General features: G+C 37.9%; 2 protein-coding genes and 1 non-coding gene across 4 annotated transcripts in view; 2 read left to right on the top strand and 1 right to left on the bottom strand.

Annotated features, from left to right (window-relative positions):
* Window positions 1–8303, bottom strand: part of LOC140239209 (cytidine deaminase-like) — a 22859-nt gene extending 14556 nt beyond the window's left edge. The window contains exons 1-2 of the mRNA XM_072319091.1: window positions 8286–8303; window positions 6105–6282 (exon numbers count right to left, since the gene is read on the bottom strand). Coding sequence (XP_072175192.1) covers window positions 6105–6282; window positions 8286–8303 — 196 coding nt within the window. The remainder of the gene's footprint in view (window positions 1–6104; window positions 6283–8285) is intronic.
* A 3250-nt stretch (window positions 8304–11553) lies between these two features.
* Window positions 11554–11625, top strand: Trnap-agg (transfer RNA proline (anticodon AGG)). The gene has a single exon. It is a non-coding gene; the product is annotated as a tRNA-Pro (tRNA).
* Window positions 11626–13834: 2209 nt separating this feature from the next.
* LOC140238482 (Parkinson disease protein 7-like) lies at window positions 13835–34830 on the top strand. Of its 2 annotated transcripts, none has more exons than XM_072318387.1 (7): window positions 13835–13987; window positions 22730–22831; window positions 25992–26051; window positions 27551–27620; window positions 29060–29146; window positions 31369–31534; window positions 32622–34830. In XM_072318387.1, exons 1-6 carry the CDS (start codon window positions 13865–13867, stop codon window positions 31527–31529), a joined length of 603 nt encoding a protein of 200 aa, XP_072174488.1. In that variant the 5' UTR covers window positions 13835–13864; the 3' UTR covers window positions 31530–31534; window positions 32622–34830. The 2 variants fall into 2 exon arrangements, with proteins under 2 accessions (XP_072174488.1, XP_072174487.1); XM_072318386.1 differs by having other exon boundaries at window positions 31369–31575.
* The last annotated feature ends 37259 nt before the right edge of the window (window positions 34831–72089 follow it).

Raw genomic sequence — 72089 nt, 5'->3', positions numbered from 1 at the left:
ATTCAAACTTTGAAGTCCTAGGCCATTTAGAAAATAATAATAATAATAACAATGATAATAATAATAATAATATAGTCTTTCTATAGCGCATCTTCAGTAAGCTGATCAATGCGCTTTACACTGATATTCACAGTGAGAACACAAACTTTTTCAAATTCTGTTTGAATATATGGTAACAGAGGGTGATACATGTAGGCGAAGTTCTTTTTGCAAGGTACAATTGTATTCCATGCCTTTGGCCCATAAAATGACAAACTAAGCTCACCAAACTTAGTGTTTACACTTGGTATCTGGAGTACCGTAGTATCCATGGCAGAGCGCAATATATAAGCGGAACAGTGGGGAGAGTGCAAAAGCTGTGATAAGCATTTAGGAGCAGAATTGTGGAGGCAATGAAAAACCAACGAGCATGATATTATGTGACTCTTTTGTCAACAGGTAGCCCATGTAATATAATTGTTTGAGTAGTGGTGATGCACAATCACGCCTACAATGTACATATTTTGATTTCGCGAACCTTGGCTCTTACAAATTTTGCGAAATTAAAATGGCGCAAACATTTTTGGTTCTACAGCAAATGCTGATCACTTGTCCTGATGTACGTAACTAAATTTAAATACGCACCAAAACTATCTTCCAATAACTCCAACATGTACCGTAGTTGATACACAATTTATATAACTTCTTTTACAGTCAGAGCACATGCCTTGGAGGCATTTCTTTTTTTCTCTTTTAACAAGACAAGTTTCTCACCTCGTTATAATGTGGGCTTTAGAACTATGATAGTGACATTTTGCATGCCATCTTTTCATACTGTATCTGCCATATATTCAGCGAGTCCATTTTTTCTTTTGCGAATCAGGACTTCCTGATAATTTTGCCTATGATCAAATCTGCGACTGCGCAGTGTAGTAATAAAAGGAGAAATGTATGTGCACACGTCCTATTTGTAGGGGTTGGAGTGAAAATATTGGAGTGTTGTTGAATTTGCGAATTGCACCAGACTCGCAAAATTCATGAAATTAAAAACCCTCAAAAAAAAAAAAAAAAAAAAAATTATCATGTCGAGTAGTCTAGACGGAAACGCACGAGGATATTGAATTTATCATATTGAGAGTTGATGATTTCTGGTAAAAACTTTCGTACTGAAAAAAAAAAAATTCAATATTCTCCTAATTAACAAAGTGCTTTATCATTATTATCAATATCATTTATTTTGCCATACAATTGCAATACAACAAACATATGATTAATATATGTTTCGTTGGTATTTTCTTTCAAAGCCTGATAATTATATCTGCCAACTACAATATAATGGCATCCCCCTCCCACATCACTTAATAATGTACTACAACTGTTATTTCTATAAGGGCATGCACTAGCTTTAGCCTGTGCCACCTTGGGTTCCCTGAACATCGCAGGAACTCCAAACCTGTCCATCAATATTAGTGTGGTCAACTTATGGGCAAGGGTGCAGTGAACTTTGAGCCATGAACATCTCAAACAAAGGCTTTCCAAACAGACTCTGGGGCTAGGTACAAATAAGATATTCATGGACCTCAAAAACGTGGGCCTCCACGAGGGTTAGAGCAAGTTGCTGCAACGTGCTCCAATAAGCCAGTTCGGAGTTAGCTCATGGGCACATTGGTACGAATGACCTTTCTTTTTTCTCAGTTGGTTAGGGGCACTTCACTCGTTTTCAGAGCGACATAATGCATTTATAAGCTTTACGTAACAATTTATGGGATTCATCAATCCCATTCAAACAAAGAAATAACTTGCGTAGACCAGATGAGCAGAATGATCTGTCAATTCACACTTGAGAAAGCATCCATTTCATTATTTTGCATTGGATGTATTGACAATCTCTTTCTATTGATATTGCCAAATACCACTTTTGCTGACAGGTGGATGTGCTGGCAAGCGGCATTTATAAGGATTACATGAATAATCATTACATGACAGATGCTTATCCCAGTAAATTTAAAAACCAACATGCCTGTTGGTCCGAATGACCTTGTTTCTGCTCATGCGCAAAAGTGGAACTCCGAACTGGCTCATTCTTGTGCACGATCCTCAAAAATCAACAACATGCTATGAAACATCTCAAAAATTAGTGGCATGCTCAAAAAAAAATTTGTGATCAAATATGTGAAAAACATGTGCAAAACTAAAGAAAATCAAGTTGGCATTTAAGAAATTTGTGCACAAAACTTGACACAGAACACTAAACATAAGCAGCACAATGGGAAACCTAATGCAAAATATTGCGCCCCATGCACTCATGATGTGCGCACCTCACACATACATTCTCCACAATATTCTCACATTCAGAGAGTTGTGGATCACCCTGCTACAAGAAGTTCCCTTTTGGATTAGTAGACCTTCAGAATAATGAACACTATTTCATTTTCTGATTAATGTACCTTTGGAACAACAAGCCTTATTTCATTTTTGGGATTACAAACCTTTGGAATTGAGTGAGCTGTATTAAACCCCAGCATACAATTAATGCAAGGGCCCTTGGAGACCCTGTCCTAATTTTTCATCTGAAGACTTTCAATTACCAAATTTGTCTACCCGCATTTGGTAGTGAAATTCACAACCAATCATCTGAGCTCTGTCCAGATATATCTAATACTGATGGCTGATACATCAATCTAGCAATTCCATTGGTTTTAAAGGAAAGAATGGGGAAATAAAAAAAGAACTTAATTATCCAGTAGCAGTTGGGCCTCCTGATTAAGCTTTATACTCATGACTAATAACCACATCCACAGGTCTCAAGTGACACATATTGACACATGGGGCTTTGAAAAAAAAGAAAAGAGAAGAAGGCTGCATTCATAATGCATCAATAGCAATCCCAGGCAAAGATGAATACACTTTCTATGCAAATTAAATGAGAAGACACTGGAATTACCTCATAACTGGCTTATTCTCCAATTATCAATTTCATTTGATCAAACTATTATATAAGCAATATTGTAATTATTCAAATTCATGAAATTCTTCCGTCGAGATGTTTTCATTGCAACTGATTGACAAGTTGCAATACATCGACGTATATAATGTTATTTACGTCGATGTAGGGCAATTTGTCAATCAGTTGCAAATATTGTAATTATTGTTGTAATTACAATTTAGCAACCACCCCCCCCCCCTCTATGTTAGAAAATAGATGGAAATGCAGACAACTGCGGACGGAGTGATTTTCACTGACAAATTTGCTCTCAGCCAATCAGGGGCAAGGATTTCAGTAGCTTAAAACAGTGGTTAGTGACCGACAAGTTTCATGAAATGCTGCCCTAGAGACATACTGTAAAACATGATATATTCGCAGCATTAAATTTTTGCAAATTGGAACCGACGGCTTTTTTCGCGGCATGAAAGTTTCCCGAATTGCCACTGGCATTCAATGTATATAGTGTAGGTAAGAACTTTCGCTTGCGTTTTAATTTCGCGAATCTTGGCTCTCGTGAAATTTGCGAAATTAAAATGCACACGTACATTTCTCATTTTCCAGTAATGCCTCGGACACCCACTACAGGACAAGGCATACAAGTCAGCTCGCTGCCTTAATAGCAAGCAAGCAGAGTCTGTGTACACTTGAAACATAAACTACTTGGAGGCACTGGGCAAACTGAAACGCTTTTAATCTTGTGCCAAAGAAACAATACGACCCATCTATGTTATTCTTAAGTACGTTTTAGTCTCACATGTGGGATAAAAATGGCACATAAAAAAAGCATCGAGTACACGGTGTATTCTTTTGCACAGAATTTCACTGCACTGAAGAAGAGCTTTCAGCAAAATCACTTCCTGATTATCAGGTGATCTTGATGAAAAGATCATGTGGCAAAAAAAACCAAAAACATACTACAGGTACACTGTGCATTTTGGAATGGCTACTCTGGGTATTACATCATAATGCTACTACATAAAATAAGTTGATGAGTGCATGGTCATTCATATCCTGTTCTCCAGTGCTTTTGGGTGACATCTGAACAGAAAAGAAAAGGTATGTGTACAGTATGCTCGACTTCAAAAACCCTACCCAGCTCACACTATTCTACGTACGTTTATCAGTGACCCTTTCCAATCTCCAGACTGTCCAACAATTTTGTTTGCTCAAGCATTGTTTAGCAGACCACCAGTCAGCCATAATCCATTTAGGTGAGCAACCTGTTATCACAAAAACCTGATAAAGACCCCAAACAGTGATTGTCTGAATTGCATTAAATCTTACAATTCCTGCACTCTATTAAAGCTGACCAATCAAATTATAATTTGTTCCATTTTCTTTCCCCCTAAAGCCTTAAACAAAACTGGTAAGGAATCCAGCTACTTAGTTAGCAACCCTGACAAATCCAGCTTTCATGCCTACATGCAGTCAAGTGCACAGGAAATGATGCAATAGGTCAATTCAGAACCAAATACTAAAATTATCAACAAAAACTGAGCTGGTTCAATTTCAAACAGTTCCAAAGAATTCAGGCAGAAGGTAGATCTACAATGTGAGATATCAAACTTTTCATTTCCGAAAAATTATTCAAAATGGAAACTTTCAGTCAGAACAACCAATCTCTACACTATTTTTTTCTCTCTCTTTATTCTCTGTCACATTATCAGGGTAATGATAGTATTCACAGCGGGGTCATCCCACGAGACCGACACCCACGAGTCATACAGCCCACAAGTTCAACATTGAAAACAGGTCCACGAGTCATACAGCTCACGAGTTATACAGCCCACGAGTTTGACACTGGGTAAAAACAGCCCACTAGTTCGATCGATACAACATGGGGCTTAATGTGTCGGTCTCATGGGCCTTGTTAGCTTAGTGTTGAACTCAAGGGCTGTATGACTTGTGACGTGTACGACTAGTGGGCTGAATGACTCTTCACAACTGTGCCAAGCATATTTTGTGTTTTATGATATCATCAGAGGGACTGACATTACATGTATCATATCATGTAGGGTGTCAAATCAAAATTTAACATTTCTGTTGTAAAAAGGCACATGGAATGTCCTGTTTTCATTATTTTTTATTTGGTTATAGTGCAATACACAAAACAAGAAAAGCACATATTGTGTAGAGTTACATGAAGTACAATTGTAATGCCATCATCCTAAAATTTTTGCTCATGAATTAGAATATCAACGAAAAAAGACATGTTTTTAACTGATGATGCAAGAAGTATTGAGCATAACAGTCACAAGTAAAAGTCACTGAAGTAACAAGAGCATTCTGAAACATGTTGCGATGGTTACAATTTCCTCTTTCTCTCTTACATTTCAAAGAAAGACATGCTTTTGACTGATGATGTAAGTATCATCGAGTATAACAGTCACAAGTAAAAGTCACTTAAAGTCACAAGAAAAAGTATTCCGAAACAAGTTGCGATGGTTACAATTTCCTCTTCCTCTCTCACATTTCAAAAAATGAGGTTTCATGTGTCGACGGGAGAGTTGTGAGGTTAGTATCATCACCTCATCATATTCGCCTGTGCTACCAGCATCACTGATGCATGGACACACTCAACAAAACTTTCAAATTTCCATACCTTCTCATTTTTCTTCCAACTTTTTGTTGTTAAAAACTTTAAACCATTTTGATTGTTTGATCTGGATGCAACCTAGAAAAGTGCAGAATAACAATTCAATCTTAAAGGGGTGGTGTATAGTGTTGGTTGAGGTGAGGATTTAGCTTTTACCTTTTTGTGAGATACTTTTAATAGAATCCACTTTATGAAATTTTTAAGAGCATACAAGTCTCAGAGGAATTTGAAGTTTATTTGACAAAAATCTGTTTTGAAATGGATAAGATATCCCAAAACAGAGTATTGATAAACAAAATGATCCTAATTAAAGGTAGGCCCCACCTTTTATTAGGATTGCTTTGTTTATGATATCTCGGCCAATTCACAATCAATTTTTGTCAATAAAACTTTGGATTCCTCTTAGAATTAGCTGCTCTTTTATATTTCATAAAAGGTTTCTCATTGTCACAAGCATTGTCTCAGAAAATGTTGCAAACCTGAAGTCCCATCTCAATCGAAACTGTATTACCCCTTTAAGGTTCTCAGAGTTGTTATACGAACCTTGTATTATCGTCCCATCGTCTGCCAGCAGGGCAGCCCCGACTCTGAAATTGCTGTATGGGCAGAAGGCAAACTGCTTGGCTTCATGACTCTTCTTGATCAGCTCCTGGATTTTTTCTGGGTAAATCAACAAAAACCACAGCAAGGCAGAAACGGGAGTGATCATTACTTTGAACAGCTGTCAACATTACAAACAGGCGAAAATGAAATGCATCCATTCCATGACCACCTCTAGCCCTGCCTCATTATATAATGATTTACTTTTAACTTAAAGGGGATGGCTAGTAACTGATCAGTGGGAATCAGTGGGAATGCTAAAGGATGATTGTTCCAATCCTTGTGGGATTCATTTAAGAGTACATTATATATCTATTGTTGTGTGAAAATTACTTGCTTCAGAACGGTCTCATATTCAAGTAATGTGCAGATTAATGCCCCGTCACTGACCAGGCATGCTAACCTGTAAACCGCACATTACTTGAATATGAGACCATTCTGAAGCAAATAATTTTCACACAACAATAGATATATATAATGTACTCTTAAATGAATCCCACAAGGATTGGAACAATCATCCTCCAGCATTCTCACTGATTCTCACTGATCAGTTACTAGCCATCCCCTTTAAAGTGCAATTCCATTCTCTATCAGAGTTCACTTCAACAGACAGTAAAATCAGATGAAAAGACTGAATGACATATCAATTCAAATGACAGGTGTTACATTATCAAAATTGGACATAAAATAAGGAAATTTTATGAATATGATGAAATCAGTGCAAATCATGAGGTGCAACGCATATCAAACTACAGCCATCAATACCATCATGTCAATCCTTGGAGCAATGGACAGTTGTTTACGATATGATGTGGAATTTTCTTAATATCTATCTTGCTTGTGGACTCTCTTGACTCAAGTAAAATCTAGAAATTGTTGTTGTAGTTTGTTTTTTTCTAAATGATGAGCCATAGCCAAGTGTATTATACTGTACACTAGATACATCACAAACACATCATAACATGTGAGACCTGAACATTTTTAGACAACTCAACTGAAGTGGTAGACTCTAACAGTCTAAGGTATAGAAATATTTGTGAAGACATTCACTGCTGATGTAGCAATCAATCCATATTGCTAGCTAACTAGTAGTATAGTAGGCAATGCTGCACACTAGCACTGGTCCAATGGTCCCTGACCAGTAAAACCCACTGTCAGACCAGTAACTTTTTCAGGAATGGACCAGTAAAAGATGGAGAAATTGGGTACCTACACCCAATCCTACACCTATTGTACTTGTCCGACAGGTACAGGTTGGACCAGTACAAAAAAAATGGGTATTAAAGTGTGCAGCCCTGTGTTAGTATAAGAGAACTGTGAGCATATTGTGGATGTGACTGCAGCAAGTTGACATGACAAGAAAGTAAGCAAAGATGAAATGCAGTAACAGTCTACCGGTACTTTTAGTTTTACCTCATTAACCATCATGGGTGGATCCAGGAATTTCATAAAGTGGGGGCACCTTTGAAGGCGCATGCACGTGCCCCCCTCCATTTTTCTTTGTATTGCTTTTGTTTGAACAAAAAAAAAGAAGAAGAGGGGACGCATGTCTGTGCGCCCCCGCCTGAATCCGCCATTGATCATTCATATTATAATTCTATTCAGTTGTCTCATCTAGATTGCACTAAATTCATGTAGACCTCTTGAACCTTGAACCTTGAAGTAGGCCTAGTAATCCCTTTCAGCAGTTCCTTGAAACTATCCTGGGATGGTAGAAGTGTCATGCGTCAGTGAGAGGTGACATGGTGAACAGGATGATTTTAAATGTCACTAATGTACAATAAAAGTGACGATGCGTATAGTGCTAGTAAAAAAATCACCGGCCACTATAGGCTATACGCTTGCTACCAGAATAGAGAGCAGCTGCTCATAGAGGTAAGTGACGCTGGGCCTATTCTACTTATATCGTAGCATTAATTTGTAGAGAGTAACTATTTTATATTAATAATACTGATAGCGTTTATCCCCTATACACCCTCGGCACCTTAACTAGGGAAAAACGCTACACATGCATCTTTTCTTAGAGCATGTGTGACCCAACAGGAGGCTGCACCTCTAGACCTTATAGAATTCTACAAGTTAACATTACATCTACTAAGCTACACCATAAATCAAGCATCTTACCGGGATCCACAGGACCATTCTGAGGCCGTTTCTCCATTATTATTTGACCTCTAACAAGAGACGTCTAGTTCTACAGACTAAAATTCTGTCTGTATAGTGTCTGTCTGAATTGTGCCACGTTCGTGATGAGTTTGGCCTTGTGATTCCTTGCCTCACAGTTGAGAATGAGAGCCTTGTTCACCTTGTCTTGTTTGCAGTCCAATTAAGAAGAAATTCTAACGTTAGGTTAGAACTATGCTGTTCAGAAAACATAATTGAAAAGAAAAAACTGAAAGGTAACATACGTCATGTGACATTCAGTAAATCCAGGGAGGTGGCCGGCTCTTCCCACCTCCCTGGTAAATCCCAAAACTACATAATGTGTGGACAAAAACGAGCATAAATTCAGATAACAGAAAGATCCGTCTGTCTGGAGGACTCTTTTATCATTTGCCATTAACGCTGTCCTCCGTAGACATTAACAAAAACATTTTCTATGTGCTTGTAAATATCTGTAAATAGATTGTATTAAAATGTAAATAGCACCAGTCTGCAAGAATCTTCAGTCTATTGAAGGAGGCAGACTTAATCAGAAGAAGAACATATGATTAATGTATGGCATGTATACGGAGGGGATCCGTGAAGCCAGACGCAGTCTCCGCGAACATTCCCCGACGGACAGATGAGATACACTATACAGACCGATCTTTCGGTCAAAAATTCAGATAGAAGATCTAGTAGTAATATGGCATACTAGACGGGACCCTAACCATCTAACTGCTTACTCACTTTACCAATCCAAACATCCACGATCACGATCCCAACTTTTGTCAACAACTTGTCTTGATAAGCGTGTGCCGCAGCTGTTTTCTCTCACAACATTACGTTTAATATTACTAACGTGGTTAGGCCCAAGTACTGGCGTATTGTCTAACGGAGCAGGACGTAACGTTAGTTAGTCAATGGGCATGGAGGATCGAAGACTCATATCCTTGGAAATTTGCAAGTTGATCGATGCCACGATGCAATGGCACGTAGAAACAAAAGGATGTTTTCATCAAGACAACACAATATACCGACTCCGGAAAAGGGCGCCAGACAACTCGCCCTCGAGACAAGTCGCCCCGAAGACAGCTCGCCCTCGTTTTTCGAGGGCGAGTTGTCTTGGGTCCGAGGGTGAGTTGTCTCAAGTGGCGAAGGAATATACCCCGAATGTTTGATTTAATTTCAGACAAAATAAAAGCTGCTTAAAATGATTTTGCATTTATCTGCCTAAATCAAATTTAAGAATGCACACAGTTTCTATTTTCTCCGATCAAAATCATTTTTAAAATGAAAATTATGGTATTTTGTTATCGCATTTTCCCAGCCCTGAGATCGCAAGAATTACCGAATCGTCCATGTCCGATCTGAGCTCGCCCCCTGATTCTCATCGGCAAACTGCAGTAAATTTTTCGATTTTGAATGCACCTCCTAGACTTCATGTATGATTCAGGTTTGTTTTATTGATTAATGATGCTAGATAGTAGAATGAATTCGGTGTATATTTCACTGTCATCGTTTATTCAGCAGAAGAAGTACAAGTCGATCTCGCCCTCGCCTCTTTTTCTTCGGCTAGCCCGGCGTGCATTGTGGGCTGTATTGTGCTACAGTTAACAGGAACACAATGCAGCATGCAGCCTACAAGGCATTCCGCGCCAGCGGGAGAAAAAGAGGCGAGGGCGAGATCGTATCTTCTTCTTCTTTTGCTGAATAAACGAAGACAGTGAAATATTAATCAAATCTAACATACTATCTAGCATCATTAATCAATAATACAAACCTGAATCATAAATGAAGTCTAAGAGGTGAATTCAAAGTCAAAAAATTTACTGCAGTTTGCCGAGAAGATTCAGGGGGCGAGCTCAAATTGGGCATGGACAATTCGGCAATTCTAGTGATCTCAGGGCTGGGAAAATGGGATAACAAAATGCCATAATTTTCATTTTAAGAATGATTTTAATCATAGAAGATAGAAACTGTATGCATTCTTAAATTTGATTTAGGCAGATAAATGCAAAATCATTTTAAGCAGCTTTTATTTTGTCTGAAATTAAATCAAACATTCGGGGTAGATGTATCTATTGACCGATTCTGTGACGCGCTATGTGTATTTTTGGCATGGGCGCAGCCATAGTGGGTGTATCAGCCGACCCCCCCTCCGCACTCCCCCACCCCTCTCCCTACGTTAGCACGCGCGCTGAATGAAAAACTGCTTTAGCCAATGGGCGTCTCGTACTGAGTGCGCGAATGCTTGCTTAGTGCGCGAATCTTTGTTACAAGTGCGTGTAAACATGTTGCCCCGGGGGCGTGTTTTTTTTAGACGGCACAGATTGGGGAAACTAAAAATCTATCGGGGACCCTATCCCTAAACCTAACCCTAATCCTAATCCTAACCCTAACCATCAAACCCTAACCCTAACCCTAACCCTAACCCTAACCCCAACCCTAACCCTAACCCTAACCATAACCATAACCAAAAACCCTAACCCAACGTTTTTCCCATAGGTTTAACACGCGCCATGCCCCAATCTGTGCCGTCTTAAAAAAAAACGCGCCCCGGGGTGGGGGAGAGCAGGGGGGGTCGGCTGATACACCCACTATGGCTGCGCCCTGTGCAGTAAAATGTCTGCTGCCCTCAACGAACCCGAATCGGTCAATATTCCTTCGCCACTTGAGACAACTCACCCTCGGACCTAAGACAACTCGCCCTCGAAAAACGAGGGCGGGCTGTCTTCGGGGCGACCTGTCTCGAGGGCGAGTTGTCCTGGATCCAGTCTGGATCCTCCGGAAAATACTCAGTAGCACAAGACAAGAGGGTTACCGGTATGTTTACGTTGAAGATGATCCACGTTTCACACGTTCCACGGTGACATGTCACAGAAAATTGCGCTTTATATTGATAGTTGATACCCGTATTCAATAAGTACAGTATATCACACTGGGCTTTTTGTTATGCTGTGGTGAAAACAAAAACGTACAACATAAACACTGTATGTGTCTCATTGACGATGATGACGCGCGCACTTGGACGTTGCCACTTTAGTAACCCGCGGTTTCGTGGGAGTGCATGTTGGCACGTTGTGCGAAAAAGCGCGAGCTCCAGAGTGTGGAGGAGGTGTGTCATTCTAAACCAATCATAAATCAGGTCCACTGACCCAGCCCCCAAATAACCAAATATGGTCAATAAACGGATACTGGGCTTCTTTCTAGCTATATATATGCAATTGTGCCACTCCTCCGCAAGTTCGGCTTGTTGGTCTAGTGGCATGATTCTCGCTTAGGGTGCGAGAGGTCCCGGGTTCAATTCCCGGACAAGCCCCATTGTTTTGATTTTTCTTTTCTTTTTTCTACTTCCTCTCTTGATGTTTGTAATCATTACGATGCTAAACTCTTATGATCCAGCGAGCTATGAACATCTGAGTTTTGCTTGTAACATCCATTTATTACATAATTAACAGGTGTATTCTTCTCCCATTTTACCCACCTATCCATGTTTGACATAATACCACATACATACATGTATATATAATTCATTCATTCATTCGTTCATTCATTCATTCATTTTCCATCACCAACAAAACATGTGAATACATGACTTTCAGAAGATAATGTATATTTTCTCATTCTCCTTTCATACTTGGAGTTCTCTGTAACTATACTCGAGCATACCCATAATGCCATACACTCAACACAGCAAGAAAGTTGACACTTTTTGATTTTCTTTTTTTTTTATGTATGACTGCAACAAAAACTAATAGACTATATATAGTCAAATAATATCAAATAAACCAAACTCAACACTCCTTTATGCTTTTAAGGTCATGTGATACTCAATCTTACATGCACGAATGAATGCATTTTGTTTTTCTCTGTCAAGGTGCAAAAGCAAAAATTGCAAAAATTGACAGTCGGCTATTAATGCCCTTTCAGTGGAAACAAATCTAGCAATGCAATGATTTTATCTTCGAATGAGAGACATTGAATAAACTTCAATGAGTCTTTTATCTATCTCTCTCTCCCACAAAAGAAAAAAAAAATATCCTGCTCGGCACTGATTGACAGGTACAGTGGCCCAACTTTCGACTTTATGATATTGATATTGACGTTCATATTCATAAATATGTGAAATTGACTTTAAAGCAAGAAGGAAAGAAAAACTGTAAATAATGAAAGATACTGACTGTATAGAGTAAATAAACATTATTTTAAAAAGATAATGACTTTTTTTTTTTCAAATTCAGTGAACCATGCAAACTATTACCATGCTACGATTCACTTTTCTGTACAATATGATTTGATTTCAATTTGCTGGTTTTTTATTTTTGTGAAATTTGTCAGTGTTTACTTTTGCACATTGGAAAAGACACTCATGCATAAAGTTTATATTCCTTGTGTTTGTAGACAATTGAATTTCCTTTGATGGATATAGGCCTTGTAATTCATTGATTTTTGTTGATTTAAAGAAAGAAAGAAGAGAGAGAGAAAATGGGGCCCCATTGATTTTTCATAAAAGTCTTATATGAGATACACAAACATGATCAAATGTGTTTATACTACATTGGTACATACTAACCAAGGCACTTGTTCCAACCTCGGAAACCTTGATTCCATTCCAAATATTTGCTCCCTCATTGAAAAAAAAAAAAGGTGCTTTCTTAATCAAAGCCAAATAACTCTCTTATAAAACTCATAACTTTCAAACAAATCCCATTGTCCAACATTTTATTCTTATTTTTATGTTTACTTTTCCATTAAAACGAGACAAAACCAACTCATCTACTAGTGACCTATAAGCCTACACATCATGGCACTGAGTGCGAGAACTTGGTGCAATTGATCACTTTACAATATATCACTAAAAAAAAAATGCATAGACCTACCTGTTATATTCATTACTTGTATTTCCTCTTTGACGTCAAATGTTTCTTTCGCCACCAACTTAATCATTTCTTTTTGTCTCACTTAAAAAGTTACCTTGCAATTTCTCTGTCATCTTTTATATATTCATGTGATAAAAATATATATATTTACATATCGTTATATGAGATTTTATTGATTGACAGATTGATAGATGCTAGTAGCTATCTAGAGTGATGATCAGTTGAGATAGATGGAATGATATGGTTGTGTATTCAGGGGTTGCACTTAACTTTTTTTTTAACTAGCCAGGCGGACTACTTAGAATCAATATATCCTTGAAAACTGATTCCATGAACGAAACATCACTCTTGCCCCATCCCACCCCCACCCCACACAACACACACAAACTCAAAGGAATAGCGAAATGAAACAATGATTTAGTAGTCATCGTGCAGCACATGTACTACTAAATTGCAGATTCATTTGATGAACACAATGTTATCACCTACAAGTTCATAGTCCTACCAGCATGCAACCTCAGCCTGCGCCCGCTGATGAGAGTTTGCATGTCTACTGCATGCTTCTGCTGGCCTGGCGCCGCGGGCCGCCGCTGGCCGGAGCTAGTAGCTAGCTCTGGCTGACTGGGTCGCTCAAGAGGCCAGCTGATGATCGCTGTTGCTGGTTGACTGTTGACGTTGATGCTTTGTCTGACCTCTGATCGTGGACTCCCATCTAAAATCATGTCTGTCCTAATCATTTTGTCACCCGGAGCTGAGGAAATGGAGACCGTGATTCCAGCCGATGTTCTTAGAAGGGCAGAGGTAAAAGCTATAGCCTACACCAAGTGTATTCAATAATTCATATTCATTTCTCTTTCTACGACTAAATTGTATTCTAGTGAGTGTGCGCACAGTCCCATATGTCGGTTTTCATGTGACTTCGCAGAAGATTGCGTTCAGCTGGCATGTTTTCTGTCAAGTTGGCCTAACGTTAGCTTGGTTCCATCTAATCGCATCAGCGACCCCAAGGACTGGTGTCGCCTTAATCGACTCCGCACTGGAGTCGGGCGCTTCCAAGCATGCCTGCACCAGTGGAAACTGTCAGAGACAGACAGATGCAACTGCGGGGAAATACAGACAGCAGATCACCTGGTAGAGGACTGCACCATCCATCGCCTGGCGGGAGGATGGACTGCCCTCCGTAGCCTCACCCCTGCTGCCAGGTCCTGGCTGAGGGACGCAGTCTTCACTGCATAAGACTCAAGACGACAGATCAGACAGACAGACCACAAGCAAGAAGAAGAAGCGACCCCAACTGTTACTGGTTACGGCGCCCTGGGTTAGGTTCCATTGTGTATGATGGAAACTCTCGAAACGTATGCTGCTGTATTTTCAGACCTGAATAGCATTCTGATAAAAGAATTGATCTCACAAAAAATATAGACGTCTAGACTCGTCGTACTATTGATACTAACCTAAGAGGATCTTTTTACTGCTTAGTGACAGTGAAGCTGTAGTATCGTCCGTGCTATTTAATGTTCTGTCGTCTCTATCCCCGTTGTGGGTGGGGTGCTGTAACCAGTGACACGTACATGAGGGGGTTGCTGGTCATGGTGCGGTTATATCATATCCTTGACCGACAAGTTTGTATGTCTAATTCCGCGAAAAACTTCTCATTTGTTGTAGGCCTAATGACATTTGCTGGGTCAGTTTTTCGCTTCTTAGACAGACACCATTGATACATAAGCTATTGCGATGGTTTCAATCGTTTTGGTTGAACGCAACTTCGACCCAGTTCCCCCCGCATAAAAATGGTTATTTATTTTTTCCTGCTTGGTTTTCAAACCAGTTTGGAAAAAAAATATATACAGGATTAATCAGTAAACATTTTGACTCACCTCTTCCACTGTTTCCTCCTGTTTTCTGGTTGTTTCCTCCACTTCTTTGCAGCACTCCCCAATTCTTCGCCGCCTTCGTTTGAAAAATGACTGCACGAACGTCTATGGCAAGCCAAATGCTCCATACAATCACTATATCCGTACACTTACGTTTATTGACTAAAGTACTAGTAAGTTGTTCGAGCGCTAAATTTAACTTCAGAATATTGTGGAAAAAAATAATAATAATAACCATTTTTATGTGGGGGGAACTGGGTCGAAGTTGCGTTTAACCAAAACGATTGAAACCGTCGCAATAGCGTATAAATGGTGTCTGTCTAAGAAGCGAAAAACTGACCCGGCAAATGTCATTACTATAATTTATAAATGAGAAGTTTTTCGCGGAATTAGACATACTTGTCGGTCAAATCATATCCAAACCGACCATGTACAATGTGTAGATATCTTGAATCAGAATTCCACAGCAATGAATTGTACCAAAATCACAAGATATATACTTAAAAGCTTATTTCCAGTCACATGCATAGATTTGAACCAAATCAGTACAGTTATCGAGAAGCATCAATATCGACACCGACTTTCAAGTTGTTGCCCAAAACAAACTTGCACTTTACTAGAGATTGGGGACTGCATTACAGGGCATGCTGCCTCCACAATCTCGAACTGAAGTTAGCCATCTAGTATACTAATAGGCCTATTATGGAAGCGGGGATTCAACGTGGGAGCTAAAAAGCAATGTGCAATGATGGTGGTTAAGTTTACTGAAGTTGGTTTAGGATCCTATGTAAAATATTGAGAAATGTATTGTGTGTATGTGTGTGTCTGTCTACAGGTCTGTCTGTCTGCCTCTGTCTGTGGTCCTGGGCCATCTACAAAATTCATTATTCAACCAACTTTATTAACCCGTTGAGGATGGTTTGATTTTGCTACAACACGCATTTCCCATAGACGCTTGCCCGAGTATACTCGGGACTCGTCCTCAAGGGGTTAAACTTGCCATAAATGATAAAACATTTCTTCATTGATTTTTTGCTCCCAGTTACTTCAAACTGAATATGGCATTTAATATTGGATGGCTTCATGTACAAAATGTAACTTAAGTTTCAGATTGTGCAGGCAGTGTACACTACAATTGCCTGAACACTGTACATTTAAAATGGTGAGAGATGAGCGAATGAGGCCGAGGGGACGAATTTTCATCTAGGTCGCTCAATGCCCCGATCACATGCTGCTGAGGTTAATGTACTGTAAAAGTGGATATTTTTGCACGACTAATTTTTCGCGCTCGGCCGGCTAAGAAGAGTTTCGCGTGTTTTTAATTCCGCAGAATCAAGACATCAACTACTGGAACATGTTGCAAGCAAACATATTTGTGTGCTTGTATTTTCATGCCACTGAGGTTGGTATGATTAAAAATACAACAATGAATTGCCACAAAAAGTTGCCAGAAGCATTATGTTTTCAGGTTGTCCATCTGTCTGTCCTTCCTTCCGTCTGTCTGTCCATCCTGTGCTCTGTGATCAATTTTGAGGACAGGGTATCTAAAGAAACATTTGAGGTATCCTGAAACTTGGCGTATTAATGTATGAGTGGACAAAGTTGTGCCTATCAACTTTTGGGTAAACATGCTCAAGGTCAAAGGTCAAAGTTAAATGCTCAAAATTTCACTATTTCCCCAGTATAAAGATCTATTCAATGCCTGAAGTATTTTCTTGGAACTTGGTGTACATACATGTATCACCCAATAAAGATTCTCTGGGAAAGTTTTTGGCCATATGATCAAAGGTCAAAAGGTCAAAGGTTAAAGGGACCATACAGTACTGGTTGAGGTGAGGATTTAGGTTTATAACATTTTTTTTTGGTGAGATAATGAGAAACCTCATCTTATGAAAAATGAAAGAGCATATATAGCCCTTTGAAGATTATAGAAGAATAATAATAAGAAGAAGAAGGGTCAAAGGTCAGCTTAAAATGCTGAATTTCTACTATTTAATGCTAAAATTACATTTTTTTTGTGTGTGTGATACCTTGGAGATTACTCTATGCATAAACTTGATTAAAGGGTTAAAGGTCAAGTGAAAATCCTCAAATCCCTGAATTCCTGCTCTTTTCCAAACAATATAGCCATCCATCCAAACTATTTTGTAAATTAGACCTGCTTCAACACTTGACCCATTTGTGACAAACATGTCATTTTAATTGTGTGCCAATTATGTGAAACTGTTGTTACACATTGTCAAGACTGTAATCTAGACCTATAGGGAGAACCATGCAGTATGGTGAAGATATAATACCAGTCCCCATAGCAATATTTGTAGAAATTTCTTTTAATAGACCTTTAATGAATTGTCTCTGTATCCTTCTTTGAATAAAGGGGTGTGATCTATTACTGTGAGCACCTTAACTGTGGGTGAGAAAATCTCCCACCCCCCTTTAAATGGTGCAACCTCCCCCTTGAGTTATCCAACTACTGATGTACTACTTGGTAACCCCTCCTATAAGTAGACTAACCCACTTGGTAACCCCTCCCATAAGTAGACCAACCCCAAGACAGCTGCCACATGGCCAGGTCGAGTCGTCCACAAACGGTCACTGCCAGGTCACTTTGCCCCAGCTGTTGAACCCAGCCACTTCAAGTTTCAAATTGTCTTCGCGTCACTCCCCACCAGGTAAGTTAACTGATATTTGATTATTTCTTTTATGCATTAATAGTAGATCTTGCCAAAATGCTTTCATACAAAAGGATAAATGTGGAAATCCTGGAATAGTGCTGGAAAAAGAAAAACAAATTAGTTACAGTTGTATCTGAATGCAGACATCCGGTCTCCAACTAAAAAAAAAGAAAAAAAAAAAGAAATTAAACCTCTTTGTTAAAGTGATACGTAATGCTGTGTGAGTGGGTATTGCTGCTGTATGCTGATGTACTGTACATGTATAAAATGTATATTTGGATGTGTTTGAATGTTAAAGATCAGTACAATCTGAAGTCATCCTCAGACATCATCATTGCAATACTGAACATACAAATAGGTAGAGCATACCAAGTAACAGGCAGTTTGAAGATCAAGTTGAGGTAACCACTTGAAAAGCAATACCCACACTCATCCATGGCCAAAGAGAGACAGTTTAGGGATTCAGATCCTCTTTTGATGTTCAATTATGGGATAATATTGATTATGTGTGATGATATGTCCACAAGAGGCAGTTTCATATCATGCAGTGATGTAAATACAGAATCATTTATGTTACAAAGTGTTATTAGAAGATGTGAAATCTAATACTTGTTAAGAGGATCTAAGATTAGACAAATAGGATAGACCTACAGCACAAAGGAACATCTTACAGTACTCTCCGCGTTGATAATCAGTTACAGTAGTGTCGGGCAGAGTATTTCTTGCCCCATGACTATTCACTTTGTATGTCATACTAGAAATCATATCGAGTACCCGAGTACCCCATTATGCAGAGACTACTGTATCAGCCAACTCCCCTAGAACTTGTTCAGCCCCTCCCCCTAACACACCTCCCCCCCCCCCCCTTCCAGGTTGGGTAGACAAGAACTCCCTTGAGGGGAGCCAGATTGACCCAGGGTCAGGGAGGTCATTCTCTCAGGTCTTTGTTGCACTTCATTTGCCAGGAAGTGCAGAGCCAGCCTTCTCTCCCTCTCCTGCCTCACTTTCCAGGTTTATTTTGTGCTTCTCTAGCGTTATTCTGTGCCATGCAAAAGAGAGCCAAACCATGGACTTGTACAACAGATGGTCAAACCATAATCTGGGGTTTCTGTTGCACTGCTCTGACTTGTAAATTGCACAAAAAGTTCTTTTATAATGAGTCGGGTTGAAAGACCATATTCATCATCAATGGATAGGCCTATATGCCTGGTTATATCCTCTCTCTCAAAATTTTGATACATCAAAATAAAAAAGTGTAGACTATCTAACATTTGACTTTCAGAATACTCATTTTAAAGAAAGGTTTGTGATGATCATGTAACAAAAAGATGTGTTTCAATAATCTTGTTGTTAGTTCACACTTTATATGTGGTCAAGCATACTTAAAGCACATTGCAATGGTACTGGTATGTTGCAACATTTGTGCTCCCATATTCAGTCAATGTGAACATCTACACGTTACTAAAAAAAATTTAGTGCTTGATAAACATGCTTCCGCCCCATAGGCTAAAACCAATTATTCTGTTAGGAAATATTGTGTGCAAACCATTTTGGCCTTCTTTTTCCTGCCTTTTGCCAGGAAGCCCAAGGTCTGGCCAATGCTGAACTGTTGTGCCATATCATTACTCCCATTTTTGCCTCCTTTTTCCTGCCATTTGTCACCTAGGTCCACAAAGGGGCTATAGTTTGAGGTGCCATGCACAGATACATTGTATAACCATTACAATCTACGCTCATTTTTCAGATTATGATCTACCCATTGGATGATTCGACAATAAAACTGCGGAATTCTCGCTGATGGTGGAAAAGGCTGGACCATATGAGGGAGACCACCGGGAGGAAGTTGGCTGAGCATCACCATCACCACCACCGCTACCTCCTTAGCCATAGCAGTGCCAAAAATTGTCATTGTCATAGAAAACGGACTGATGAGCACGTCGAGGAAGGAATGGGTGTAATTCTCTCCCTTCAGGAAGCTGTAAACATTGCGGTCAAACATTAAGGTCGACCGTAAGCCAAGGATCTTTAACCTCCTTGGTTAATCAAAGGCTCTTTTAAGAACTACCACACATGCCGTGTCCAAGAAAACACATGCAGTGTGCAAGGCAAAAAGAAAAATGGTATACTCTCAGGGATGCAATTATTTGAGGGTAAGATGTAATGGTAGGTTCTATGTCATCATGTAAGAATTCCCCAGTTGTGATTATCGCGGTCCAATGTAAATGTGGGTTGGCGTTCTTAATCAACTAGTCATCTGGTTTTGTATACTCTATCCATTCGTGGATACCATCATCAGCTCATGGGTCCCATTATTATTTTTTTTTACTTGTGCAATGTAGTTTATCACTAACTTTTCTTTTACTGTTTTTGAGATATTGTCCCTCAGCTAAAATGTTGCTCACTATTTTAAGGTCAGCAGCGCTTGACCGGGGCAGCGGATGAGGTAGTTAAAACTTGTCTCCCTTGTTCGCTTGTCGCTCACTCTTTTAACCTCAGCTGCGTACGACTGGAGGAGCAGATGACCTAGTGAAAAATGGCCCCCCTCACTCACTTATCGCTTGCTATCGTAAATTTTATGCACAGCGCTTGGGCAAACCATAACATCATAATATTAAACGGCGTTTACACAGACCATAACATCAAGACATTGAACAGCATGTAGGCAAATAATATATCAGCTATGACATCATCATTAATATTGCACCATGTTTAGGCCAACCTTGTCTTGTTATAACATGGCACCTCCTTGGTGTCAGATTTAGATGATGTCATTGTATGTTTTGTCATGTGTGAAAATTGATGATGTAAGTCATGATATCTTGCAAAGACATGGTTGAGCACTAAATCTTGATGATGTCTATCCCTCATCTGCTCTCAGTGAATATAATGACGATCTGATATTGCTTATCATTTTAAGCTGTATTTCACAAATGAATACTTTTATTCTTTCAATATGGTTCAATACATGAGATAGAGATGTGTAAAAAGGCTCACAAATTTATTCCTTCTGTGTACCTTTCAAGAATGCATACATGTACAAAATGCAGAGAGTCTTTCAGAAGAAAATAACCCCTTCAGCTTCCGGGGCATACATTATTAAACATCAAACATAAAATAATTCAAGAAATCACTGCGATCCTGCTAGGTGATAACAGCTTAAATTCCCGTTATAATACTGCCTGTATCAGGTTGTAACATAGTAAGAATTGTCTGAATTTGCTTTTCTTTTTTTTTTGTACTTAATGATTGCTGTGTATGATTATATTGTGTTTGGTTACATATTACTACGTTTTGATTGATCCACATATTACAAGCTACGCATCTTAGTGGATCACTCTTTTTTCATCCTTTTTGGTCATCTTTTCAAAGTATGCATTGATGTTCTTTATAGTTATTTTGCTTTGTTGTGCATTTCATACGCATGGTATAAAGTTTATGATTCATATTGGTTTATGTATTTTCTTTCTTAAACTGATCAAATAATGTGATAGTGTAATGCATACTCTATATTTTGTTGTACTTTTTGTGGGATGTTGGATGGAAGATGGAAAAATAAATGAAACTGAACTGAACTAAATAATGCATGTTTACGTGTACTTGTGCCAATGTTCAGAAAGAGTACCAAATGCATTTCATACCATCTGATATGGTCATAGTCATTTTACACTTTTTTTTTTTAACACAAACAAATAATTTCATTCTGTCAGAATGGTAAATACATGAGGAAGAGGTAGGTGTAAAAAGGGTTACAAATTTGACCCTACACTCTACCCTAGTTTTTTATGCCTCCGCCACGAAGTGGTGCCGGAGGCATTATGTTTTCTGGTTGTCCGTCTGTCCGTCCGTCCTTCCGTCCGTCCGTCCGTAATGAATTTTGTGGACAGGGTAACTATCAAAACCTTTTGAGGTATCCTAATGAAACTTGGCATGTATGTGTATTAGGGGGTGAAGTTGTGCCTATCAACCTTTTGGGTGCACATGCTCAAGGTCAAAGGTCAAAGTCAAATACATAAAATTTCACTATTTCCACCATATCTATGCAATGCCTAAAGATATTTTCTTGAAACTTAGTGTATACATGTATTACCCAATTAAGATTCTCTGGTGAATGTTTAGGTCATGAGGTCAAAGGTCAAAGGTCAAAAGGTCAAGTAAAAATATTAAAACTTCACCTTTTTTCTCTGTACCTTGGAAATTGTTCAAGGTATCTTCATGGAACATAGTATGTACTGACTGGCAGTGATTATCTAGAGAATTTAGGGCTCATGGGGGTCAAAGGTCAGGGGTCAAAGGTCAAGGGCAACACTTAGAAATTTTACTATTTCCCTCATGTTTATGCAATGCCAACAGGATTTTTTTTTTTAATTAAATTATCTGGAAAGTTTTTTTTCTTTTGTTTTTGCCTCAAAGGTCAAAAGGTCAAAGATCAAGTGAAAGTGCTGAACTAATTTTTTCCTCCATATCTCGGAAGTAGCTCAAGTTATCTTGAAACGTACTACATATTTATGCATGTTCTGCCTGACAGTGATTATCTTATGAATTTTAGGGTCAAAGGCCAGAAGAAAATGGTAACAATATACTCTTCAAATTTCAATACAGAAATTGCACTTTTTCTCCACACCTTGAAAATTACTCAATGCATAAACGTATGAATGGGTCAGAGTCAAGTTAAAATCCTTAAATCCCAAATACATGCTCTCCTATTCATCCAATTAAACCTAGGTCAAGGAAGGCGAACATTCAACACATTTGTGACAAACTTGTCATTTTAGTATTTTGCCAATTTTGTGAAAATGTAATCACACATTGTCCACATGTACTATCTAGACCTATTAGGAGAATCATGCATTATGGCGGAGGCATACCAGTCGCCATAGCGACATTTCTAGTATTTCTTGAAATGTGTACCAGTGATGTGAAAGTTTGCTTAAAAAACAACAACAACAACATTGTAAGGTGATTCTTTTGTTTTTTTTTTCCCTCCCTCATTCCAGTTGAAAGTGACTGTAGCCGGACTGTTTGGCAAGGACCCAGTGGTCTGCAGTCGCAACGTCACCATCGTCCCAGACAAATCGCTGGAAGAAGCCGCTGCAGAGGTGAGGTACAGGAAATGTTTAAAGAAGAAATTTATAGGAAATGATATATAAATTGACTGTTTTCCATCATTTAATGTTATTTTGATTAATTTCTGACATAAATCATGCAATAAAGTTGTCTCTGCTTTGAATATAAGAATTTTTATATTTACCAAATTTGAGCGCTGGAAAAAGTTCGATGCGGCTACGAAAAGTGCCAAATCTGTGACGTCACTAAATGTGTATGCAACCCAGTGGGATTTACGTATCTATAGGCAAACTGTGTGCACTTTTCAGGAAATTGGTGTGTAATTTGTTGTCAATCTAGAATAAATTGTCCACCAAAACTATATTTTCATGTCGTGAAATTTTTTATTTGTTTGTTTGTGTTCATTGGAATCATTTTTTACACCCGTAAATTTACGGAAAAAATAAGTTTTAAAAGCACAAAACCTATCGTCAGCTCCAAGATTCACGATTGCCGTGATCAGCTGTTCCTTCGTATAGCCACAATTTGCTGTTATTATTGACACAACAAATCGATCATTGTGGGGGAATTGCGTATAGCTGAGGTAATCTGATACCCCTTTCATAAACTCAATAATGCGGATAATATCCGCAACATTTGGTCGTAAAATCGGAGCGGGGATAGAATAATGCGCATTATTTCGACCCTTCTATTATCCGCATAATAGCAGCGTCGGGACCAGATTTTGAGTTTATGAACGCAAACCCAAATAATGCGGATAATTGCCGGGGTGCGGTCAAACGTCACCTGTCTTTCCCGCAGGAGGGACGTGTGCAGTCACCATGACGATTATCCGCCTTTTTCAGGACGGGCGCTCGTAAAAATAATGCGGATTATTTTCAGAGTTTGTGAACGCATTTTTTATTGAATTGTCCGCATTATTCTTATGCGGATAATAGGAGGATGAGTTTATGAAAGGGGTATGACATACTCATGAAGGATGATCACTAAGTCAAAGAGCTGTAATTGATTGGAAATCATTTTTACACCCATAAATTTACGGAAATACGACGTTTTAAAAGCACAAAACCTACCGTAATCAGCTCAAGATTCGCGATTGCCGTGATCAGGTGTACGCACAACAGTACCAGCAGAATCGGCAGTGAAGAGGTATTCCTTGATGCCGTGATTTCAGCTTGATTCTTCTTCGAAATGGCATGATGAAGGTTTGACCTTCTTTTTCTCTTGTGTGTTGGTTTAAATTCTAATTTGTACCTCAACTTGCTAAAAAAACAGTCTAAAAAAGCGGGAAACTGCAACATGTCCGTGCTGAGCAGCAGTCACGATACACGTGTTGCATGCAAGCATGCACCGCTGCTGCAGCGATCCCCATAGTATAACACGTAGGTTGCTTGTAAACAAGGGGGTCCTCGGCGCAGTTGACCAATCGTGAACACGTACTTACGCATGTTTCAGAGGAATTTATGAATGAAAGTGAGTAGCATGACATCATGCCATGACCATACACGCTTGTATTTGAAATAAGCAGAGGTAGAGCTTTCTGTAGGTACCAAATGTGTCAGGGTTCAACGCAGAATATCTAAGACACGATCGCCAAAAGAACAGTCATTTTCGCCATAAGCAAAGGCGATTTGGTCTTTAGACGTATGATTTCGGCCAACTTTTGAGATTGACATCCTACTTTTCTCTTCAAAATTCCACATTTTGAAGGTTGTATTTCAAAATATTGTTGATATCAATCAGAAACTAGAAAATTTCCCCTACAACGTGATACCAAAATGTCAATTTTGTCCCTGAGGTAGGTCATTTTTTGACCTTTTTCGGGCTGTAGCGCGAAATCACATTTGCCGAGAAGTTTTGGGTTTTGCCAGAGCGGGTCTCATATAGCCGTACGGCAAATCAGCTCATACACAGTTGGTGACCTCGCTCAAATCCGATGTTTCTTGTAGTGAACGGAGCTACGTGGTCATGGAAATTGGGTGTTTTTTCAATCTCAAAAACAGTTTGGGGGTAAAGTTACATCGTCTAAAAGATATCCAGTTTTGTTAACTAACTTCTTAGCTTTCCGTAGATGTCAAACTTGTCATATTTCTAGATTCTCTATAAATTTCTGCTTTAATATTACAGCTGTATGATATCATTCTCAACTGCATTGATCCTTTTTCTCTCTCTCTCTTTTTTCCTTCCTTTTTCTGATATTCCTAATGTCTTCTCTAAAACCCATAGTGCAATGTCATTCAATACTTCAAATCAAAATCAAAATTTTTCAACTTTGATAAAAAGAGGGAAATCAAATGAACAAAATGATAGAAGTTGCAATCAAGTCTGGACTTGAAGTTCTACGAAAGTGAAAGGGGAAATGGAAGGTTTGAGTGTTTTTTCCACGAGACTGTTACTCACGACCAGATAAAGTCGATGATGTCATCGCCTCAGAAGTATGTCATCGATCTGAACAGAAATCTTCAGTTTATTTCCCTTTTAGAAATAAAATCGATGCAAACATTGTGTATCTGTGACACAATGTTGCAGTATATAGATATATACGGGCTTTAGTTGATTGCTAGTACTGTAAAGGTGGAAATTTTCGTGTGAGTGGTTTTTCACACTCGCGCCTTTTAAGATGAATTTTGCATGTTGTTAATTCCGTGGAATCAAGACATGAACTACTGGAACATATAGCAAGCAAAATATTCATGTCCTTTGATTTTGCGCTGATCTCTGGTTGCACGAAATGCGCGAAAATTTCAACACCGCAAAAATTTCCACTTTTACATAATGAAAACTGATGGAATGTCAAGGTCGAATGTAAATAGGCAGCCTTTGGAAAAAAAATATTGACTTGTGTTCTAGTATTAGTCTAATTTGTTTTGTTTTTTGTTTTTGTTTTGTCTTGTCTGCAGAGCAGAAGCGAGATGTAGGCACAACTTTTTTGTCAGCTTTATCGTCGTCGTTAGCAGTGATGTTGGTATTGGAGTAGTCTCTCACATGATGGTGTTGACATACATGTGTGACCACCGAACTCACAACACATTTAATACAACATCACATGATATTGTGATATGTGTAAAATCACTGTAAAACTATACTTACAATGTACCTCTGAAAATGTTTTGCTACAAATGTGTACCTGTAATCCACTGTTTGGACTAGCTTTGCAATATCATCCATCTTGTTCTCATCTACTTTTAACAGGGTCCCTATGATGTCATCCTCTTGCCTGGTGGCGGTCCGGGATCCCAGAATTTGTGTGAGGTACAGCCTGAAATGGAGACTATCTCTCTGTTGCCAGCATGCATTGCAAATGTTTACTTACATGTTGTTGTTTTTTAGTAGATTATGTTTTCAAACCTGTGCAAATAAAAGGCCTCCTTTTCATGGAGATATGAGTATGAAAATAGATGGCCACATAGAGTGGTTGGCAAAAGCTCACCTATTTGGTTGTTTCTTGAAGGATCAGGTAAAGATCTCCTTAAAAAAATATATCATGCAGATAATATTTGACATCAGGGTCCCGTTTCATAAAACTTGTTATCAGTAACAGCTGCCTCATTTCTATGAGAAATATGCTCTTAGCCAGTCAGATGCAAGGATTTCAGCAGCTTGTAACAACTGTGGTGACTTTTTGTTGATATTAAAAAAAAAACACACACACTTTTTTTTTGAAACGGGGACCCTGATCAAAGAAAAAAAGATATGCCAATTTTGAGATGGAAGCATAAATTTTATCTCCTATACACGTTCTGCCAATACAAGCATATTTAGTTTTTTTTTTTTTCTATAATGATAATGAAGAGATTTTGACACTTTTGTGGCTAAAGCAAAGAATTATAGTCAGATGAACAACAAAACCTCATATGAAAGAACTTTTTTTTTTACTCTACCTTTAATACTAGACATTAAGATGAATAGTAATACGAATGTAGGTTAGAAAATAGAGCACCAATCCACATTTTTTTTTTTTAACTTAATGGGTGTATACTGATTAGATATTTGCTCCCTTTTTTTTGTCATGCAAAGTGCTGGGTAGAGTGGGACAATATTTTTCATGACTCTGCAATAGGGCCCGCAGTGCAATCAATACATGATATATGTTGCTTATTATGGCATGCTTCTGATGCATAATATTAGCTAGAGACAAACACTCAAAATCCACTCTGGTTTGTCCATGTATGTAGCACAGCGATCAAAGGGCAATTAAGGCTCCTGAGGCAGAATCACAATCCTTAATGCATTTGAGGCATTTTGGGGCATTAGATAAATGCAACCAAGTTTTCAAACATGTTTAGAAATGCTGATTTAAAATGCCATTCAAAGGGCAATTTTGAATATATTTGAAACCATGATCCTCTTTCTGCGAGTAGATAAACAGTGCCATTTTCGAAATCTCCAAGCTGCCAAGGTTAACTATAGTATCCATGCTGTCGGTCACAAAAAAAGCATTTGCCTTGGTTGAGCTCTACTTCTTGGGTCAAACGCTGCAAAGTAGCTCCGCAGTGACAATACTCAAATCATGAACATGATGTTTAGATGAACACAGCACCCCAAGAATTGCGTTTCAAACCACATTTATAAGTGCCATTAAAAACACATTTTGAAACGTCATTCTTTATCAGGTTAGGGAAAACCAGCCTCAGACAAAATTGAATATTAGGTGTACCTTCCTCCCCCACCCATGTACAACCGACACTTCATGAAGTGTTTGTATCCACTCTGCATCTCTTTTACCATCTCTTCTCTTCCCTCCGCCGCAGTCCAAGAAAGTCGGGGAGCTCCTCAAGGCGCAGGAAGAGGCCGGTCGCCTCATTGCCGCCATTTGTGCAGGTAGGCTACAGTAGTGTACCATGTCCATTCAGCAAGTGAGTGTGGTTTGAAGACTGCCCTCTACAGGGCAGCTGAAGGAAGGCGCTTCTTTGTCAACTCTCTGTAGATCTGTATTGCCTTTAGTGCATTGTGTGAAGATGTACATAATGGTAATAACTGTGGAAGGAAAAAAAAAAATGTAGCAATAGTGATGACTTTTTAACCCTAATCCCACCGGGTTATTTGAGGGACTTGAAACCACCGGGGGGGCCTTTTTGGCCCCCTTCATATCTCGGTCGTGGATCGCGCGATCCTCGCGAAAATTTGCACTAAGGTAGAGGCCAATGTAATCTACAAGACTATAGTTAGATTTTTCAAATTTTAATTTATGTATTTTATATTAATTAATTTATGCTAATCTATGAAAAAAAAAAATTTGCCTATAGATACAAAAATAAAGCTCTAAGACTTCTAATTTTTGGTGAACATATTCTTTTCAATATCCTCAACAATAGTATTGAAGCAAAAATTTGGCTCCATGATTATTTCTTATGTATTTTATTGTTTATTGAATTTCTTATTTTTATTTCTTTGTTTTCTTCTTTTTGTTTTTGTTGTCTTTTCGTCAAAATTTGTCGTAGAAACTCTTTAAAGCATAATCAGGCTAAAATAAATCATCAGCCATTGGAAGTAAAAATATTTATTCTTGTATGAATTAATTGCAAAAACACAATTTATATTGGATTTGTACACAAAATCATGTTTTTGAGCAATTTTTGGGTCGACAAATTTTGTTTCAAAGGGGCGTAGCTTCAAAACAGTATGCCCGGGAGCGACAAATTTGGTCTCAAAAGTTGCGCGATACTTGAAAGAAAAAAGTCATCAAATGTCGCGGCGAGAGCATCACGCTTTGCGGAATAATCACGCGAAAAGTCGAGGGGGGCCAGAATGCCCCCCCTTGGGAATAGGGTTAAGAAAGGCATGATCAAAGCTGATGCTGGTTTCCACCATGAGCGTCATACTTACTGTACATGCATGACTTTTGAAATTTGTCTTTGTAGGTTAAATTGTTAAAGGTACTCTTTACTATTGGGATCAATGATTTAGAAAATGTTTGACTTATTACATTTCATGCATGAAGTCAATAGTATCACAAAACATCCTTCTGTATAAAAAAAAATCCGCAACAAAGCCTAAGATATAAGGAGATATCACTATTTTTCCCACTAAACTATAACTGTATACAGTTTAGTCTAGAAACAATTTTCTTTTGTTCATATTTTGTGTATTGATTATTCTGATTAACTTTTTTTACACTAGTTGTTTCTATCCCAAACTCCCATTTCAGAACGATTTTGAAGCACTAAAGCTGGGATTTTGTTTCATGTGCAAATGGTAAACAATGCCTTTAAGATACAAACGTGTTTATAACTTGACTTTTTTTTTTTTTACAATTGCAGCACCAACAGCTCTGTTGGCCCACAATGTCGGGGTCAAGAAGACAATCACCTCCCACCCGGGCGTCAAGGAAAAACTGGAGAAAAGTGGTAAGATTGTGACCCACCACTGTGCAAAAGATAACCTCATTCAAAAGTCGCTTGGCGCGATTCTCAGAATGAGGGTCAGTCACGCTTGTTACCAGTTCTTGAGCTTCATGAATGCTTGACCCAACCTACAGATATTGTAGCAAACCACAACATGCAACGTGCATTTTCATCAGTAGACCTGTTAACGTGCTCATTCAAAGTTTTTACAGCACTCTCAGCTTTGAGAAGAAGCACAACTCCTCAGAATGGAATATGCCGAACTGTAATAAAAGTGATAGAAAATCATAACTCTGGGAATATTGCGTGTGAGAAAAGAGACTGTGAAGTTATTGGTCTAGTAAAGACCCAAATAGTGTGGAGATTTTTCGAGTGGGAAGAGTGACCTGATTTGATATACTGTAAAAGTGGAAATTTTCGCGGTGTTGAAATTTTCGCGCATTTCACGCAACCAGAAACAAGTGCGAAAATAAAAGCACGCGAATATTTTTGCATGCCGTATGTTCCAGTGGTTGATGTCTTGATTCCGCGGAATTAAAAACATGCGAAACTCTTTTCGTCTGGCCAAGCGCGAAACATTAGTTGCGCGAAAATATCCACTTTTACAGTATATGATTTATAATCCCCATTATAAGAAATTTATGTACATCTTTATCACTGATCTCTATTTAAGTACACCAAGCAGCAAAATCTCAATTGGAGTTGACTGTTACTGAATCGTACGCTTCGACGCACATATTCGCTGACCAGTGCTATTCATGGTTTTGGAATGTACCCTGGCAAGCAGCGAATGAATTGGGCCGCCCATCAATCCCAAGCTATTGGGTCTTTAAGTGCACATGTGGGCACACAGAATAAGGATTTCAAACACCACTGAAATCACCACTAAAGAGTTTAAAGGGGCATAGACCTGGAGGATGCGGGGGCGCTGTTGGATGATACTGCCGATCACCGTTAGTATTGATATGAAGATTGCCGAAGTTGAGCTGTCATCAAGAGTAAAGCGCGTAGGTGTTGCTAGGTAATGCTGCCTTTGTTGTCGTCTTTGCACATCACGCAGTCTGTAGTAATGCCAGGGTGTGTGCTTAAGTGCTTCTTAGTATGACGTCACAAAAGAAGTTTGCTAAAGCTGTCATCCCCTCAGCTGAATCATGAGCCGAACTGTGATCGGACCACTGACTACAGTGGATCGGACTTCTTCGGACTCATGGAAATGGGTCACAGCATAGGCGCTACAGAGGAGTTGATAGCATAGGTTTCTATAGGAAACTTTCGCTGTGCGCCCGCGTACGCATTCAACTAAACCACTGGTTCCATGTGCCTTTAAATAATCAGATTAGATTTGTAGTAAAATTTAGCATAACCATTGAGTATATTCCAGGGTTTTTTTTTTCTTCAAAGCAGCTGTGCCATTCCCAACTGTTCTGCAAAGTCCTTTCAGAGTACTAGTATTTTCATGCACCTCCTGTTTCTTGTCCCTTTACTTCGCAAGATCTCTTCACTTAAACGGAGGACTGTGTAATAGTATACAAATGATGCACAGGATAGAGTGCGTTAGTGGAGGCGTAGCGCACTCGAGGGTATTTACAATTGTGAAACATGCACGAGGCGAAGCCGAGTGCATGTTGCACTACATTGTAAATACCCGAGAGTGAGCTGCGTCTCCACTAACGCCGCGAAATAATCCTGTGCATCATTTGTTTTATAAAATGGGTCGAAAACTAACAACATTTTTCACGTACCTTTGAGGATCAAGATGTCCGAAGATGTTCGTCCCAAACACGTTGCACTCGGTAATCCCGCACATTATAAGTACTGTACGTATATAAGAGTATACCATTGTACGTACGCCACACATGTTATGCACACAAGAAAGGCCGGCAGCCCGAACTAGAAGTTGTTTGCAGGATTGACAGCGCGTATAGTAGCGTGCGACGCACCTGTAACAACTGATTGAGTGCGCACTGCTAGCGCAAACATTGTGACGTACGTCGGCCGTGGATCCGGATGTTAGTGAAAAATTAATACAAGCACATGTGACTCATTTCAGCGCTTCCAATTGGCTACATTCTTGAACCCATTTTATAATAAAATTTAGCATAACCATTACGGGTATTCCAGTCATGTTTTTTCTTTTTTTCAAAGCGGTTATGCTATTCCCAACTGTAAAGTCCTTTCAGAGTACTTTCACGAGTCTCCCTTCTCATCTGTCTTCACTGCACAAGGTCTCTTCACCTACAAGGAGGACCGGGTCGTCCGGGACGGCAAGCTGATCACTAGCCGTGGTCCCGGCACGGCGTTCGAGTTTGCCTTAGCCATCGTAGAGCAGGTCAAAGGTCAGGCAACGGTGGAGAAGATCATACCACCCATGCTGCTCCAAGTCTGAAGGAGGTCAGTGGAGAATTGTGCTGACGTTGCTTGGCTCATGCAAGGTATCAAACTAATCATGAATATGGCATATATGTGTTTGCCACGTATGGTATGTGAGAGGATCTTTGACAGACTCATCAAAAATAGTCTGAATGCACTGTTGCCATTTATAGTTGCAGAAAAAGATAACCCAATGAGAGTGACAAAGGTACTGCATCCCAACTATAGTGATTAAAAAAAAAAAAAAAAAAGCTTGTAGGCAGAGACTCCAACTCCTAGAGTACACTATTGTATCTCTAACAGAAAATTCTCCCGCCTGGACCCCAAAGCAAACTGGAGACTGCTCACATGCGCACATTTGGCCCTATGTTATAATATAACACACAATATTACTTGCACATCTTGACCTGCAAGTGTCTACATTCTGCGGATGGAGTTCAGAGCCTCGGAAGCTCTAGAGGGTTAAAGATGCTGTCTGGTGCGATCGTAGCCTTATTTTTTAACATATATGACAAGGCTAGATTTTGGCAGGAGAAGTTAGGTTTTAAGTGGAAGAAAGGATGTCTTAAGGAGACATAGAGCTAGAGCGGTAGAAATTCAAACTCAAGAGGGAGAGTGGGAGATTCTGAGAAAAATGACCTCAGAACGGGATATCTCCGGCCGAAAGTGGGAGAATTGGAGTCTCTGTAATAGGAAAATAACTTTTAATCAATTTGTAGAATTTGAGCAATATTTTCAAACTGATAACTCTATGGTGACTGTCTTGTGAATCTCTGAATATTTTTACAATAAGAAGCGGTTGCTACATAAAATATTCTGCTGAATGTACTTGTAAATCTCTAAGATAAAAAGAAATATAGCTGTGGGAGCTTGCATGATACAATGTATGTAGTTGCATTTTATATATTTCTGTTTTAAATGGTTTTCTTCTCTCATAAGACTCTCTCTCAAATGTATATCAGATTTATATGTCTATATTGTTTATTGGCATAGATATGTCATCATCAAGACTTTTCCTGTATTGATTAAAAATAAAAAGGATGTAAGAGTCTATTTTTCTTTACCATTTCAGTCTTTTATCTTTCTTTCTTTTTGTTCTTCTGTACAGACTTCATGTTGGTGTCGGGACATATGGGCTGCATGTACAATCACTGGCATCCTGTCTGTTACCATGGAAATATCTTACAGAGTGTTCTCTGGAGTGGCAAGACACACAGGTGTGCCCGTAATGATGAAGGGGTGGAAATGTTATCACCGATGGATTTCTTTTTTTTAAAATTCAATCCATGTTGGGTCTTAGCATCTAAACAGAGATTCTCCTGCTTTAACAAACCTAAGGGAAGTCCTTCATTATTTCTTGCAAAATTTATCCAAAACTACATTATTCTTCCAAGTATTGTGTGCATATGGAAAGTTTAAATCTTTTGGCTTGCCACCCTATCCATGGAATGGAGTAAGGTGTTGAGTGAATTATATCTTTGAAGAGATTAGTTGCATAAGGTTTGCTGATCTTTACATTTCTTCTGTGCTTATACACATACAACGTATTCGTGTGACGACAGTTTCATGGGCAGTGCCTACAGATTTTATGTTGCAAAGTGCTCTGAGCACAGTGATGTGGTTGAAGATTGCTGCATTTAAAAGACAAAAAGCAAACAAATATTATCAGTATTGTCATAATTTGCACCATATTGAACCACTGGTTTTCATTAGTGTGAAGAAGTAGATGCCACGCTCTGCCAGGCTACGTAGAAGAATATCAGAGAGTAGACATTTCACCATCGTGGTCAATTTCTGTTTGTTTTCTGTTTTTATCGAATTTCTTCGGCCTGAACAATACTGCCACAAGACCACCAGAAATCATTGGCAAAGCCTGAAAAATTATGGAGTAGGACGTGTTGCAGCTTTTTTTTTTATTTTTAAGTACATGTACAAATGTCTTTTTCCTGTCGATTCGTAAGTGTGCCAACATAGATGTAAGAGGTTTAATTCAATAATACTTTTATTTTAAAGCAAATGAGAAATATTTATAGGAGGTGAATACAAATGGATTGGAACATGTTTTATTTTGTGAAGATATTGCCCCCACATGAGATTGGCCTAATATGTAGACACAAATTTTTGTTGTGTGTTTAGAGATATTCAAAGTCAGTATTAGATCCATATTCAAAAAAGCAAATAAAAATATGTTTCAATGGAAAAGGACAACTGGAAATGTTTATAAATGCAGCTGCCTTCATGTTATTGTGCATTAAACATCCAATGACATGGATCTCACAAAACATTCTGTATGTAAAACTCAGTTCACAAGATAGACATTGACCACATGAAAATTTTGCAGAAGAATCATCTCAGCCGCGTATTTCTTCATGCTTAAATATTTTAGTGCATGAAATGAAGGAAATTTATTTTATAGCTGTGCAATATCTGCCGTTAGTAAGCCAGTTCGTAAAAGGCTCATGTGCATATTGGTACAGATACACTCTTCGCTCCTTTTCATGGCAATGTAATAAATATGCTTGCTGAATGTAACAATTTATAAATCAAGATCATCGATCATGTTCAAACAAAGAATGAACTTGTGTAGACCAGAACAAACAAACAAACAACAACAACAACAACAACAACAACAACAACAACAACAACAATGACAACAACAAAACAACAAGTTAAATAGATCCACTGTCATATTGTTTCTGTGCTAAAGGAAGCCTTTGTACTAAGTGACTTCTTCTAATTAAATTTTTTTTGACTATTCTAAATCCTGAGTTAGGATTGGTAGTCATATGGTAAATTTCTACCCGGGTATTCTCAAATGTACTTGCAACTGGGGCAAACATGTGCCCTGTTACCTCTACTCAATACAGCAGGTATGCATATGCCATGTTGACTACAGAGGGTGTACTTATTTAAATACTAGGAAGTCAGTAGCTCCTATACTCTTGACCGCACGCCGGCCGACTACTCTGATGATACTCGTTGCGGTTATCCAAGATGACGTAACCCCGTTACCCTCTCGCTCATCACTTCTATCGTGATGGTTTCTGCCGGAAAATTAGTGACCAGCAACCCAAGTCAAACATTGCACCAAAAATGAAATTACATCTTCATCTCAACTTGCTTGTGTTTGGATCTGTCTTTGAGACTGTCATCTTTCTGATGGAAGATTAATGTTCTGTAAGATAGATTTTAAGGTACTGAAAATTTAGCTCGTTTTTTTGTTGAACTTGTCTACACGCTTGTATTGATTTGTATTCTTGAGTTAATAGATATATCAATAAACAAATAAAATTAATGAATAAACATTCATGTACATATCTTCATTTATTTGTTTGTTTATCTGTGTATTTATTTACATATTTATCTATTTGAAGAGTTTGATTACAAACAAGTTAATTCCATTCTTGTTTAAAAAGAATACAATTAAAACTGCTGAAAATGCAAAGAAAATAATGAGAAAATATGGGATATTTTTTATCATAAACTACAAAAATATTTCTTGTGTTACATTTTGGGTATCACTGAATAGGTTTTATTTTGCATTTGATGACGGACTTAAAAATGTTTAAAACTGGTGCTTAACTTGTTTTTTGATCAAACTATTTTCTATTTATCTATTTATTTACACTGTATGTATTTATTTGTTTGTTTACATTGTATTTATTTATTTGTTTATTCATTTATTTGGTCACTTTTAAACTTATCTATTCACTTGACAGTTGCAAAATTGTGAAGTTTCACCTATCTTCACCATTGAGCTACTACAGTTCTTGAACAGTCAATGTGAATATGCAAATGAGTGAGCTGATGATGTCATCACCTCACAACTTGCCATACATTTTGTACACAAAAACTTGAAATTTCCAGATTTTTGTTCGACTGCAATTATGCTATAGTCTCAAATCTTAATATGCCTGACTGATCATGATTTTGAAGGTAGTCAGCCAGGACTAACATTATGTCTTTACACTATAATTGCAGAAAAATTGATTTTTGTCATTTTTGTGTACACGGTCAGTGGAAAATTGTGAGGTTATGACGCCATCAGCTCTCACAATTCATATTCATTTTAAATGTAGGAGAACTGTATTGCTGAAGTTAGCAAATCTTCAATTTCATAACTTCACTGATTTTTATCAAATTTTCCCTGTTGTGCTCGTAAGACTTTTCTCTTTCTAATATTAGGCTTTCTTACATTGTACGTGTGTACCTGGCCTGGAATTTCCCTTTCATGGGAATTCACGTAGGACTATCCAATGTAGTAGTAGGCACTTTGATGTGGCTTAAAATTACAGATGCCTACAAAACAACATCAAAATTAAACAGTAAGCCCTGCCATCTGTTCAGTTTCAGAACAATAAAGTCATAATGAGCTCCTTGTTGGAAGCCATCTCAGATATCTCATTTCATGCATTTCCTGAACAATACATGTTCATGTCTTGTAATTACAAGCACACTTTGTAATTTCAAGAACACTTATTTTTTTCAGCATGCACAGGATTTGCAGACTGTCTTCAATATTGCATCAGATGTTGGCATTGGTCGCAGATTTGCAGTCATGGGCGTAGTTTTCACTCCGCAAGGGAGTAATTTTTTTTTTTGTATGTGTACGTACTTCAGTGTTGCAGGCATAAAATCAAAAGTTTGTTGGTAATTAGCGTCACGAGAACAACCCATAGATGTGTGCATGGAGAGATGACGTATGGAATTTCCTTGGAGTAATATAAACCATAGGTCACACTTTACGTCAGTCAGAAGCAGGAAGCCACACAAAATCGCCTGATTATTCACCTCCCAGACACAAAATGAATCTCTGCATTGATTATATCAAGGTACTGTACATGTGATACATGTACAATGTGCCATGGACCTAATATACCAGGACATTCATTGTATCGTGAATTAATTCATGCACCTATACATCTCTAAAGTGCCACAAAGACATTTTTAACATGCTTCACTGCTTTGATCCAATCATCGTTGCTGCCAGCAAGCCGGGAGAAGAACAAGACGGAGATTCGAAAATTCTAAAACTATATGCGCAGAAGAAAATAACTCACAAAAATCAAGTAAAGTGAATGTGCAGTTGTGGTGTATGTTAGGAAATTATGCCTCAAACAATTTTACTAGGGAGAAGCAGGCAATTTTAAGAGAAAGCTTTTATTTCGGCAGAATGATTTTCATTCGTGATCTCAATATTTTACTGTTCTGCAGCTTATTTTCCAGAGCAAGAAGGGACGATAATGGTATATCTTGCCATTAGGCAAGGTCTTATGCGTGTGCGAAAATGTGCAATTTAGCAATTACCCATCTTTTGACACAAAATTTATCATGGTCTCAGGTTTTGCTGCTCCTCATCATCTGTATTTATTCAAAGACATTTCCATCCGAAAAAGGCACATCAGCGAAACAAGACTGAAATGATGGGAAACGATTTTTTTTTGTTAGTGACGATAGATGATCACACAATCGTTATTGTCCGGACACCTGAATGTACTCATTAAGATGCACATAATAATGTGTCGGCAATGATGATTACATCAAAGAAAGACAGCCATGATCAGTCCATGTATATTAGGTCCATGCATGTCCTAATAAAACTTCTTAGAGATTAGGAGCCCATCTTTTACTTTCCTTCACTGTTTGATTTCTGCATACTAGTATTCCTTTAGGAAAGCATAGATCATGGTTTTAATCAAACTGCCTTTTGTTTTTGTGAAAAACAGGAAACGTGCTGTGAGTGGATTTCGGCAATTTCTGTAACTGGTAAAAAAAAAAACACAATTTCTCCTGGACAAAAAGAAAAAAAAGATTAAAGCTGTCTTGTCAAAGCAGCTGTACATCTTCTGAGGTACAAATTGTAGACCATCTCAAAATGTCTTTAATATTGTACACAGATAAGTTGCCCATGGTAAAGAGTGAGTTCATTTCATATTATTTAAAAAAGAAAAAAGAAAAAAATGCACTCTTGTGCATTGTCATCAGATCCAGAATCATACAAAATAGAGCTCTGTTTTGAAATGATTTATGTAGTTGGTCTTTCGATACTGTGTGGATGTGATATGAGAGTAGTGTAATCATGTATATTCATTTATTTACTTATTACCTCCGCCAAGGGAGGAGGTTATGTTATCGTTACCGTTGGTTTGTGTGTTTGTGTGTTTGTTAGTTAGTCAGTGTGCAAAATAACTCAAAAAGTGTTTGGATGAAACATGCAGGAAAGGTTGAGAATGACACAAGTAACAAATGATTAAATTTTGATAGTGATCCGACAATTTGGGGGGAATTTATGAAGGATTTTTGATATTTTGGCAGGTAGGGTCAATGAACTTGGGAGTTCAGACTGCACGTATTTGAGGTTTGCATGCGCGCACTAAAGTACGTGCTCTAGTTTCTGCTAGGGCGAGGTGCGCCGTGCAGCTGAGGGTTTATGATGTAACAAAGGCTTCTATATTGGGAAATAGGGAGACTTTCAGCACACAAGCTAAAAATACAATACGTATGGGTGGAAATCACTGATATCTCTATGGAAGAACAAGATCAGTGGTGGAAATGAGCTGCATGCTTGGCGGAGGTCTGCGCTCTCAGAGTGCTTTTCTAGTTTGTGTAAGAGCATTTATGCTTTTTGTATGATTTACAACAGGACCACAGAGCCTGTGGCTAAAAAAAACAAAACAAATCAAAACAGAATCAGAATCAGAAAAAAAGATAATTCTAAAATGGCAACAAAGCCAGTGAACCTCCAAGAGTTCCTCTGTGAAATTCTTTCCATCAAAGCAGGAAGCTGAGTTTGAATTCAACCAATAGAAATTTTGCTAGTTCAGGAAAAGTTACAGAACCATGCACAGCAGTGACATGGATTGGCAAAATTGCGACTCACTTCAATCAACGATTTTGCTACAACACGCATTCCCCATAGACACCTGCCTGAGTATACTCGGGACTCGTCCTCAATGGGTTAAGAAAAAATGAATGCACTACTTGTACTTGTAAGATCATTTCATCATGTGCAAAAACATTTTATACAACAGCTGCACTTTGAAGAAAATATCCGTGCTATCTGATCGGTCAACTGCTCACTGTTGAATAGAGTGCTGCAGATTTCATAATGTGCGAAATCTGGTACCATGATATTGCAGTTATAACAATAATCACTGCATGTATAATGTTTTCAGAGTATAAATTGAACTGTGTTAACCTATGACTTAAGATTCTTTGCTGTAAAAGCTAACAATAAATAAATGATACATGATCCATAACTTTTAGCATTCAAAGGAAACCTACTACCTTTTGCCTCTAATGCCCCAGTCACATAGACATCCCGGACCACCCCGGATCTGATCCAGGGAGAGATCCGTGTTGACGCCGGGAGGCCAACACGGCAACTTTTGGAGGTCAAAAACATCCGGCGTCATCCGGGGATTGCCGTGTTGGCAGAGCAATCCGGGGTGGTCCGTGTGGCTGCCTTGTAGATGCCGTGTTGATCCGTGTAGATGCCGTGTTTGTCCGTGTAGAAGCCGCGCTCTTCCGGCCTTATCCGTGTAGCTGCCGTGTTGATACCGTGTGTACAGTCATACCAAAATCCCGGATCTCCCCGGATCTCCCCGGACGTCCCCGGATTTCCCCGGATCACCGTGTAGATCCTTGAGCATCCGTGTTTATATGTGACTGGGGCATTAGATCTCTTGAAACAGTCAGTGATGAAGAAAAATCTGTAATAGCGCCCTCTGTAGGTGGTACCAATAGAGTATGTATATGTATCTCTGCTGTCAGTGCAGTTTGGCCCATTCCTCACTAGAATTCATGCCATTATGAGAGAAAGGCAAGGTTTTATGATGGAATTGTTTTCTTTTGAGTCACCCAAGTACATTCATGCTCTGTATCACCGTTTATGCCTGTGCTCTCACCAAATAAAGGCTTTATAGGCATTAGGTTTAATTCCCTGCCATTAATGTACTACTACTACTTGTGTAACAAAACCGCTTTTCTGGTGTAACAATCCATGACATTAGGGCTATTGTACTATAGTAGTGAGTCGGAGGATTATGTAATCCACACATTCATGGACAGTCTGGAGGGGAACAGTGTCATCCTGCTGATCTGCCATCAAAGGAAAACCAGTTGATTTGTCAGTCTCGGAACAAAGCTGGGTGTCAAAAGGGGTGGGATCATTCCAGAGCTTCCTGTGCCAGTTACCTGTAGGTCATTGACTGGCCGCGGGAACACAATGGCCCGAATTCGCGAAGGTGGTACAAATGAAACCATGGTTTAAACCATGGACAAAAACCGTGGAGTGCCAAGTGTCGCACGGAATATTTCATTACGAAATTGGTCATTTTGTCGACAAAATGACCGTTTCGTTAACGAAATTAGCATTTCATGGACGAAATGTTCATTTAGTTACAAAATGTTGTCATTTCGTTACCAAACAATTATTTCATCAACAAAATGACTGATTTCGTAACGAAATATTCCATGCGACACTTGGCGCTCCATGGTTTTTGCCCATTGTTTAAACCATGCTTTCATTTGTACCACCTTCGTGAATTCGGGCCATTGTGTTTTATCAATCCACTCTGCCCCTGCATGTGGTCCCACTAACCCACACATGCACACATTGTTACTAAATATCATCATTTGATGGAAAATCGGCCAGAATGAATCATATCCTACATGTATCACAATCAAGCGATTGTCAAGTTGTCATGATGACCTTCTAATAAGAGGGAAGGGTTGCAGTTTGCTGAATTATTGACCAAAAGTGGTATCTTTTATCTTCTGTTTGAAGCAATGAGAGATTTGGGAAAGGATGACTTCATTGCCTGATTAAATAGCCATATAAGGCTACAACCAATATCATTTCATGGAAGTGTGTCAGAGTATAGAACTCCACAGCTTTCTTACTCTATGTGAGATTGCAGTGAAACTGCTGCTCTGTGATTTTACAATTTTTTGCTTTTTGTATGATTTACAACAGGACCACAGAGCCTGTGGCTAAAAAAAACAAAACAAATCAAAACAGAATCAGAATCAGAAAAAAAGATAATTCTAAAATGGCAACAAAGCCAGTGAACCTCCAAGAGTTCCTCTGTGAAATTCTTTCCATCAAAGCAGGAAGCTGAGTTTGAATTCAACCAATAGAAATTTTGCTAGTTCAGGAAAAGTTACAGAACCATGCACAGCAGTGACATGGATTGGCAAAATTGCGACTCACTTCAATCAACGATTTTGCTACAACACGCATTTCCCATAGACACCTGCCTGAGTATACTCGGGACTCGTCCTCAATGGGTTAAGAAAAAATGAATGCACTACTTGTACTTGTAAGATCATTTCATCATGTGCAAAAACATTTTATACAACAGCTGCACTTTGAAGAAAATATCCGTGCTATCTGATCGGTCAACTGCTCACTGTTGAATAGAGTGCTGCAGATTTCATAATGTGCGAAATCTGGTACCATGATATTGCAGTTATAACAATAATCACTGCATGTATAATGTTTTCAGAGTATAAATGGAACTGTGTTAACCTATGACTTAAGATTCTTTGCTGTAAAAGCTAACAATAAATAAATGATACATGATCCATAACTTTTAGCATTCAAAGGAAACCTACTACCTTTTGCCTCTAATGCCCCAGTCACATAGACATCCCGGACCACCCCGGATCTGATCCAGGGAGAGATCCGTGTTGACGCCGGGAGGCCAACACGGCAACTTTTGGAGGTCAAAAACATCCGGCGTCATCCGGGGATTGCCGTGTTGGCAGAGCAATCCGGGGTGGTCCGTGTGGCTGCCTTGTAGATGCCGTGTTGATCCGTGTAGATGCCGTGTTTGTCCGTGTAGAAGCCGCGCTCTTCCGGCCTTATCCGTGTAGCTGCCGTGTTGATACCGTGTGTACAGTCATACCAAAATCCCGGATCTCCCCGGATCTCCCCGGACGTCCCCGGATTTCCCCGGATCACCGTGTAGATCCTTGAGCATCCGTGTTTATATGTGACTGGGGCATTAGATCTCTTGAAACAGTCAGTGATGAAGAAAAATCTGTAATAGCGCCCTCTGTAGGTGGTACCAATAGAGTATGTATATGTATCTCTGCTGTCAGTGCAGTTTGGCCCATTCCTCACTAGAATTCATGCCATTATGAGAGAAAGGCAAGGTTTTATGATGGAATTGTTTTCTTTTGAGTCACCCAAGTACATTCATGCTCTGTATCACCGTTTATGCCTGTGCTCTCACCAAATAAAGGCTTTATAGGCATTAGGTTTAATTCCCTGCCATTAATGTACTACTACTACTTGTGTAACAAAACCGCTTTTCTGGTGTAACAATCCATGACATTAGGGCTATTGTACTATAGTAGTGAGTCGGAGGATTATGTAATCCACACATTCATGGACAGTCTGGAGGGGAACAGTGTCATCCTGCTGATCTGCCATCAAAGGAAAACCAGTTGATTTGTCAGTCTCGGAACAAAGCTGGGTGTCAAAAGGGGTGGGATCATTCCAGAGCTTCCTGTGCCAGTTACCTGTAGGTCATTGACTGGCCGCGGGAACACAATGGCCCGAATTCGCGAAGGTGGTACAAATGAAACCATGGTTTAAACCATGGACAAAAACCGTGGAGTGCCAAGTGTCGCACGGAATATTTCATTACGAAATTGGTCATTTTGTCGACAAAATGACCGTTTCGTTAACGAAATTAGCATTTCATGGACGAAATGTTCATTTAGTTACAAAATGTTGTCATTTCGTTACCAAACAATTATTTCATCAACAAAATGACTGATTTCGTAACGAAATATTCCATGCGACACTTGGCGCTCCATGGTTTTTGCCCATTGTTTAAACCATGCTTTCATTTGTACCACCTTCGTGAATTCGGGCCATTGTGTTTTATCAATCCACTCTGCCCCTGCATGTGGTCCCACTAACCCACACATGCACACATTGTTACTAAATATCATCATTTGATGGAAAATCGGCCAGAATGAATCATATCCTACATGTATCACAATCAAGCGATTGTCAAGTTGTCATGATGACCTTCTAATAAGAGGGAAGGGTTGCAGTTTGCTGAATTATTGACCAAAAGTGGTATCTTTTATCTTCTGTTTGAAGCAATGAGAGATTTGGGAAAGGATGACTTCATTGCCTGATTAAATAGCCATATAAGGCTACAACCAATATCATTTCATGGAAGTGTGTCAGAGTATAGAACTCCACAGCTTTCTTACTCTATGTGAGATTGCAGTGAAACTGCTGCTCTGTGATTTTACAATTTTTTTTTTTTAAGAGATAACATTTCATGATGGATAGGCCATGTGATTGTAGTATGTTAAATGTACAATTGTACAAGGTGATACATTAGGTTTTGTTTTGAAACCACAGTGATTGGTATTACTCATGACAACATACTTTAGTAGTCAAATAATGTTTGATCCATGTGAGCAGTTGTTGGATCTGCTCACATGGATCAAACATTATTTGACTACTAAAGTAAGAGGATAAGTTTGGCAAGCCTAAAGAAATAAAACAAACCAAATCATATGCTTTTGATCAGAAATTTTCTCCTATGAAGCATATAAATGATCAGATTGTTCTTGGTGTTTTATCAGCAAGAACACAAAAATGTAACCAATAGACAAAAATGTCAAGCCCTGTTCACATTGTGATACCGTATACGCCGAATATTTCGCGAGGTTTTTATTTTCGTGAATTTCGCGAGTCAGCTGCTATTCGTGAAATTAAAGACACGCGAAAATATTGACTCTGATCTCGATGTGAATGTGACGTACACATGTACACTTCTCCATTCAGTACAGGACTTCGCGATCGCGAATTTAACCACTCACAAAATTGTCGGGAGTTCCCGATTCGCGAAAATTTAGACTCGCGAAATATATGGCGTATACAGTATTACTACCATAATGAGTTTGAGGGTAAATTGTACTCTGGGTTTAATCTCCAGTCTGCTGATACAAATGATATAAAATGTGTAGACTTTGCTATGTAACAAATCGTCTGTTGAGAATGAGAAGGGCGTTAAGTCATTTTGAACACTATGGCCCGAATTCACGAAGGTGGTACAAATGAAACCATGGTTTAAACCATGGACAAAAACCATGGAGCACCAAGTGTCGCACGGAATATTTCGTTACGAAATTGGTCATTTCGTCTACAAAATGACAGCTTCGTTAACGAAATTATCATTTCGTGGACGAAATGTTCATTTAGTTACAAAATGTTGTCATTTTGTTACAAAATAATCATTACATCGACGAAATGACTGATTTCTTAATGTTAGATATTCCATGTGACACTTGGCGCACCATGGTTTTTGTCCATGGTTTAAACCATGGTTTCCTTTGTACCACCTTCGTGAATTCGGGCCTGTGGGTTTTGTGACAACTTAACGCCCTTATCATTCTCAACCGACGATATGCAAACAGAAGGAAACTGACCAGAAATGGATATAATTTATTAATTTCTTTGCTCATTTTTCCACTCATAAATTATATTCATTTCTGGTCAGTTTCTCTCTGTCTGCATTTGTTACGTACGGTACTCAAAAAGCTGCACTTCTTGGGTGATCCCTTGCTTTTATCCCCACATTGAATTATCCTTCAGGTTTTATGTCAGGTTTAAGTGTATGCGTGTGTGTCACACACATACACACTGCTATAGCTTCTGACCATTCGAGCATTGAGAATTTAGAGTTTCTTGGACAAATGCTGTACTAGGGCTTTCTACTATAGCTCAGATCAGTCGGTAGAGCACCGGGCTAGCAATCTGGAGGTCTTGGGTTTGAATCCTGATGGGATCCCATTTTCTTTGCTCATTTTTCTAATAATAGACTGGAATGCATCAGTAAAATCACTTCTAATGCTTTAAAAATAAAAACCAGACACAGGAGCATTAAGTGACTGCTTGATAGTGCCGAATAATGGCAAATATTTGCGGCAAGAAACGTTCGCATATTTGAGGCAACGGTCTGTTTTGCAGGATAAAACTTTCACAAATTGCCAAGTCATAAAAACATTACGAGTATATGTGCTGGATTGTGTTGATGTACACTTTCGTGTGCATTTTACCCTTGGTGAATCGCATCCCCTCTCGAAATTCACGCAAGTTTCTTGTCCACTAAAATTTCTGGTTTTGCACACAGCATAGGTCAATATGACTTTCCAGAGGCTGATCTATTGAGAAATTGAAACCTCACGTGGGTTGGACAAGATACTACACCAGCTCCTCAAGAAGATTTATGATTTCAGACAAAGCGTTTCTTTTCATTTACACATGCTGACACAATGTGTTCACAGTCACACGAACACACAACACACTTACAAACACACACACACACAAACGCACACTCGCAACTGAAAGGTGATATGTGTGTGAGAGCTCCGGTAAATCGAAAGTATTTGGTCGGGACTTTGCGAGGGAAGTTCGACCGCATCCATATTTTTCCTTTGAGGACCCTTGATTCTGGGAATCAAAACTCGAAGCCTTTCTTCCATATTGTTTCATACCTTTTGTGGATGTTCGGATCAGGTTTATAATGTATCATTTTATCTATCATTTCGCAGTGACGTGAGTTTAGATTTGTGTAGAAACAGTGCATAGACCTCATTACTGTGTGATTATGGGATGGGAATATATTGTGATATTATCATTGACTATTGTTGCTAGTCCATACTTGTAGGCAAGGGCAATAGTAATGTGATATGGACTGGCCTTGAGGGGGATCAATACACCATTTATTGCCTAAAGTAGACTCATATTGCCATCATCTACGACTCGGGCAATACAGTTTTAGTGAGGGCAGTTAATGTCATCCCCCCCCCCCCTTCCAAGTAGCCAGTCCATATCATAAATGTCTGGAACGAACTTGAATATATTGACATCTACAGAAGCACTCTGAGAACGCAGACCTCCACCAAGCAGGTTTTTCCACCACTGCTCTTGTACTTCCTTAGAGATCAGTGATTTCCACCCATATAATACGTACGCTGAAAATAGGCCACTCTCCCAATATAGAAGCCTTTTGTTATGTCATCATCATTCAGCTGCGCGGCGCCTCGCCCTGGGTAGCAGCCGTAGCAGAAACTAGAGTATGCGCTTCAGTTCGCGCATGCATACCTCAAATACACGCATCTTGAACTCCCAAGTTCATCAACCCTACTTGCCAAAGTATTGAAAATCCTTCATAGAATTTGTAAAAATGTCCGGATCACTACCAAAATTTAATCGCCTGTTACTTGTGTCATTATTATCATCATTATTATTACCTCTGCCAAGGAAGGAGGTTATGTACAGGTATATGGATATACAGTATGGATATATGGTACTTTGCAGGCCTACGTACATCAGAATCTGCCCATAACTAACGATCAATGTGTGGCAACTTTTTGTTGATTTTGTGATACAGGGTCACATATAATACATTTCAACATGCTTGAATATTATGCATATTTAAGTCTGTAGTGTAGGTCTGACAAATTGAGTGTGGCTTTCACTCTGCTGTGTGACGCAAGACTAGAATTTGGTTTTGTGGATGTGTGTGTTTTTTCACTTTCTGTTGTGAATTTTTTTGAAAAGACCTAGGCAATGCAAATGCATGTAGACTTGTATTGACTTGTTCTGGGTAATACCCTGATCATCACTTGTGTAGCCAAAGGAATAAATATTAGCCTTATGATTTAGAATTTTGTTGCTATTTTGTCTTCAGATTATGCCTGTCCACAAAAAAAAAAAAAGCTTGCACACTAAAATTTCTCGATATCTGTAAATCACTACTAAATTACTATAATGATTAACAAAGGACATTGTATGGAAATATGCATGTAATGCTCAGGTTGGGGGAAGGTGTATTCCAATGTTCACACAAGCATACACACAAGGAAGTGCATTCATGCATCCTCATGACAATTATGCAGATGATGTTAGACCAGTTGTGGCAAAAGTTTGTTACAACTTAACCCTCATATCGTCAGCACGTTGGATGCAAAATTCCTTGAAAAGGGTTTTTAATAATAAAAAGTGTATTTCGACCACAATCTCATTGCATGTGACCTGACCCAGTTCACTTCAAGTGAAATTAATTTTATTCTACTTCCAGGGAATGCATTTAAATTATGACAGATATGTTATTACATGACTTCATAAAAATCATTCGTAGCGATCTTCTCAGAAGCTGCTCCGATGTTGTGTTGTTTTGTGTTCAGTCTTGTGAGGAATGAGAAAATAGGGGAAAGAGGAATAAAGGGAAATGAATTGCAAGATAAAAAGATTTACTGGTACATATCATTTACATAGCTCTATCCAGTTGTAACCTATATTTCAGACAAGAATGCATGGTTCTGAAAGGGGGGGTGGGAAGGGACAATGCATGAATGAAGGGCATAAAATGAAAGCAATTAATAGGCCCATTTACACTTGCTTGGAAAAATCGTGATTTTTCTAAAATCGCGACATTTGGGTGCAAGTTACTAAGCAACTACACCCAAACGCCCTCGAAACATCGCCAGAAATATCGCCAGCCGGAGTGCGATTTTTTGAAACATTGCGATGTTTGAGGCAAAGTTAGCGAGTGTAAACCCAAGCTGCAGAAATATCGCGATTTTTCATCACGTGACTTTCGGTCTCGGATTGCACCGGGAGTTTACGCGCGCTCCCGATCCCTCTTTCAAACGTGCAGAGAGTACGTCGGTCACTGGCCAGAGTACTAGTACACGACAGTGTACAGGTCTAAACGGTCGATCCTTGATCGGCTCGTTGTCTCTCACCTCCCTCTCCCTGATGAAACTAGTGTGTGAAAACTAGTAGCAAACCCAAAGTTTTCCAACCACGTATCATCACCCCATGACGACTCAACAAAATAATGTTCTCCCAGAAATGCGTTGATTGTGGGAGTGCCCATACTGCTCTCGGTATACGTTTTTTGTGAATACAGGGAGTACGTAACAAGTGTCGGTTAAACAATGGTGAGTTCTTGCTGTCGTCTGATAAAATACCAGTCCTAACTTCCAAGTCCTACTTCTCACTTTTGTCATATCGGCGAAATTTCATGATCCTCCTGAATGCTGCTTTCTTCAATTTTTCCATACTTAGATGAAGTTTTACACACCTTATACGTATGTGATATGTATGTGTTTTTCCGTACGTAACCACTCTCGAGAAACACAAATTTATGTGTGCATTGCACTGATAAAAAGCCCTGGCTCAACGTTCCAACCACTTAGCTGTGAACAAAATATACTGCACTGCAGTGAAAACGAACAGAAATAGCGCGCGCTTCAACTCAGCTACCATGTTGCAAAGAGGTCAATTACACATGCGCACTACCGACCAAAAAATCGCGATGTTTCGTGAAGCTCAAACTTTGCATGCTTTTGCGCAAGTGTAAACGGTGGAACCAAAATATCGCAATTTTAAAAATCGCGATGTTAGTAGGTGTAAATGCGGCTAATGTGTGGGAACTTTCACCAAATGAGAGGATAACACATACTCATGGCTAGACTGTCACCTGACAGTTGCCATCTTAGCCATGTGACTGGTCACATGACTTACTGGGATCATTGTGATCTATAGCTTCTGTTAATCACTTTCTTAATTGCCAGAACACGTACCCTACTTCCTCTGAAATGGAATACAATTATGGTCTCCTGACTGTAGCCATCTTGACCATGTGAATGACCATATGATCTGCTGTGATCATCAGGAATTCAAGCTCATATATCAGCAGTGTGTTGAAGTTGACATTCACGTGAACTATGTCCTCTTTAGGCAAGTCAGGTGAGCACGATTATAGTCATTTATGGTTCGCATGTTATGCATATGCATGTCGCATGACTGCAGATAGGTGTAGGCACCAAATGAGTTTGCTGTAGGGTACCTATGAATAGATGCTGACGATGATGACAACTAGTAATAATGACGATTGTTCTAATTGAATGATTACTAAAACTTTTGCTGCTGGTGTGCATTGTGAAAATGGACTTGGATTTGAGTTTTAAGACACTTCCAGCCCCACTTCAAAGTGGAATATATAAATTTAATATAAGAATCATTTTCCACATTGCAACAAAAATACTGCAGATAAACCTTCATAACCATGTGTACGTGATTTCCTCCTGTGCACTGTTTAGGGGTGTAATGTGTACAATTTGTCATTCTGCTGGTGGGAGGGGGGGGGGGGGAGGAAAGTGGTAACATTGTGGAATGTGCCAGAACATTAAGTACTTCGGTAGTTCGAAAGTTATTAGCAGGGGAGCCTAGGAGAACATGCTCTCATGCACTCAATACTTATTTATAACTTTTGGTACAGTTCAGGTGTATACAGGGACATTTGACCTCGGTCATAACCTGAAGATACCACTGCCTCATCCAAAGATTACTCCCCCCCACCCCCCCCCCCCCCCAACCAAAGGAAACTCAACCAGATGCAACAATTCCAATGCTTATCGTAGATAACCCACCTGTTCTATTGATCAGTTATTATCTTGGGTTCACCCAACAATGGGGCAAAACGCTGAACCTTAACATTCAGTTCAGCTGATGATATAGAGCAAAGTGAAAAAATAAAAATAAACAAATGCAGCACTAACATATCTAAGCCAAATCGCAGAACATTACTGCAGGGGGGAATAACTCTGGATTTATCAATGCCTGAACAAATCTCATACCCATTTTATTCTATGAAGGACTTTTAAGTCATTCAGTATGATGCCTAAATTGAAAAAGTTTTGATCTGCTCCTATCTAGAAAAACAAACTTTACAAATTGCATACTTTTCTTGTGAATATTACCCTCATCTTGGTTTGGGTTAGAAACTCACTTAGCAGCTGAAGCAAGAATGCCTTAAAGTGGAGATTTTTTTTTTTTAATTGATTTTAATTTTTTTTTTTTGAGAGAGAGAGAGGGAGATCAAGCAAGCCATTCAAGAGTTACAAATATTTCAAGTTTTGGTCAATCCCATGTGCGCCCTCTGTAGATTGAACCCATACAGCAATTTGTGATGTCACAATACTGCAACAGTATTGAATGAAACCTGGAAACAATATTTCACAAAGATATTTTTGTTTGTCTTTACCCTGTTACATTGTAAGGGTATTTGATGTAGCTCATCCAAAAGACATGGAAAAGCATATTTTCCCATTTTACCATTTTTCAGGTACAAGGTGAGAGACTACATACTTTTCATTCAAAAGAATAAAAATCTATAAGATTCTGAATAGTGTATTAAACTCTCTGGATGTGTTTGACTAATCTTTCTTCAACTTTCACTGATGTGTTTAACTATCTTTATTTAACTTGCGCTGATGTATTTGACTAATCCATCTTCAACTTTCACCAATGTGTTTGACTAATATTTCTCCAACTTTTACCAATGTGTTTGACTACCTTGGTAATTTTTCTCCAGCTTTCACTGATGTATTTGACTAAATTATTTTCAACTTTCACTGATATGTTCGACTATGCTACATTGTATCTGTAGTCACTGAATCCAGAAATATATAATGTATGTGGGGAAAACCATCCCTTTAAACTTTGATTGCCACCATCAGCAGCAGGTTGGTAGCAAGGTCAGAGACATGTTGAGAGTGGGGTCATGGAAAGGTCAAGGGTCATCTGAACTTGGGCACATGGTACGATATTTAAAAATGATTCACACCAACCACACGGGACAACTTCCCAGAACCATTATGAGAGAATTACATTTCTGATATCCTTGTGAATTGTAATCGGTGTAATTGCTCTGACTCATAAATGAATGGGTGTTTCGGCAGACATTTATCACTCTACCATATCTATATGTAATTGAACCCATCTAAAGTCCTGGGATAATTCTTGCTGCAAAAGTCATCTGTGTGTCATCCGTAAATTGGCAGCCCTATGTTATCCAGTGTTGGAGAAATAATTTTACCATTGATGGAATGCTTCCAATTCACTTTCAGTTCAGTTTCAATGTATTTCACACTTTTCATGTTACATCATTCAAGAATAAAAGCACAAATTTGTATACCTTGTCAATAATAAACACACAAAAGAAGAATACACAATATACTATAAAAACAAATAAAAACATGTCAGTTTGAGAGAGAAATAGGGCACAAAATCTTTTCGAACGTGTTGCCAACTTAAGAGTCAATTATGAATCTAGCGATTAAGAAGCTTTTGATAATTTTTCAACTGCAACAATAAACAATCATGCACTTATTCCAAATACGTACCTCAAATAGAACAGAAGTTTTTGCTTTGCAATATTGAATACCAACAATGATTAGGACAGAACATGACCAAAAAAATGCAACAGCCAACCACAAAAATTACATCTCTGAGATTTGGTGGGTTAAAAGGAAAAATGGAGAGAGAAAAAAAAGACAGGGACAGGAAATGTGGCAGAGGACATGAGAAAGTGCACTCACATAGCGTCTGCTTTGTCTGTGAACTTTTGGTATGAATATGAAGGATATCAATTTCTTTTGTTGTTTCCTGTTCTGTGTGTGTGTGTGTGTTTTTTTTCTTTGTCTCCAAGTCAGATTTAGTAATGGTGTGATCAGTGTACCTGTGTTTGCCAGTGCATTGACCTTTTGTAAGCCACTGTTCCTTTACTGCTATAGTGCTCAATTATTTCTTTACCTTTCAAACTTGCCTTTCAGTATGTGAGTGTGACTGTGTGTGTGTGTGTGTGTGTGTGTGTGTGTGCATGTCTGTGTGTGTCTGCAAGTATAAACATGTCTTTGTGTGTCTGCAAGTGTAAACATGTCTTTGTGGGTCTGCAAGTGTGCTTGTGTGTCTATAAGTATGTGTGTGTGTGTGTGTGTGTGTGTGTGTGGGATTGTCTCTAAAGGTTTTATTGTCTGAAGTCAGCTGATCAGTTTTCATTCAATGTATTGTCCTCTGTGGGTGTTCTGTGGTAGAGGTGTGTCTGTGCTAAACAGTTATATATGAATCCCATTGTCACCTCATAGCTGTGACTCACATGTATGCATTTAGCAGACATACCAATGCATTTTGATTCATTGTTATAATGGTACACATAAACATATAGTCACACACACACACACACACACACACACACACTTCATTCTTTGTGTGTATGTCAGTGTATATTATTTTTTAGCCATTTTATACCTACTGTGACTTTTAGTTTCAAGTATGGTATCTTTTACGAGGTATAGATAAGTCACAGAGTCTTGTTGTTTCATTCTCTGTACATTCTCTATCTCTCTCTGATCATATAATTATGGAAAACAGTTGTGTTATCAAAAGGGTATATACTTGTTCTTCTGGAAGCCACTAATAGATGCAGGTTTGTGTTGTTTTCTCTTTGTTTTTGTTTTTGTTTTTTAAACTGCAGTCAAATATCCTTACTTATGTATTCATGATGTTTATCTTCATTAAAAAAAAAAAATGATAATGAATACCATGATCTCCTTCTATGAGGTGAAGGAGAAGAATTTATACCAGTTTACATCTCTCAGGTTACATCTTTATGAATGATCTTTTGTGTGACTCTCATTTACAGTTGTTTGACACTTTTATCTTATCTTATCTTGCTTTATCTTATCTTATCTTATCTTGACTTGTCTTGTCTTGTCTTGTCTTCTCTTGTCTTGTCTTGTCTTGTCTTGTCTTGTCTTGTCTCGTCTTGTCTTGTCTTGTCTTGTCTTGTCTTGTCTTGTCTTGTCTTGTCTTGTCTTGTCTTGTCTTGTCTTGTCTTATGTTATCACATGATAACAGGGGGTTAAACATTCACAGAAAGTGAAATAAGCACTGACATATTTATGTTGTTGTTGTTGTTTTTCAATGCCCAGTCTTGAGACATTTTTTTATAAAATTGAAGTCCCACTCATGTACCCCTGCTACAACTAACTTTTTCACTGATATACTTTTTTCATTCTTGGAGTTCTGCAGCAGAGAGCTGATTCATTAAACAAAGGAAGTATAATCTCAGCATGTATCTGTAATTCTCAGTATCATTCTGTACTTGTTTTTTCCCTATGCTGGCCTGGTGTAATTCTCCCAAAGTATTATGCCTGTGTTTGATATGACTAAAAAAAAAGAAAACTCTCTCCCAAAATGCCCAATGATGTCATCGGGATTGAAATAAGAGGACCTCCGTTGGCCCAGTGGTTTTGTTGGTTTCCAAACTTCAATGCCATAACTTTACCATAATCCTGTTTTGCAGTCTGTAAGTAAACCGGCTGGATGACCTGTGTTCAATCCCTGACACAGACATAATGTCAAACTTATTTTTATCTCACTATTTTAAGTCTTTCATTGTATTTGGTCCAACAATACTGTGCAAAATAGGAATTTTTGCCATAGTGTCATGAATGCATGAGACTTTAAAAGCAAAGTGTTCAATATTGTCACATGAAAGAATCTCAGTAAAAAGTTCAAAAAGCATGAAGCAGGATTCATTGTTAACATCTACCACCAAATGTTAGTTTTGTGTGTTTGTTTTGAATAATGTTTGGAACAATGTTTGGTTTTGTGTTTTGGGTATTGCATCATATGCTGTTTTTGTAGAGTATTAGGCTCCTTTGCTTTATAGAAGGAATTCAACAGCGTGATAGGGTGCATTTGTGAAGATGTTAACTATTTTTTTTAATGCAAGTTTTTCTATTAAAGAGAGTATGCTTTTTACAAGCATAGCTTAGCACTGGATTACCATATTTAGATGCTGAACATGTTTTGTTGTGTTGGGTTTTTTTTTTTTTCAGGCCGATGTTTGACTTAGATAATATTTGATTGAAATCATATGTGGAAGCTTTGCAATCTTGTTTGATGCCCTGTCCTAAAATGAAATAAATTCTGGAGAGAAAAAAAGAAAGAATAGGAATCTTTTCATTCGACAATTCTGGCCAGTTCTCAATTTCAACATTAAAAAGATGCTGATATGAAGTAAACATTCCACGCTAAATGGATGACTAGATATATCATCATAAAAACGAAAGCAGAGATTGACTAGCCACCACCTCTTTTGTTAGGAGATGATTGAATTCATCACCCGTCTATCTGTTCCTTCCACGAAACTGCCAGTGTAGATCTGTGGTTGGGAAAATAAATATTTGCGTGCCAAGCAGCCAGGAGAAAATGAAGTTGGATAACAGCGGTAATAAAACCGTGCAATGTCTAATACATCAGCAATTTATCAGAGCTGTGATTGGAGAGAAACCAAAATTCTTTGTTTGTCTGTGTGTGTATGTGTGTGTGTGTGTTTGTGTGTGTGCGTGTATGCTTTCAGTCTTCATATTTTGTTAATATTTCTTTGCACTGTACAAAACACAATTGGAAATGCCGTTGTCAGCCAGACAGTGTTGAGGTGCAACTGTGGCAAATAATCATGGAAATGAGGGGCAAAGAAATGAACACAAATTGATCCAGTTTTGTTAGGTTTTATACAAATGTAGGTCGATCACAATCACATCATATGACATAAGAGATGAGATTTTGTAGAATTTTGGTGTTTTTTGTCAATTTGACCAGACAGCGACTTCAATAGAAGGAGATTGACAACTAGCGTTGTCAAAATTGTGATAAGTTGGGAATCCAGAAGGAGAATGTATAAATGCAACTCACTTATCTGTGTCACATTTTCTTTGACAATATGCCAAAATGTGTGCAAGCTTTAGAAAATTGCTCATATTTCCACGATTCAAGTAAAGCCATTTTGATAGGGGAAAAGACATGACAATGGCATGATTCTCCACTGGAAATGAGAAATTTATTTTGATGTTGTGAATCGTAATTCCTTTTCGAATGTGGCACTGTGGCTATCAATCAAGAATTTTGAGGAGGAACAACTTTTTAGCATGAAATTCCAAATTCTAGTGATTATTCACTCTTGTTTCAGTTCGACGCTAAATGTCTGAGGTTCTTGACAATTCTCCAAAATAATGAGGGTTTTTTTTTCTGTGATAAATATTTTCAGCAGTGGAACTTCTTGAAAGAGGATAGATAATTTAGTCATACATACAAATCCCTTTCCCTATTTATTCAAAACAAATACTATGCACCGGTTAAATTAACTGCCAATGGCAACCTCGGTATGTCCTGTAAAAAAGTATCATAAGGGTTTTTAAAGATCCGGAAAGGAAGGACTTAAACAAAAAGCTATGAGACTTGTGTGGTGCTTTGTCAATTTTGCAGAGTATGGGATTTCGGTATGTGACTAGAGTTTGTTCCCGAACATACCCCAGGTTTCAAAGCACTTCTAAGTTTGATGTGCTATATATGCCATGCATTTATTTAGCGAGTCTATTTTTTTTTTCCAAAAAGGAACTTCCCGACAATTTCGTGAGTGCTTAAATTCATGATCATGGGGTACATTAATGGTTAGAGAAAATGTATGCATGCATATCACACGCATGCCAGTATCAGAGTCAATATTTTTCACTTCTTGTAGAATTTGTGAATACTCCCCAAAATTCAGGAAAATAAAAACCATACAAAATGTAGGGCATATACTGTATTTCTCCCCTGTCATTAACCTGTTGAGGACAAGCTGATTTTACTACAATACGCATTTCCCATAGACACCTGCCAGAGTATACTCAGAACTAGTCTTCAAATGGTATTGTCCAGTTGCATTCCAGAGACAAAATTGAAACACACACACACACACACACACACAAAGGATGTCATTTCCTTCCTTCTTAGACCACTTGTGCTATGTGACCCAAACTTTGGTGTTTATTGACCACCAAGAATCCTGTGTGAGAGACTACCATTACCCATGATGCTTTGCAAACTGAAAGAATTTTGAAGAAAAATACCCGTCCATGAACTGTTTTCACAGCAGGTGCTAAAGAAAACACAGGCCGATATGAAATATGCATCTAATTTCTTCGTGGTTGATTACCAAAGTGATTTATTTCCCGATTTGTCACTTCGTGGCATTTCATATCCAGTTATCATGATGTCAGAAAGAGAAACGGCAACAACAAGAGAAAAGGGAAATTGCTTCATTCTTGTACCAATGTTACCCAAATTCAGTGTTGCAATTCTTTAACTTCTGTGTTAGGATACCAATTCACCATTTTAAGAAAAAGAAAAAATTGAGAAAAAAAACACACACACACACACACATACATACAGGTACCCATCTATGATGTATTGGACAGAGTGATACTAAACTTTACAGGATTTTGTGAATCGTATGTCTATTTTTTTTTGTGTGTAATATACATGGTGTTCAGACACACACAAAAAAAATGTATACTAGAATGTTATAGCTATACCAAAACGGTATAGGTATACAATGAATTTATACGTTTGAACATTGACTAACGAAACGGCATCAGAGCATCATTTGGAACTAGAACTCGATAACGAATCAGCATTCCATGGTGTCCATTGTGTGTCTGAACGTATGGCGTCCATAGAATAGGCCCGTTCACACCCAAGGGAAAAAGTGCGATTTAAAAATCGATTTTCTTATCGCGATCAAAATTTCGAAATTTTTTCCAGTGTGGACAGAAAAATCTCACTAATTACCGCGATCCTTATCGCAATCCAACTCGCACTATTAGTGCGATTTTTCAGAATAATCGCGATTATTTTGCCAAGCGTCGTGTGTGTGAGCGCGATCGAGATTCGGAAATCGGTATTTTTAATCCCATCGTTCGTAGCGCGTGCGAAACTCTATTGGGACTGCGGGGTCAGTCTTCGGTCATGCAAGTTTCGCGCATGCGCAATTTGGCCACTGATCATTCTTTCCTTGCTGCGAAGTGCGATTTTTCCCTATGTATGAACGGTCAAAAAAAAAATCAAAATTTGGATCGCGATTGAAATTTCGATTTTCGTTGTTTGTGAACGGGCCTAATGTTATAACTGGGCGGGGCTTAATGGGAGCATGCACAAAAGGTGACCCTATACAAGTGTACCTACCTGTCACTCATGACCATAACAGCATGTACAGTTGTGAACTGCACATCTATAACATTTTCCAGAACAGTCAAGATTAGCGTCTGAACGGTCTGTCAGCTATACGATGATTCTTTATACATTGTTTCTTTATCAAGTTTTGGTATAAACTGGCTTGAGTCTGAACAGGGGGAAAGTTTCTATTATCTTAGGAGGGGGGGGGTTCATGTGGGTGGCACAATATTTGTGATGGATATATTCCTCTTCCTTCGTCTTACTTTTGAGAATATTTTGTTTGTTGTTGGTATGACTCATTCTCTCCCCCACTAAACAGGAGGAAGTGAAACACTTCTGTTTTCTTTCTGTTTTTTTTTTTCTGGAGATGGTTTGCAACAATAATCACATACACTTACACCAAGAAACAAAAACAAAGGCAAGTATTTTTGAAGGGAAAATATATGGAGAGTATTACATGCAACTGAAATGAGAGAATATATTATCAAATCTGTCTATAGCACCACCCAAGGGAGTACTCCTAGAGTAATTCACAAATTTTACAAGCTATGCTTTCTTGTGAATTCGTCTTTTCCTAATAAAGTTGACAAATAAGATTGTATCCATCTTTTGTTGAAACTTATGTGATTCAAAGTTTCTTAGAATATCATGTATTCATGTAAGTGTTATGTAAATTGCTTTGTATTACCTTATATAGAAATAAAATCATTTGAATTGAATTTAATTGAATTGAGATGAAAAAGGTGGCCATTGTAGACAGGTGGTTGCGATAGACGGGGTCGTTAGCATGGCTTTTCTCTTGCGGGGAATTGTGTTTAGTGGTCTCGTACGGCAGATGGTTGCTATACAGGTTTGACTGTATTACAGAAAGAGAAGAGATAATTCTGAATATTGATATGCATACATACACACACACACGTATGAATATATCAGTCTATCTATCTATATGATATTCTTTTTTAAAGAGAAAGAATTCTGAATATTCATATGCAAATTTCTTATGAATATTTATATATATGTATGTATATATATATATATATATGATATATATTTACTCTATCTCTCACTCTGTAGATATATGTTTATATAATAGTGTGTGTTTATGTGTGTTACAATATATATATATATATATATATATATATATATGCACACACACACATATATAAACATATATTTACAGAGAGAGAGAGAGAGAATGCTGGCAAGAGCTCCAATCAATCACAACAATGGTTGTTTGCCCATGCCCCTTTCAGATTTGGGTCAAATCATGCCCCCCTAGTTCTAGAGCAGATGATCTACTTTTCTATGCAGTGCAGACAATAAAACTCTGTGAGCCAGAAATGATCGAGATAGAAATAACGGTTTGTTGCAGGAGCTCCCAAAATTGATGTATTTTCTCAAACAAACAATGGAAGAGAGTCTTAGGGGGGCAAACAGTGACCCCTACAGTGGCAAAGTTGGGTTAGGGGGTGCAGAAATGCACCCATGGTGCAATTGATGAATTTGGGATCAAACTTTCGTGTTATGATTGCTTAGGGGATTATTATAAAGTTGGCATTTTGTTCTTTTTCCTTTTCTTTTTTTTTTTCTTTTTTTTTTTAGGTTGCTACACATATAGGCCATTCTCATAAGCCCCAGCCATGACATCAAACTGTAAGAACAAAAACAGTGCTGGCATTGTGTTTATGCTTTGGATGTCAAGTACACAATAGCTTGCATACAGTTGGATATTTAGGGGGTTTAATTGCTTTATATTTTTAGAAATTACATTCTGGTCCCCAAACTGAGTAAAAGTGCATGCTCAATTTGCCAAAAAAGGTCAAGTCTAATTGTATGATTTCTACTTTGGCTGCCTGATATGGTTATACGCCCCCAGATTAATGCTGGCTCATTCTTATTGATTTTTCAGCCAGTCATGCTTGTAAACACATGGGGACAAGAAGGTTTGGTTGTATATTCATTGTATAACCACACTATGTGATTACAATGATCAATCATTAATTGCTTGAAAGAATGCTTAGTCTCCTACATTCTATACATTATCATGCTTACAGTATCAAAGTTTGAGAATGTACTATACATGTATGCATTTTTATACAGATGTGTGCAAAGAGCAATGTGGATTGAGTGAAAGCAGCAGCATTAGTAGAACACTTCAGTGAAGTTTGAGGAAAACTGCACAATCAATGCAAAAGTTACGAATTTTTAAAGTTTTGATGTTGGAACTGCTGAATGAGGAGACTACTAGAAGTTATGACGTATGAGTGGACAATAATATAAAGAAAATATAAAGAAAATTCAATAAAAATTCATTTTTCATGAAAATTATGCATTCCATCAACTTGATACTGACATATGTTAAGGGTAGCAATTATTCCCCCTGCTTTCTGAATGCGGTTAGTCAAGTGCTCTTTCATAATGCTAGAAAAGTGAATTGTCCACTCATATGTCATAACCTCTAGTGGTCTCCTCATCCAGCGGTTCCAACACCAAAACTTTAAAAATTCCTATTTTTTGCATTGATTGTCCAATTTTCCATAAACTTTCACTGATGTGTTCTACTAAATTATCGTTGCCTTCACTCAATCCACATTGCTCTTTGGGTTTGGGTTCCCTTTAACCCGTTGAAAAGTCTGAAAATACCCGGGCAGGTGTTTATGGGAATTATTTGCTATGTTATAGCAAAATCAGTCTGTCCTCAACAAGTTCAGAGATAATCTTAAAACAATATTATCTTGGTGCACAAAAAGTTAAGTAAGACATTGCCATTGAAATTTACTCAATTCAAGCATATATGTGTGTGTTTGTGTACGTATAATATATAACGATACACATTTATACATACATACACATGTATGTATACGTATTGTCATGTGCCATAGAGAATAACACAAACACAAATGATTCAAGGAAGATGTGCGCCAGCTATAGAGAATGCTGTGAACACTGGTGAGGCCTACAAGTATGACATGCATCTCGTGTATTTGTGTTGTTCTCCCGGGCACACCTTCCTTGAATCACGTGCGTTCATGTCATTTTCCTGGGCACCGGATGAAAGAAAAACTTTATAAGGAATTGAAATGATATCAACCCCGTTGAGGACAGACTAATTTTGCTACAACACGCATTTCCCGCAGACACTTGCCCGAGTATACTTGGGACTCGTCCTCAACGGGTTAAGTCACAACTTGAATTTCATCCACTCTTTTAAATGTACTCTATGTTCCTGAGTCTGTGACTGGTGTGCCGAGATGCAAAAACTTGGCAACCTTGCTACATTGCATTTTGTCTTTTATGACTGTTGTACAAAGCAAATTTGATATGTCCCAGTATACACTAGTATAGATGACTTTAAAAAAAAGAAGAAGAAAATATTTTGACATAATTGTGATTGTGTGTTTTGGTGTCTGCCACGTCATGTGACGTCGAAATCAGAAGGAGATGTTATAAAATTAGGATGCACAGTTGAATGAAACAATATGCAAAATCTTTGCCAGAAGTTTTTCTGCAACAGCGTGCCAATGATGTGTTTCCCTCGTGAGGAAGTTGTAGCATTTTCGTGAGAAGCGAGCTGTTATTTCCTAACCTCACTTAAATAGCGTAACTTTGCAGTTAAAGTACATCATACAAAAAATATAAAAGAAATTTTAAAAAGTTTTGAAAATTATTGGACGTTTTCCATTTTATGCTTACAAATTTTGCAGGCAACAGATTAATCCAGGTTTTGGACAACATGCTAATGTCAAATGTCATCCAATTTGGAAGAGAGCATGCTAGTGTTAGGTCTTGCGAGTGATCCAATATTGTTGCATTGAAAAGGTTTCAGAGTTGTGTATTAAGCAGTTGCCCAGGCAAAAATATATCTGAAACTAGTTTGCCATTTTAGAATAAAAATAATCAAAACAACAGCAATAACGAATCAAAGACTGGGCCAAAGTGTTGTTTGCATACTATCCTAGCATTATCCCAATTGTTTGGATGAAAGATTTTTTTTTTTCCTGTAAAAATTGCCTATTATGGATAATTCTTATTATATTTTGGCAAAGAAAAATACTAATTCTGTAATGATTGGCTAAAAGAGCTTCACATGATTAAATGTATTTTAATTTTTGTCCAAATGTTGGCATGTTTGACATTTTATGTTAGGCCTACACTATTTGTGAAATGATGTCACAAAGCAATTTTGACATTGTACACTGCTTCATACAGTTATTTTGTGAAATGTAACAGAGCAAATGTGACATCACAAAGCAATTCTGACATCAGCATGCTGCTTTGTACAGTCACTCTGTGTAATGTAACAAAGTAATTGTGACATCATAAAACAATTTTGACATCACGCCCTGCCTCGTACAGTCTCTTTGTGAAATGGCTCAGAGCAATTGTGACATCACACCCCACTCTGTATGGTCACTTTGGATTCCTCCACAATATCGCATTCACCACATAACTTCTTGGCTCATATTTTCAGAGTCACCCATCAGCACACATGATACAGCATCCAGCATAAAACAATCAGGAAAAAAAAAAATGTGTATTTCATCAAAATGGCAGCAGCTTGTTTCAGAGAATGGGGGAATTTTTTTTTTTTTTTGCAACTTCACTTGAGTCAGCTTTCAGTTCAATGTCAAGGAGAAGTTCCACTCCTTGTCTTAGCCTGGTTTGGATAAATTGTATATCAAATAAGATTATCTAATCAGGGAAATTTTCATCATCAAAATCTAATATCCAACAATACAATGAGTTAATGAAATCGCTGATATTTGTGGCAGCGGCATGTGTACAAGTGGGAGTTAATGATGCTTCGAAAAAAATGACATGTGGACTTTTGAACGTATGTTCTTTAAATTTCACCTTGTGAAATGAATTTTGAAAGAATAATTAAAGCAATGATGTCTTTAGCACCAAGCTGTTTTAGAATGGCAAAAGATTGTACCATATATGGCAAAGATTGAATTATATATGGCAAAGATTGAACTATATATGGCTGTTGTGGAAGGGAATCAAACTCACTAGGTTGTTGACCTTGTTATGATTCTGATGATGAATTACAGGGGAGGACATCACTCTGTGATGATTATCAGCAACTATGGAGATACCATTATCACTTGAAATCATGATGCAGTAAGATACCAGAACTTTCGTATATATGTCTGATCTGAATTACACTTTGATCATCCTGTTTTCGTTTTGAATACTACTCCACTTAGTGAACTAAGGTTAATCCAAACATTGAGTGGAGTATGCAATCAAAACTTTTGTATCCTTGGTTTGGCAGATGCAGTGTGTTAACCTGCCACCGTGGCCAAGTTACCATACTTTCACAAGCTTTCTCCTTTCATTCCCTTATTTGGTAATGAATCCAATCTAGGATTTTTTTTTTTTTTTTTTTTGGGGGGGGGGGGGGGGGCTTTTTGTTTATTTTTGTCTTCATTTGTCATGCAGCAATTTCCAAGCTGGATGGGATCAAAAAGGAAGCAAGGTTTGTGCCTCTTGAATTGCATAACAACAGTGACAAAAACCTGTACTAGCTTTATAGCTGACCATGAGGTTAGGTCCTGTGATGGACAGATTTACCCCAGACCATTACAAATTTGGACCTGTCATGCACAAAGGGGGGAAAATTATGAAAATACAAAGAAATAGGAGAGTGTGAAAATACCCCCGTTAATCATTGGGCAAGCAACTTGGACCTCTCTTCCTGTATTTCGTGCCTCCATGGATTGAACTGCACGCACACATCAGCCCCCGCTGGCAAGTTTTGACACTATCAAGAATGCGATAAAAATAATGTGACACCCACCTGGCGATTTAGCCTGGTCTCCAGATGTTTGTATTTACGTAAAATGCCTCCTCCAATCCAAAGGGTGTGCCAGAGGTGCTTTTTGTTTGCTCTTTACAAGTCCATCCCTAGATTTCATTGTCATATTTTGACGAAAATCTCTTTGGTAAATTTTCTCTATACTTAGCCGAAGGTATGCAATTGGAGGTACCGATGTGCTGACATCAATTCCCAGCAAGCGTAGACCTGAAAATGTGCCACAGAGGGCCTCCTTCATGTGACTTTGTTCAAGTTGGTTTAGATAAAAAAAAAAAAAAAAGTAAGCCCAAATTTAAAGTGTCATTAAACATCCTGTTGACCTTTGGGAGCAGTGATTTAAAAAATTTTCAAGATATGACATTAAATGCATATGTGTAGGTCTGTTGTACCACAAAACATCCTATCATATACAATCTTTGCAATCAAGCTTGAAATATAAGGAGATATCTGTATTTTTCTCAATAAACCATAACTGTAGACGGTTTAGTCTGGAAATATTTTTATTATAACTATTGTTCACATTTTGAATATTTAGCAATACTTAACATCAATTTTACAGATTCAAATTTTTACGGTGATTGTTTCTATCCTTAACTCACATCTTAGAACTATTTCAAAGCACTAATGCTGGGTTTTTGTTTCATCTGCAAATTGTAAATTATGCCTATAACATTCAATAAAACAAATAAGATGATAGTAGTTTGAAGTAGAGCATATTTTGTTTATTTGTTTGCCTGTTTGGGGTTTTGCTTTGCCAAACCAGTGATATCTCTTCTAATGGCATGTACTAATCATTAGTCATCATCTTGTAAGTCTCCCATAGGCTAATTGTTTGCACAAACACAAAATTATACTTTTTGGCAATAACACAATTGTAGCATCATTTCCCTTTTCATAAAAGTTATGATTCCCATCTTGTTATAATTGTGGATCAATTTGATGTGAAGAACCATTTATTTCTCTGCTTGAATTAAAAAAGAAACAAGAAAAACCAACGCTTAAAAAACACAAAATACAGAATTTAGTGAAAAATTACACATATCAAGCCAGTAGGAAATATGGGAGGTCATGACATAATCATCTCATAAGATTTGCATATGTCACAGTGATTGATGTAACTGTTCTGGAAAAACATGTCACACTTCAAGAATCAAAATCTGGAAATTTTGTCCCACTTTCTAATATATTCAATATTTAACTTGTTTGATGATCTTAATCATGTATATTGAAGTCCAATAGAAGATAAAGTTTTTGTGAACTTTTAATTGATTCTCACTGCAAAGAGAATGCCTTGAACCAAGACTAAACCTGGATGTGACTACAACAGTACATACAATGTCTGACATGCCAGAGTAATTACCTGGATGTTACACCAATGGGTTTTATGTGTATATTCAGGATGTGACCTTATCCTCCAAAAAAAGTTAACTTTTGCCTAGCTTGTTGCTCTTAATCATTTCACAACCACTCCATATCTTTGGAGGATATGTTGTGTAAAGGATAATCAACTTGGAAACATCCCCTTTTCGTGCGGACAGGGGCTTTTGTTTCGTAGAATTTCATGAAATTGATTTGCTGAATCATGCATCTTCAGTAGTACTCACTATCTCAGTTAGTTGTCTTTCCCCACATTTTCCCCTCCACACTCAGAAAAGAACTGTTTGGTATTGATTAGAATATCTGCCCCAAGTGTCATTATGCTAATAGACATGACAGAATTTTCCTTTTTTGAGCCTGCTCCGATATACCCAGTCCGTCAACCCATTTTTAGTCAAAGGAGGACGGGAAATCTGGCCGTAAATACCTTTGAGTTTCTCGATGGTCAGTTCTGACCTCACCTACCTGTGAAATTCATCTCTAACCCCTTTTATTCTTGCCCAAAGTGCAAATAAATGTAGGTCTTTGTATGAAATAGGAGTTCAGGACAGAACCTGGCCTCAATGAAGCCATTATAAAACACAGCAGGAGACCGGTTTTATTGTAATCAAATTATCGAAACTAGATTTTTATTTTGTGGTAGTAAGCAGATTTTTTTAAATGTTGTTTTTCATACACATACTGCTGTCTGTCACCCATGTCCCTAAAAATTGCTTTCATTCATTATTTACTTAAAGATAGTCCTGTGTTGTCTGTTTGCTCTGATATCATTTCATTTATTTTTCTAGTTGTACATTTCTATATTTGAATTGTAATTTGATGATTTTGATGATGTGTTTGTCTAGTGGTGTGTATTGTATTTGATTTTGCCATGAAATATGAGAAATAAATTCAGTTCAGTTCAAGTCAAATTAGTATGTGGGGAGCAATTTGGATTATGCGGTTTGTGGTGACACTATTTGGGTTGATTTATGGCCAGTTTGTGAATCACACATTAATGGCAAAAAAGAAAGAAAGAAAAAGAAAAACAGAGTAACTAATTCCTGCATAATCAATTTGGTGCAGTGCAGACAGTTTCTCACGAAATAGAAATTTCATCCTACCCCCCCCCCCAAAAAAAAATAGTTTAATTTGTCATGTTGTTCTTTTTTCCGTTTTCAGGACTTGTTGGGATCTACAACTGTGGCTTTCACAAAAGAAGATACTAATTCCCTGTGCAATAGAATCCTGTTTGGCTGACATTTGCTCTAAGAACAGCACATTTATCTCCCCCACATATGTATTGCGGCTTCGAAGAGTTGATTAAAATGCAATCGCATGCCTCGTTCAAATTGGCATTTTAGACAGAAGAGTAAAATCAGACGATCTAAATTGTGGAGGATTTATTAAAGTCAGACCTGAAAATATCAAAGAAAGTTGAAGAATTTTACAATTTTTCATGTTTGCTTGGAACATTGATATGGAAAAAATAAAACAAGCCACACAAAATATTCTGTTTGGTTTGTACAAATCATTATAACAATGTTTATTTACAGCAGGAAATATTGTGATTAAAAAACCCATTGCCAAAATGAGTAATCATTTCACTCTTGATGCCATGATGCGACAATAAATAACTTTTTTTTTCTGTCTGTCTTGTAATGATGAAACATAAAATGTAGTTTTTGCGCAAGTCATTGAAAAAAGTGTGATGTGACAATATCTTGATGCAAAGAAATCATGTAGAATCAGATTGACTCACCAATAAAAGTTTCATAAAAATGTAGCAACATAAGAAAGTAATGCAAATAATTGTGATAATGATGACTGACTATTCTTTTTTTTTTACTTCTGTTTGTTTGTGTATGTTTATGTGTGTATGTGTATGTGTCTTGTGTATTCATAATTTGTTTATATTGTTGCAGTTGTTTTCCATACAATGTTTGTTACTGAAAGAAATACCATTGCAGAACATAAAAAATGAACTCAAAAAATAAGCAATGGCATACCTTCGAGTACAATTTTTCCTTCACTAGCAGTATAAATACATGTGCACTGCAGCACTCGGTCTGCTTTCCCACACGAAGGTCAGCAGATTTCGCGGCTGGAACATCGTAATCTTTTTTCGTGTTTACCTCGCTTCGTGAGACAAAAGATTAGATTTATTCTTTCTGAAAAGAGCATATTTCTCTAATGTGATTAGGTCAAAGCATGTTTCCATGGTGGTCTGGGTATTATTTATTTACTATTCATTTATTTATTTATTTTTTTTTGCAAAGCCGAACACAAACTCAAGTCACGTTTCCCTCAGACGTGTTTGTCAGATCACGTTTGGCCCATTTCTGGCTTCATTCTGCAGGGAACATTTTGTAGTCGGAATTGTTTGACCTCTGAAGCGCATTATGAGAAAGGCAGACCTCAGCGCGACCTCCATTCACTCTCGATAATTAACTTTAGTGCTCTTTTGGCATGTTGCGGTGTATGCATGCACTTTTATACTGTGGCATGCATATGCATGTTTGATTGATTGACAAGACATGCCGTTTGCAGGACAGCTGTCGAATGAAATGTTTGCAGCAGTATGTGACCAGTAAGAAAACTCGCTTCAGGGTCTGAACACACCGTAACTGCAAAAAATTCCAAAAAGAAATTTCCTTCAGAAATATGATTATGCCGGAATTTATGGGCACATTGGGCGTGCACCACCCTTTAATTTTTGTCAAAACAATTTTGTTAAAACAAAAGAAATAAAAAGAAAAAATGGGGGGTGCATGCGCCCCCTTTAATTTTGTAAAGGCCCACCCCCCCCCCCCTTACAGGATTCCTGGGTCTGCCCCTGTGTTTGTTTGTTTGTTGTTGTTTGTTTTTTTTCAGTGTGAAAGAGGTCCATGATTTGTGCAAATGGAATAATTGATTCAGCACCAAATAAGTCATTTCGCTTCATGAGAGTGGGTAAGCAGAGCGAAATTGGTAGCGAGTGGGGTTTGGATTATCGTTAAGGCGCTGGGGAAGCACCTTTATCCACCCCATTCCGGACAAAAGGGTAATTACGAGGTGCCTCTAGTAAAAAAATAAAATGTGTGGGTGAATCGGGGTGGGAGGTGAACTGACCGGCATCTATTCAGAAAGTAGGCACAACAGAGTCATCAGCCACCCTCAGAGATGGAAAATAATTATGGAAGGTCATTAATGGGGGTCAGCAGCATAATTTTCCAAATTCACCATCCAGCTATTGTTGTTGTTTCTTTGATTCATTTCTGTGGTCAGATATTACAGGAGGTTATGCACCAATTGAAAAACGGGAGGTTTGTGCATGGAAAAAAAAAAAAAAGGAAACCAGCTCATTTAGCCAGTCTATGTGTAGAAATATCATTATGTGTGTTTGTGTGTATGTGTGTGTGTGTGTGTGTGTGTGTGTGTGTGTGTGTGTGTGTGTGTGTGTGTGTACCTGTCTGCCTGGCAGTCTTTCTTTCTGTCTGTCTGTCTGTGTTTGAGTACATTTGTATCACTGTATACAACTGAGGACAGTGTTTGAATAGAGTTTTGTTGATGGCACCAGCCTTTCTGATGTATTTTTGTTATCCTGAGAAATGGTAACTGTTATCCATTGCATATTATGTGATAGACATTTTTTATTTTTAACCCATTCTTTACCAGAATCAGAGATGCTACGTATTCGCCCACTGAGAGATTTCAGCATCGTGGAGACAGGGGGTTAAGGGGGATGGGGAGTGGAGAAATTGTAGAGTTTCACTGTTGAGGAGTCCCCTATCTCTGGTATTTGTGAGCACTGTTTAAAACCATGTGTGTTCTTTAGAATGTTTTTATGAGTGTCACTGTGAGATAATCCAGGGCAGATATCCCTTTTCGAGGATGATTTGGTGGCTCAATTATCTTTTGACGGGGACAATTATTTGAGACTTTTGATGTCAGCATATTGCGGTTTGGGTAAACAACTCGTTGAATATGGGAGGGATCATCACGCACTTGGCACGGAGTCCCATAATAGAGAGATCTTCACAGCTGATAATCTCACTGTGATGACATGTAGAACACAAATGTAGAAGCTTGGAGTAATTATATACAGCCATTGTTTCTTGAGCATCATTGACGATCATTTTTTTTTTTTTGGGGGGGGGTGTAGGGGAGAATGGTACAGAGGGTTTCTAATTCTTCCCCTTTGAAATATAGGATATACACAAGATGTATATCATATATATATATATATATATATATATATCTTTTTCCTATACTAAAAGTTTTTCCGTAGTTTTCTGAATACAGGATGACCATCAATGAACAGAAATGTTTGTGCAAAGGTTATCCTGTATTCAGAAAACTACAGAAAAACTTTTAGTGTAGGAAAAAGATATATATATATATATATATATATATATATATATATATATATATATGGGCCGTGACATGAGAAAAGGGCCCTTGGGGCATTATTTACCGAAAATGAGTTTTCACCTCCATATTGTAGAAGAAACTCTTACGTATTTGGATATGCAAACCTTTGTCTGAAAGTCCACTCCTAAATGCCCCATTTACGATATTCAAAACAACATGTTTTGTCCAAATTCTGCCACTTTTTGATGCGTCTGTGCATTTCCGCGTAGTTAGCTAGTTGATCTTTTTTTCGCGTATTGCTTTGTTAAACTTCCGCACCATTTCGTGGCGTTTGCGCGCAGTGGCGCTAAGGGCCCTTTTCTCACCTCACGGCCCATATATATATATATATGCAGTATATATAGAATATATTCATTTAGATTGATACCGTGAGAGGTAGACATACAAGTAGATATGTAGATAGATAGGTCGATCGTTTAGTTAGGTAGATAGATGGATAGATGAATAGATAGATAGGTTGATAGATAGATAGATAGATGGATAGACATATAGATAGATAGATAGATAGATAGATAGATAGATAGATAGATTGGTAGATAGATAAATTGATAGGTAGGTAGATAGATAGGTAGATAAATAGATAGATATATAGATATACATATAGATAGATATATAGATAGACATATAGATAGATAGATAGATAGATAGATAGATAGATAGATAGATAGATTGATAAATACTTTAAAGCAAAAAATGTTGATGGCATGTAATCTTTGTGAATTGGAGCCAACGGCCTTTTTGCATTAATTTATTTTTTTTTATTTTTTTTTGTTTTTTTTGTTTTTTGCAAATAGACACTGGCATTCAATGCATATGGTGTAGACAAGAACTTTCACATGCATTTTGATTTCATGAATCTTAGCTGTCATGAAATTCATGAAATTAAAATGCATGCGAACATTTCTGGTTAGATTGAGGATATCTGCACTTTGCATGAAATTTCATAAAGCTTTAGGGGAAAGTTTACCTAAATAAACACGTTAATGGAGTTCAGTTCAGTTCAGTTCAAATTTATTTTGTTTTTTTGTTCACAGTGAAATAATATATAAACATTAATCTCACTTTCTTCAGTGACAAAAATGATGGATACAAATTCATGCAAAGAAAGCAATTATTAAAAACTTACAGTAAGGATACATTACAATGGTTGGTAAAGTAACAAAAGTTGAATGATTGTCAATATGCATTGTGTGAAAAAAGAAAATGCAGCAACATTAGAAGAACACATCAGTGAGGTTTGAGGAAAATCAGAAGATCGATTAAAAACTTATGAATATTTAAAGTTTTAGTGTGACCTGAGACCCCATCGAAATATTTCCCCCATTTTATCAACTTGTTTCCTCCCCTCCCCCCCCCCCCCTTCCCGGGGGCCCCAACACACCACGAAGGCACCCAATATATTCCGTCCATTTTCTCTTCCTGCCATCAATTTCTGGCCAATCATGAGCCTTACGATTGTTCTACATCAATAAAATAATCAGATTAAAAACAATACACACAGACCCAATTACAATGGACAATATTAGTCCAAAAAGCTATCATGCTCTATTTCCGTGGCTTGCCCCTCGATGTCTAAAGCAGATCCCGCCCCAAATTGCGGCAAAAACTTGGAATTCGGCCATGCAGGATTTAGACCTTGACCATTTTGTTCTCGTAAAACTCTGTGAATTATTTCTGATGCTTACCATGCAGGGTGTCACATGTCACTATTGCGAAAGAGCAATAATGACTGAAAAGTGATCACAGTTTCCTAAAAGTTGTAAAACCATAGTTCCATCATATACATACATGTATTAGACTGGAGAAATGATTGATTATACTTCTAGACCATGTATATTATGCAGCCTCTGAAAGCTGCAAGATTCTTTGCAACCAACTTTTGATACAAGTTGTCGTGCTCTTTCACAGACAAGAAGAAAGAGAAGAAAAAGACAATAATTTGATGAGTTTGTAGAATATTATTTTACTTGATAGGCCTACAGTATATACAAATAAAGAGCAATTGTGGAAGAGCATCCTAGCACCTCTGCTGGGATAATTAAATGCTAAAGTTGAGCAAATAACAAAGGGTCTTCATTCAGGTTAGGGTACATTAATATAGAATTAAACATTCATGTAGCATAATTAATAAAACATCCAAGCGCATAAGACTGTGTCTATCACAGTCATTTCTTTTTACTTTTTTTGTGGTTGTTGATCAGAAGATGCCAACATAATACGAGAAATACAAGACAATATTACAAATGTCTTTCTCTTAATATATAGGAAGTGTAGAATTTGAAATGGTGATTTGAAATTGAAATTTAGCATTTAAGTTTTGACATTTCAAAAAAATTGCCACTTTATCAGGCCGAAGGTTTTTGCTGCCAACATTCCGGGTTGCGTTTGACATTAATGTCAAGAACTTCCACGAAAAAGTTGGCACTTCTTCAGATCATGTGGGAAATGTCTTTCATCCAAGCATCAAACTTTGACTCATGTTACTTGTCTTGCACCCACTCTTTCCTCCTGCTGAACATGTATCTTGGCGGGATCTTTCCAAGTACTTCTTCTTTTTGTAATGTCCCATAAGACCGTTTCTCAGCATGCCTCTTTCGTAAACGAGTGTTCAGGAACCCGTGGAGTCCTCACCAGGAATGACATTCCACGCTGCAGCTGCTCCAAAATTGGTAATTCGAAGGCACAAGATAAAAGAAATGTAGATGGTTCAATTTCCTGAAGGTTCATTAGTCTAAAAAAGGAAATACATTTCTGAAGGTTTGTTCTTCCAAAACACACAAATTCCCAATACCTTTGTATTTGTTAACCTGAAAATTAAGTATAGTATGTTAATCCGAAAGGTTAGTTATTCTAAAGGGAAATACTGATCATTATTTCAAAAATCCCTTAACCATGAAATTAAATGATGCAGTGATGATTGTTCATCCAAAATTGAAAATAAGGTGTGAACAAATGAATATATTTAATTATGAACCATATGAAGAGTTTGTTTGCAAAAACCGATAAGTCCATATTAGCCAAATGGAGATATTTGCGATTAAAGGTCAACAAAAATAAAGAGAATAATAAGAAAATTTTTGCTTCTTTTGACCAGAACTTCAAAAATATACGTTTATAGGTAGTGACCAATGTATCATTTAAAAGGTATTATTTTGAACATTATGACAGAAATCGTACTTCAAAATCTTCAAAAATGGACTTATCGGTTTTTGCAAACAAACCCTTCATTTATTTTGGGATGAACAAACCTTTGAAATAATGAACAATCAAAACTGTAAGATGTGATTTAGCATGTACGCCTTTGTCTAGAGAGACACCAGTCAGTGTTGGGAGGTTTGTTCTATTTGTTTAATTATCAACATTCTATTTTGGGGATGAGTGATTGGGGTACTTGTGGAAGAAATAGAATGTTCATCACATACTTTCATTTTGACACATTCAAAATTTTTCCCTCAATTTTGTAAATAGATGACCATCAATAAATGACTGACCAATCGCTTCTAGTGGCTGAATAAAATGTACAAAGATTGTTGCTGTAATGATGTTTTTTAGTGGGACTGTCAAGGTTTTTTTTTTTTTGTATTAAATGATAATGCTAGCTTGTAACAAACAAATCCATAATTTCTATATTATCAAATCATTCAACAGTTAAAGGACAAGTTCACCTTCATAAACATAAGGATTGAGAGAATGCAGCAATATTAGTAGAACACATCAGTGAAAGTTTGAGGAAAATTGGACAATCAATGCAAAAGTTATGAATTTTTAAAATTTTTGTGTTGGAACCGCTGGATGAGGAGACTACTACGGCTTGTGAGTCATAATGCGTACAACAGTATAAAGAAATTGTAAAAGAAAATTCAACATATTTTCACATTTTTTCGCATAATAAAAGAGCACTTGACTTGCCTCTTTCTAAAGGCAGGGGGAATAATATTACCCATAACATTTGTCGGTAACGAGTCAGGGGAATGTGTCCTTTTTTCAAAAGATGGAATTTTGTGAAATTCTCTTTATATTTTCCTTATATTGTTGTACGCATGTGACATCTAAGTTATTCATACACTGCAGTAGTCTTCTCATCCAGCGGC

Source organism: Diadema setosum, chromosome 15 (genome assembly GCF_964275005.1).
Source record: "Diadema setosum chromosome 15, eeDiaSeto1, whole genome shotgun sequence".
Taxonomy (NCBI): Eukaryota; Metazoa; Echinodermata; class Echinoidea; order Diadematoida; family Diadematidae; genus Diadema; species Diadema setosum.
Note: the sequence above shows the minus strand (reverse complement) of the source record. Positions and strands in the feature narration are given on the sequence as shown.

What these genes read in the sequence shown, in the direction of transcription:
- LOC140238482 (XM_072318387.1), top strand. Translation starts at nt 13,865, where the DNA reads ATGCTTTGTCTGACCTCTGATCGTGGACTCCCATCTAAAATCATGTCT. An exon ending in TGGAAGAAGCCGCTGCAGAG is followed by an intron (nt 22,832 to 25,991) that starts GTGAGGTACAGG and finishes TACTTTTAACAG; the next exon opens with GGTCCCTATGATGTCATCCT. An exon ending in GGAAAAACTGGAGAAAAGTG is followed by an intron (nt 29,147 to 31,368) that starts GTAAGATTGTGA and finishes TCACTGCACAAG; the next exon opens with GTCTCTTCACCTACAAGGAG.